We start from the raw sequence: 68,342 nt of genomic DNA, 5'->3' as shown, positions 1-68,342 counted from the left end.
CGGGATCCCGTAGAAAATGCGTCTTTTATGCCTCGGGTATTAGCCACAGCTCGTATTCATTCAGTAATTCTACCCCTTCTTCATTATTGGACCTCGCTTCTTAATATTTTGACTCTTCCATGCTGTGTCTCAGGAACCTTTTCAATACGGTCCGGATTGCTAGCTCCCGTTCATAGTTCTGCTACAGACGATACACGAGGAAGATTTTTATGGCGGTTCTTCCTTCTAATTACAGGCATATCTATGACTCTTTTTTACCAGATGAAGCAGGAGGCATCGGTCCGTAGAACCTATAAAAAAGAGATGGTTGTGGCGCGAAGTACTCTTGTGCACCTACGTCACTCGGCTCGCGCGCAACCCCGCCCCGTTATGTTATGGAAGAATTTTGCTTCTTGCTGGGCTGGTTATTCAGAGCCAGCAACTGGCTACCGAATTTCGTCCCGTCCGTAGCGCTTCGGAAGTCACTCTGGCGTGGCGCTGCTGGATACTTCTGATCAATAGGAATAGGAGGAAAAAAAAGCTTATGATGAGCATCTATTGGAGTCGATCATTTCCAAGATCTAATTCGAGTTTCTTATTATGTAGTGGAAACGCCTCACAATCTTCTGTTTTACGCTTACGCTTAAGGGAAGAAATGTTCTTGGTGGATGCAGGCCTTGGTACCCCCAAAATTTGTATGCAAGATGAGTTTACAGGACTGCCAATCAAGCGAGCCACCAGGTTTGAGAATAAGGTGGGATCCAAGAATGTAGTGGCTGGTGAATCACTGATCAAAAAGCGGATTTTTGAGAGATTCTTCATCGATCTAGTGGCCGGTGAATCACTGATCAAAGAGCGAGCAGCCGCCAGGTTTAATGATTTTGTGGGATCCCTGGATGTAGCGGCTGGCGAACCGCTTCTTCTTCCACAAAGATTCAGACAAAACCGAGCTTGGATAGAACTGAAGAAGATTTGGCGAACGAAGAAAAAGGTAAAAGGGTTTAAAATTAAGAAAATCAAAGGAGGTTATTCAGTAGCCATCGCAGGTTTCATTACTTTTCTTCCATTCAAATTCAAAAAAGCTCTTAAAAAAAAAGGATAGCGAAAGCTCAATTCACCATTGATAGCTTTATCCCTAAAAGGAGGGATATTGTGATAATAGCGGCAGCAAACAAGAACTTGAGGGAAAAAAAAGATAGAAAAAATTATTAATAATCCGAAGCCCACCTTAATCCATTTTGTTGAGGATCTTGCACTTATTCCGGCCCTATATTTACATAGCCAAGAAAGGCTCTGGTGATCATGCATGACTGCGGAGCGCCTATCGCCCTGGCACGGCACTCTAAAATGCATGTTGGGTTGGGCCAGCAAGAAGACTTCGACTAGGGAGACGAAGAATGGAATTGAAGAAGGCAGCATAGTATAAGATAACAGAATGGAACACCAACCAACGAGTAAGTGGTGGATTTGGATGGAGTCTCGCAGAAGAAGAGTACGCGCGCTAGCGCGCCCCAAGACGTCAGTCCTTTTTCTGCTTGCTGGCCAAGGTCAGTTTACTGAATCCCTTCCAAACACCAACCCAATCTCCATTCCTTGATGGGAAATGAGCAAGACCATATGTTTCTCAAAAATATAGCCCCTATATAAACCTAGCCCTTACTACCCGAACTTCTTACCTTCAAATAAGACTAACTGCCCGAACCCGCTTACTTATCTTCTACGATCTAATTAAGTTAAGCAGTGGTTATTTTTTTTAAGTGACTAGAACTTCTATTAACTACTATTCTAGCACCCAGCTGTGCCATGTGTTTATTCTATTTTGCAGGTATTCCTTTCTCATCTTTTCAGGTAAGATAATTTGCAGATCTTCTTAGTCAGCCTATCTGTATTCTTATCCTCTAGTGCGGATCCAATCTGATTTTATGAAGCCAAGGCCTGACATCCATTGTGGGGATCATCTTTTATCGGGAGACATGGCCTGGTGGTAGATTTCTTGGGCACCAGATGAAGTGGGAAAGCATCAAAATACTTCTTTTTCAGCTTATAGCGCTGCTGGCGAACAGCTCTCTTCAGCATAGCCACACATGCTTTTTGCACATGGATTGAATATTTATCTGTCTCAAACTTGGACTGCAGTTAACAACGTTATTAGTACTCGATATTGAATAAACAATATATTGGTTGAAAATAAATGGTGTAAAGAGGCAAGTTTGAACACTTACACAGACTCTTTCTATGTAACCCCAGATGATTGGTCTCAAACTTTTTTTCTTGTATTCCTTCCAGTGTGGAAATATAGGCATATGGCCTCTGACTGTAATATTGCATTCAGTTGCGAACTTGGCAGCAATCGTCACTGAGCTTGGCCTTGACTTCCCTGGTTCAATAACCAAAGGAAGTCTACCTTTCCTCGAGCGAGTCATCTGATCAAGTTTTTTCCCAATATTAGGTCCCCTAATCCGATCATCCTCATCAAATATATCATCTGCAAAGGATATTTTGCAGTACATTAATGTCTTATGTTGGGTATGGGAAGGTTTGCATGGTGCAAGGATCACAAAAACACACCTGCAAGGTCGATGCCATTTTCAGTGGGGCCATCCTGGCGATCATTTAGCTGCTCTGCATCAGCTACAATGCAAGATATAGTTAGTAATGCAAATGGAATGGAGTGAAATTTGATTCATGAAAGTCAGGGTTAACCTTCCTCCGTATATTGGTTAGAGATTTCAGTTTTAGTAACCTTCTTTGCATTTGACCTTGTGCGTCTACCAGCTTGATTGTGAGGCTTCGTCTTCTGACCTCCTCTCTTGGTAACCTTCTTGTTCTACAAATAACCAGTCAAATATTCACAAAAATAGATAAAAATATTAGATGCAAGTAACAAGCACAACACATATTTATACATGCCAATATGGAATAAATAGCACCTTATCTGCTGAATTACTAGAAATTGCAGTGTCCATCTCCTGCAAGCCGTCATCCTTCTCAAGTGCTAGGTTATCATTACTTGGATGGTCATCATTGTTAGGCTCATCCTCACCATTAGACTTAGACCCAGAGTCTCCTATGCCCTGTTCCTCTGGTGAAATCCTAGTGTTCCCAAAAGGATTATTGTGTACAGGCAGACCTAGCTTTCGTATCAATTCATTGTTGCTAAGACAAACGTTCATCCTTTTTTTTCATAGTCACCCATCTTATCAACTGCATTGACAAAGAAACAAAAAGACAATTCAGGAAGCACATAACATATTTAACATCTAGGTCACAGCAGCACAGAGTGGAGATGTACCATATTACATTTCCTTTTTTAGAAAAACAAATTAATGTGGAAGGCTCTATGTAATCTACATTAAGCAAACTCCAACAGCGTACTCCTAATTCACAACAAAGCTACAAAAACAAGAAACAAGGGGTGAAGACAATCCGGGTTCACAGCAAGCTCCTAAGTGCCTTGTTCACAGCAAGCTCCTAAGCGCATGCAGCTAATCTGGGTTCAAAGGCACTAATCTCGGCGAGCAAATAGTATATAAGCAATAGCATGAGGCGGAAAATAGGAAACAAGAGAGACAGCGCACCGTCAATGCTGGGCTCCGAGCGTGGCCTCTTCGCTGCTTTCCTGCCCTTGTTCCGTGGCAGCATGGTCGATGGCAGGATTGGGGGATTTGGGGCGCGCCGGTGAATACGCGATGGGGGGATTGGGGCATAGTGGATGCGAGCGGAGCTGCAGCGGCGAGCTGGCTGGGCGGTGTCGCCACGCAATGAATATACGACGCTTGCTGTTGGGCGGTGGCGATGCCTAATGAATGCGCCGACTGGGAGGTGCAAGTGCAATGTTACGAAAACGTCCTCATTGGTTTGGTTTTCGGGAGGTACTACTGTTTCACTCGGTCTGGGGAAAATGGTAATTCGAAATCATGGAGTGAAGTAGGCTGCGCGCTGCGAAATTTCAAGTCCCCGCTCAAGCCGTTTAAATTTCAAGTCCTAGCTCCCAGTGTTTATCCAATGGAAGGAACAAAACTGCCCTTTTCTTTAATGCAGCCAAAACAGTTCTTGATGGCTCCAACCTGTGCTACTGAACCAAAGATCTGTTCTAGTACTCCTATTTTAATTATCTAAGAGTTGGTGGATAGTATTTTTAATTAACTATCAAGTGCTCCTATTTTCATTTCGTGTTTAAGTATTTAACAATTTCGTGTTTAAGTATTTAACAATGCATCGGGATGGCATCAATGGCGTGGCGCTCCGGCAGCAGGAGACGAGCAGGGGCTGCGTACTTGCGGCGGGCGGGAGGTGCAGCTCCTGCGGCTCCCCGAAGAGCGGGCGGCGCTACTGCGATGCGCCGATGCCCAGCGAGCGGGTGCGGCTTCTGCGGCAGCTGCTCCGGCGGTGAGCTCGCTGCGGCCGGCGGCGGGGCCAAGAGCGGCGATGGACAGAGAAAGATAGGATAGGGCGAGGGCGAGGGCACAATGGGAACTTTAGGTGCCCAGCTTGGCAAATATTGGTCAAAATCTACAAAACTGGGCAGCACACTCCCGACCCCAACCTTATCCCCTCCACACGACCACACCGCAACCTTATCCCCTCCCCACCGCGTGCCTGCGCCCTGCCCGGCGGCCGCCCCACCCGTGCGTCCCTGCCCTGCGCGCCCCTGCTGCGCGGGGCACCCGCTCCTGCCACGCGCCGTCAGCCCCTGCCGCGTGTGGTCTGAAGGAGGAGGAGCAGCCCATCCATGCCATTGGATCCGCCCCACCGGTGGTCCCCGCCAGCCCCGACGCTCTGCCTCGCCGGCTATCCCAGTTCGTCCTGTGACCGCTCCCGGCGAACAACTGATGTCGCATTTCCACCATGACCACCTCACCATCTTTGACGCCCATGAGGTCAACTTCTACAATCCAGGTTTTTTAGGCCTCTTAGTACTTGTCAAGCTCCCTGTATCAGCATACACTGTGTTCCCTCCAGATGTACCCTTTGAGATCAATCGTGCAACGATACAGGTAGCAATACAGCAGAAGTCTCAGATCTTGGTTCCGATAGAAAGTATCTCACGACATATGTTTGATTACCTGGTGCTAGCCCCATCGCACGCCGCAGCCACTCGCATCATGGCTTTAAAGTCCATCATAATTGCGGATCAATACCTTGCGATCTTCCCATGGACACCCCAATATGGTTCCACTACAGTACCCTTCGATCCCAGCATACCCATGGTGCCCACACCAGCCATACCCCCAACATCACTTGGCAATAACGAACCACTCAGTCTTACCATATATGGATTGCCACCACATCTTTGTGTGCAGCCTGTGATAATAATATCTAGAATCTTCGCGAACATATGTCAGGTTAGCGATGTCCGGTTGAATAGACATGATCTTTCAATCTCCGCGAACACATATGCGCCGAGATTAGCTATACCTAGGCTTGCAAGTATAGGCATCCGCAGACAAAGGGTAGCCGGTGATTTGGTCCTGCACATGTGGCCACTTTGGATTAAAGTAAGGGCTCTTCCACCGGGTAATCAACAGACAAACCAGCACTAGGCGGACGATAACTGCATTTACAACAGAACCTTGCTCCGTTAATGTTACCATGTTCCCTCTAACAATTCGGACTGTTACTGCAGAGTGGTCCAACAATCTAATCCGATACACACTGTACGAGCAATCCGATGGTGGCCAGGATGCAGGTACTTCTACACAAGGAGGTGCAGATAGAGGTCAGCGGCAAATAGGTATGCTACAACTAGTCTATGCATCGCTCCTAACTACATACATACTTGAGCACCAAGACAACCCAAAAACTGCACTACCTCATACGGATCCTCTTGCAGGTCTCTTCATTGAATCACTTGGAGATTCACCACGAGAAGGTTCGCATGATGACACCCTGGGAACAAGTATCACACCAGTAGAGATTACACCACCGGGCGACCTCGACGACCTCGACGATGCTAGGACTACCTACCATGGTTAACAGGAACTTTGTCATGAAGTTTGGTTGTGAATTCGCTGCAAGGCTTTTTTAGTGCATGTTAGAGGGTCTAAGAGTTTCAAGTGTGTAAGGCTTTATGTAATATCAACAATGTACTTAACTAGCTTGCTACTTCTACTGTATTCTATCAACAATGTACTGCTCGTGTGTTTGTTCCCATCCACGATATTCTATCATCATTTGCCAGCTGCTTGTGTGTTTGATTGCTTGTGATGTACTGCTCGTGAGTTTCGAGTTTGTGAATTTTATGTAATGTTGATGAAAATTTTCATGCAAAAGTTAGCAGGTCCCCTGTCCTGTGCTGCCTTTTTCTTCCTTTATTGTACGATGCTTGGGATTTCCTTGATATCTGTTTGTTCCCCCTTGTGAATATAAATTAGTCAGTGGTGTGGCAGCCAAGTGAATATAAATTATAATCCAGGTAGTGTTAAATTATGTAATCTTCATGTTAGAAATATTATATTTGCATTGGTGCCTTCCATTTCTGGTTTATTGAAACTGGAGGTGCTCATGGTTTATTGAAGTAGCACAATGGGTAGGAATCACAAGTTAAGATTAAAAAAAGAAGACCAAATCTGTAATAGCATTGACACAGCCAAGTTGAAATACCATATAGGCCAATTACAGATCAAGTTCAGGTTCAAAGGCCATATATGCCACTTTCCTCACCAAGCTGCTATTTCAATCAGCACAGAGCATGTTCAGGTACCAGTACATAACATTACATGGTTCACTAGTACTTCAAATGAACTGGGAAAATATTACGGTGCATAATATTACATGACATATGGTCAGTTCACTAGTATAGAAACTACTCATCGTCGCTATCTACCTCAGCAGGTGCAACTTCTTCTTCACTGCAGTACTCCATCAATGTCTCATCCACTTCTTCATCACACTCTTCAGCTTCACTATTTACATTTAATTGATTCTGCTTATTAAGAAGAGCAACCTCAGCACCATGAACAACAATGGCATCCTCATCATCTCGGCTTAAAGGCAAGTCAGATAAAATGTCAGATACCTCTGGTCTCCTGCCAGTGTCAACAACACATGTCTGCTCTTGATAGGGTGCAGCAGTGGACACGACACCATCTATTTCAGACACATTGTACAAATGACGATGCTTAAATGTTTGCACAATCCGCCAATTTTGTCCGTACTTATTATCCAGCAAATAGAAAACCTGCGTCGCTTGAGTTGCCAGAATAAAACAATCATTCTTGTACCACAAGTTGCTAATATTGATACTCTTGTAGAAACCATCATCCTTTAAGGCGGTATGTTTACCATCCAATTTGTACCAGTCACATCTAAAAACAACAACTGATCGCTTTGTACCATCATCCTTGATAGTGTAATGTAACTCAATAATCTCTTTAAGTGTACCGTAATAATTAATATTTTCATTCTTATATCCACCTATACAGGTCAACCCGGAGTTTTGTGTCTTCTTGTTTTTGTCACGCTCGTTGGTGTTAAAACGAACACCATTTACAACACAAGTGGAGAATTGTCTCACTCTAATGTCAGGGCCACAAGCTAAGGCAAATAAATCATCATCTACCAGCTCTGTTGCATTCTTCCTCCACATCTGCAAAGGGAATGTCTCAGTGCCGAATTATAATTAACTAAAACATGACAGAAATAATAGGATACCATTCAGAGACTAACATGATTCCTGAACCAATTGGCAAAATCATTCTTAGTCCTTCTATCAAGATCTGCAGCAACCACCCCTAATGCTGTTAATTCATCTTGAAACATTCTATAACTCAAAAAAATTGAGCAAGTGACTAATCTGAAAGAAACAAGTGCATGTAATATACACATATAGGTATTTCAGTACATACTTTATGTATTTGTCGACCTGATCACAGTTATTGAGAACATACCAAACCAGCTGATCAATTTCATTAGAGTAGTAATAATCATAAGCACCAATGAGATTAACACCGTGCCCAAAAACATCAACAGTATAAGCCGACTGATCTGAAAATCCAACATTTCTTGGGAGTCGATTAAACCTTGTTTCCACATCTTCCATATATCTAGAGCAAAATGTGAGGGCTTCATCTGCCACATATGCCTCTGCAATTGAGCCTTCTGGACGTGCCTTGTTCCTAACATATTTCTTTAGAGTATACAAGCGGCGTTCAATTGGGTACATCCAACCAAATTGCACAGGTCCACGAAGGATGGCCTCGTCAGGCAAATGGACAGCAAGGTGAACCATAACATCAAAAAATGCAGGGGGAAAGATTTTCTCAAGCTTGCACAATATGATTGGTATTTCTGTCTTCATTCGAGCCAACAAATCTTTGTTCAGTCTTTGGCTGCACAATTCTCTGAAAAATTTACCAAACTCAGCAATTGTTTGATAGATATCATCGTCCAACAAACCTCTCAGCCCAGCAGCCATAATCCTTTGCAGCAGAATGTGACAATCATGAGTTTTCAGGCCTTGCCACTTGATTGCATCAGCAATTAAGCATCTTTGTATATTATAAGCATACCCGTCTGGAAACTTGGCATCCTTCAAGAAATTAAGAAATTCAGTTTTCTTTGACTTAGACAATGTATATCGAGCTTTAGGCATGTCATATGAATCTCCACTATGCTGTAATTGCAACTCTGGCCTAAAGTTTAGATCTGCCAGATCTAACCTTGCATTAACTGTGTCTTTTGACTTCCCCTTTATGTCAAGAATAGTACCAAGCAGGCTATCACACACATTTTTTTCAATGTGCATGACATCAAGATTGTGTCTAAGCTCCACAGATGGCCAATATGGTAAGTCCCACAAAGAAATCCTTCTACCCCAAATTGGCACACGATTCGCAGAACGCTTCCTTTTCTGTCCAACTCTAACATCTTTAACCTTTTCTAATTCTTGTAGAAGCTCTTCTGTAGTGAAAGTACCCGGCTTTGCACTGGTATCATGGAGAGAGTTAAAATCACTGGCCTTGCGCAAACGATGACCTCTAGGAAGGAAACGACAGTGCCCAATGTAGCATATCTTGCCCCTTATGGCATAGGATAGAGGATTTTTGTCACAGTGGATACAAGCAAAGTAACCACTTGTGGTACGCCCTGATAGAGTACTCAATGCTGGATAGTCATGAATGCACCACAACACTGCGGCACGAAGCTTAAAGTCTTTTCTGGTTATAGCATCATGGGTATCCACACCAGACCATAGATCAAGTAAATCTTCTACAAGAGGCTGCAAGAAAACATCAAAGGCCTTCCCTGGTGAATGAGGTCCGGGAATCAGCAAAGCCATCATGAAATTAGATTCTTGCATGCACAACCAAGGTGGTAAGTTATATGGAATCACAAAAACAGGCCACATGCTGTAAGATGAACTCATGTTGCTGAAAGGATTGAAACCATCTGTGGCAAGTCCAAGTCTTAGGTTCCGTGCATCTTCAGCAAAATCATGCCAGCACTTGTCAAAATCTTCCCATGCCTTTCCATCAGCGGGATGGGTCATTTCCTTCTCATTGTGTTTCCTCTTCAACTTATGCCACTGTACTTCCTCAGATGATTTCTTGGAAACAAACAACCTTTGTAGCCTAGGAATCAATGGAAAATACCGTAATACCTTTGCAGGAATCTTCTTCTTCTCAGGATCTTTCCATCTTGATGCTTTACAAACTGGACAATTGTCCAAACCTGCATATGTCTTTCTAAATAGCACACAATTGTTTGGGCACACATGAATTGATGTATAACCAAGCCCTAACTCACGAAGCATTTTCTTTGATTCATCATATGATTTTGGAACCGTGTTGAATTCTGGGAAAGCTTCTGACAATATCTTCAAAAACATGGAAAATGCTGAGTTAGTGATCCTACAGTATGACTTCACATGGAGCAGCTTGATCACAAATGTGAGCCTTGAAAAATTGGTGCAACCAGGATACAGCTCACGCTGAGCCTCTTCAATCAGCTGTTTGAAACGTGATGCAGCATCATTCGATGGGTTTCCATCTCCATGTCCATCATCATTTACATGTTCAGAGCCGACAAGGTCCCTTAGCATCCCATCCAATCCATCATCATGTACTGGTTCCTCCAATGAATTAACATTTCTGTCCTCTTGTACTGGTTCCTCCAAAACAAGAACATCGCTGCCCTCTCCATGATTTATCCACCTTGTATATGTACTAGACATGCCATTAAGCAGTAGGTGCCTCTGTACATCATTTTGGTGCAAATATTTATGGTTTAAACACGCAGTACATGGGCACAGAATTTGTTCAGCATCATTAAACCTCTCTGTGATGAAGCTCATGAAAGATTGCACACCACCAATATACTTAGGCGTAAATAGCACTCCATGCACCCAACTTCTATCCATCTACAACAAAAATTGCAGAGCATATATCTCAGCTGCTTTAGAACCACTATATGGACTATCAAACTACAGAACTGAATTAAATCGCGAATCAAAAATCATACCAATCCAAGTCAGGTGGGGTGAGGGAATAGCTGCTTGCCAGACGAGATCACAGGTGGGCGCCAATGGATACCGTGCAGGGGAAGCCTTCACGGAGTCGCGCAATCAGCCTCCCTCAGTGATCACTCGTCGAGGCCTACACCACTGCCGCCGCAGCACAGTTAGCTCATACATGGCTACATTGTGAACATCTTATTCAGAGGGCTCAACCAATTTCTGTTGGTTCAATGTTAAAGATTATTTTTAAATAAACTAAAAGATTCAATCCCATTGAGCATTTTAAGGCAAAACAACATGTTAACTTCTGTTATTAAAATGAATAAATTAAACATATTAAGAAACAAATTATAGCTGCGGCGAATTAAAACAAGAAAATGGATCAAAAGGCACCGCATTGACATATTAAATCACACAAATTAAGGTGAAATGTAGATAACAAACAGAATCACAAACCCTAAACAATTTCGAGTTAGTATCATTACCAACACGCTTGGTCGCTTGCTTGCTGCTCGCCGGCCGGTAAGGCATGTGCGGTGCGCGTGCAGTGGTGGGAGGCCGGAGGCGGGCGCCGGACGCGAGGACGAGGGACCACAGAGGCTGGCAAAGCCTGATGGGGTGTAGACGACGGGCAACGGCGAGGGCGCGCGGCGACGCGGTGGCGATGGGCGGCGGGGAGGGAGCAGCCGTGGGCGGCTGGAGGGCGAGCAGGTGGGCGGCGGCGGGAGGGCGAGTGGTGCGCGGCGGCGGGGTGGGGAGCAGCTGGTGGGCGCGGCAAGCCCTGCGCTCGGAATCATGGGGGGGTTGAAACAACCTCTTTAATCTCAATTCAATGGAGTTCGTATAAAAGAAAAAATGATAAGTTATATTCAAGAGTGTCGAAGTAGTCTAGTGGTGAGCACAACTTTCTCTCCCAAGATGTCCCAGGTTCAACTCCTTGGTGATGCATTTTGTACATTTTAATAGTACACTGACATGTGGGTCCACGTTTCCTATGTACACTCAACAACCAGACCGATTGGTGGGTCCCACCAATCTATTTTTTAATATTATATCTGTCCACGTAGGATTGATGTGGACATCCATGTCAGCGCCATGTTGGACACTTTATCTGTGACTAAAGTAAGTTCACCGTCACAGATTTACAAATGAGTTGCTACACCATTCTATGACGTTCAAAAATGACGAAAACTAACATTGCCGTCACAGATGTATCACCACTACAATGAAACGTCACAGGTAGTATATTTCTATGACGATTTCTGAGAAGGTCAAAAAAAACATCATGTAAAGCACCATTCCTTGTAGTGACAGCTCATCCATACAAAAAGTTTTGTAAATAGACTTCATTTAGTACTTCATGCATATGTCGAAATATTCGATGTAACTTTTTTTTTACGTTTACGGAGTTTGTGGAGTGGTAACTGAACAGGGCCTTCATATCCATGGAGTTGGAACTTGAAAGGCCCTGAATTGTGCAGGGGAAGATTCTGCCCCGCGGACCATGGGGTCGCGGCCTTGCCTTCCCGCTCGGTTTGATATCCAAGCTGGAAGCTGCTGAAGGCTGAAGCGTGTCAACACCAGGGATTTTTTTACCGACCGCCGGGACCGAACCGCCGGCCACCGGTTCCGGTTTACCGGACCGGTTGGACCGGTTACCGGTAAAAACCGGCCAAACTCAAATTTGAATTCAAAACCCACAGTTATACCGGTTTCGAACATCTAACCGGCCGGTTAGACCGGTTTACCGGTCCGGTTTGACCGGTTACCGGTCGGTTTGACCGGTAACCGGTCGGTTTAGGTTAAATTCAAATTTTTTTTCTTTTTTAGTTTAAATTCAAATGCCCGCAAAGTATACTAAATGAATGTTTGTATAATATGTTTTAGCCTAAATGAACCCTCCAACTCTCTTTTGTACTACTTTTACATTGTATTTGTATATTTTTGTATGCATGTTTTTTTTGTTTAACTTCAAATGCTCGCAAAGTATACTAAATGAACGAATATTTGAAAAAATTTGACACCATTAGATTCGTCGCAACTTGAAGTATTTTTAAGAATTTTTTGGGATTTTTCCATATTTTGATATTCAAATTTAAAATTTGAATTTGGGCCGGTTTGAAACCGGCCGGAACCGGAACCAGTCCGGGCCGGTTAGACCGGTAACCGCGGTTACCGGACCGGTTCCGGCCGGTTTTTTTAACCCTGGTCAACACTAGCACTGGAGTAGTTGTTGGAAGGCGCCAAGGTCGTCGTCGTGGTAGCTCCAAAGGATGCACGTGGAGGGCGCACATGGGTGGAATGCGGAGACCGGCTGTGTTTGGTTATCGTAGGTGCTACTGGGGATTTCGTATTTTCGTTATCGTAGGTGCGAATGAACGGAGAAATTTGAATTTTTTACCACCGTAAATAAATGGCTTAATCAATATTGGTTTCTTAAATTCAACTCACGTCATCGGAACAACAATTTCCTTTACATTTAATCTTTTTTATTTATTTCAATTGTCTTTTCCAATTGACATATCTTTAGGGGTGGCAAAAGATCAAGTTTCTCCCGGGAATGCAAAGTGAATGACCTGTGAACTTCTGTGGTATCTAACTGTTATCAACCATTTGTTTTCTTCCACCCTGAAGCGGAGAAACGAGAGTTATGCCAGTTCAGTTTAATTTTGTGTTTTGTAGTTTTTAGTAGGGAAGTGTGCCGTCAAATAGCCAAATTGTTTGGGTCGGTAGTAGTATGGGCTTTTAGGACTTGTTTAGATCTCAAAACGCAAAATGTAAAATTTTTGTAAATCGCTTGTATGGTGTACTAAATGTAGTCAAAAAATAAATCGCATTACACAAATGGACTGTAAACCGCGAGACGAATCTAATGAGCCTAATTATGACGTGAGTAGACACTAAATTGCTATAGTAATGCTACAGTAAACATGCTCTAATGATTGATTAATTAAGCTCATTTGATTCGTCTCGTAGTTTACAGACGAGATCTGTAATTAGTTTTGTGATTAGTCTATATTTAATACTTTAAATATTAAAGATTTTCTTTTAAAAATATAAAAATGCAAAATACAAAGTGATCTAAACACACCCTTAGTTCGCTTCTGCTGATTCAGAGATGAGCCCAATTGGAACGTACCTAGGCCCTCTCTCTCTTTTTTCGGCTTGACGGGGCTGTTGGGCCGAATCCTGTTACAATTTTTAGACTCCAGCAGTTCAGCTAGTCCTAAAAAAAAAAGGCTCTGCTAGTTTTTGAACCCGCAGCGAGTTGTTTCGAGTTTCGACAATCCAGCAAGTTCTGAAATACAGGGGGAGCAAGTTCTGAATCACGACTAATTTTCAGCAGCTAACTATTTAGATCTAATGAATCCAAACATCTTACTATTACTAATTGGAGACTTCTTTGAAGTTTTCACATGAAGCCACCTAGGATCATAGGGGACACTCTAAAAAATAGAGAAATTCTATAAATCCTCACAAAAATCAGAAATATCCAGCCATCAATCCAACAACTCTAATTATAGTAACCATCGAATCTATTATATTTTTTAATAAATTACCAACATCTGCCATTAAAAAAATAGACTAAAGTAACCCCCTAAACATGTATCTAAATTACCCACCTCTGTCATTACAAAAACAATTTAAAGTAACCCCCTAATCTTTGCGTAAATTACCCACATATGCCATTAGTAAAATAATACAAATACCTCTCTAAATTTGCATATAAATTATACAATTATTTTATTATTATCACAGGTTAAATTACTTCTTAATCTAAATCTAAATTATATAATTATGATAAAATATTAAAGTGCACAAATATAAAATTCTATATTACTATTTATATCATTATTAATATATTATTAATATTATTATTTATATAAAAATACTACCCACTATATATGTCACCATATTTTTGTATGATGGAAGAGATAAGAATATCAATTTATAAATAGTTCAACTAAATATATATCAAATATATATGGAGGTGTGATGCAAAATGAAATCTATTGTAACTAGACAATGAAAAATATATATTTTAGAGTATGTGTTAGAATATTTTAATAGATGAAAAAGAGAGTAACCTATATAATTATAATTATTAATATTTTTTATATTAATTCTAATTAGCCCTTGTGGAAGTACAGATTGATAGACTAGTGAATGTAAAATTAAAGCTGTACACTGCATGATGCTGGAAGAATGTATGTTCCTCAAAAATCATTCTAGTTTCATTCTAAGTTTAACCTTTTAAGTTTGAAGTTTAATCAAGTTTGTACAAAATGAAATATCAACATCTGTGACACCGATAAGTAACTTTCATGGTGAACACAACGATGCATATTTAGTACCATATTTTTTACTTTTTTATAAAACTTAGTTAGACGGTCTGACTCAAGATAAAAACAAAATTAAAATAACTCCTTTTCTGGTACAAGGAGTGCGGGGACACAAGGGACCGACCAAGCTTCCCCATCGATGAGAAGTGTTGTATTATCTGTACCGACAGTCTCTTTACATGACAAGCCGCACCGGCACCGTGACGTGCCAGTTCTCCTATTGTTCAGTTGACTCGATTATCTTACTAGTGCCTCCCAAAAGCTTCCCGGTTTGACGCAATCATTTCTGAGCATGGTCCATGTCGGCATCTTCAAAACTCAAAAGTGACTTCACAGCTGTTATCACCATAAATTAACAGATTAATTAATGAGCTGCGAATGAATTGGGCTTAATGAAGAAATTAAAGGAGCCTTACGAATCGGCTCCTGCGTGAGCGTTTGGGCCATGTGGGCCATGTATCTTTAGATTTAGTTCAGTTTGAGTTAGAGATAGAGTCCGATATGGACACGTTAGTTTAGATTGTTGTCCAAGTCTCCAGACTATAAATATGTACTCTATGACATTTGTCAAAGGAGAACGTCATCGCATTTTGCAAACAACAACTCTCGGCGCACCGCCACCCCCTAATTCTAGGGTTTCGTCCAAGTAAGCGCCATGCTATCCTGATCGCTTCTTGCGATCAGGACAGCGTTGTTCTTATTTTTACCTTGGTATTACTCGTACTGAAGCGTTTTTTTATGGCGAGTAGTGCTAGTTATCCTGATTTTTAGTAGATTCATCGTGCTTTTGTTGCTTATCATCTACGAACATCATGTCATCTCTGCGCGATCATGTTTTAATCTTATACTAATTCTCGTTGCATGGAATTAGTCGCGTAGAGATGACACTCTGCTCCTTATTTATCTAGTAGATCTAATCTGTTATGGTTAGTTCTTATACTTAAGAACTGGCATAATATCTGCTGGTTTAGGCCTTGCAAACGGGTTGGACGATCCGGCGACGTATTAGATGCTTTGCCTTGATCTTAATAGGGATTGATCTGGGAATCGGCTTTTGCTTGTTTTTAGGCCTCTTTTCTGGTCAAGGTTCGGTTATCTTTTACGCTCGTTAGCCCTAACTACGTGTAGGATGTTCCAATCTAGCAGTGAAGCTTTTACCGTCGTGGATTAGATTAGCTAGATTTAATTGAAGCAGTTTTTGCAATTATTTGCTTTATCCATTACCATCTGGATATGCAGATCCAATCTGACACCGGGACTCGATCGGCTCTTTAAAGCCGATGCAAGAGTCGTCCCGGAGAGCCGACCACGGCTCGGACTAATGTTTACACGTGTCTGTGCTTGTAGGCAAACTGTCAAAGGCACGTTCGCACCCTCCTGATAGGGTATAGATCAGGCGGCACGCCCTGCATCTCCGGAAGCGACGACGTGTGCCAGGATCTGGGTTGTTGACCGAGGGACCGGTGGCAGCCAGTGCTCCGGCAGCCTCCCGGCTCCTCGTGTTGCCTGTCACTACTCGCCGGTGGGTTTTGACTGACAACACATTCAATTTAGGTGCCTACCTGTGAACTGCACTAGAAAATGAAATGTCTGTATGCATGAGCATCTTTCCATATCCATGCATTTAACCATCCCACAATAGCAATTTAGTATCATTGTTAGATCAGGTGCTTTTTGGTAAAGAGAAAAATAAACTAGCTGTTTATAAGCATTTCTGATCTCCTATTCTATCCTCCATATCTAGATGCGATATCCTTGATTTTATAATTATTTTCTTTTGCAATGGGTCCATGAGCGACAAACTAAGGTACCACGATACAACCAAGGACCTTGTGTATCTATCTATTTTGTTTTGGTGCATGTGGGCTTGTACTTGGACGGTCATCTGGTACCATGACAACCAGTACACCTCTGCTTGTGCAGAACAATGGAGGTTGCACGATTTTGTCATTGGCGGAGCGTTGGTATCTTTGATTTATGTGAATGCGGCCCTACTGCATTGATCTTCACACCTCTATTCCACCTCCGCATTTCATCCTCATGAGAGCTCCAAGTTTTTGTATGTGATCCATTTTGTTATCCTATATCAATTCTAATGTACCACTTCATCGGAATCTCGGGACGAGATTCTTTTTAAGGGGGTAGGCTGTAACATCCCAGAGTTTTAAAATGATAAGTAAGAAATATTAAATACGATATTATGCATAATCAACCAAGGAGATGGACTCGAATACATTTATGTATGCATGCATCTGTATGTGTATAGATGCATACGTCAGAAACCGTAAATAATTTTTAAACTCATGTAAGTCTACATATGAAAATGAATAGCCGTCTCTCTAAAATCATGTTAAATCAAAGTCTTGTTGAAGTCAAAGAGAGAAAATAAAAGTTTGAACATAAAACGACAGGTCCTTTGAACCGTAGTGTTCAAAGATTTAAATTATCTGTCAAATTTCAAACTATTCTGCTTTGAAAATAATTTCTAAAATATAGCTCAAATGAATTTTTGTCCAAAATCAAAGTTGTAGGATTTCAAAAGATGAACAACTTTCGTGTTCAAAGTTTTTCGAGTTGCTACACACAAGTGGGAGAAAAATTTGAATTTCAAAGTATATTGGATATTTTCAAATGCACTCAAGTTTCAATTTTTATCTTTGAAACGAAGTCTCAAATGAAAAAGTGCCTAAAACGAAAGTTGTAGATCTCGAAATTTTAATCAAGTTTGGTATTCAAAAGTTTTTCGTTTGAACTCGGGAGAAAGGAGAAAAATTGAATTTACAAACAAGAGTTTTGAACTTCGCTTTATTTACGATTTTGCCCTCGCTCCATTTCCCTTCTCTGTTCCTGCAGTGACGCCGTTCCCCGTCGAACGCCGTCGCCTCGCCGTCGTCCACGCGTCGCCGCGCCGTTCAACCACCGTCGCCGCTTAAGCCGGCCGTCGAGGCCAATTTGGTTTTCGCCTCTCCACTCTCACCTCACCCGAGCCGAGCTCTGCTCGCACGCCACGCTCGCCGTGAGCCATGGCCGCCGCCGCCCACGGCCACCGCGGTGCCCCGCGCCATCACCCTCTCTTTCCCCAAACCGAGTACCCCAGCACGACCACCGCGTCCCAGTGACCCTCCCAAACCCGTCCGCCCCTCTCAATCGCCGCCGGCAAGCCGTCGCCGCGGCACAGAGCCCCGCCGGCCGCCCGCTTCCCGTGGAGCTCCCACCTCCGGCCTTCTTCTGCCTCAACGGAGCCCGGGAACGGGATCCTTGAATCCCAGTGAAGCTCATCGGCCCAAGCCCTCCACCCCTTGCCGCCGGAGTGCCGCTGCCGACGAGCCCCATCGCCGCCGGCCACTGGTGCTCGTGGAGGCGCCACCTCGGACCACCTCTTCGCGAGCCAAGGCCACCAGCAGGTGCGCGACGACCTCCTCGTGCCCCTCCCCCACCTATCCCACGCCGCCGGAGCCTCTCCTCGCCGGGAAAAGCTGCGTCCTACCTCCTCTGTTCCTTCCCCGTCCAAGGACCCGCGCTGAGAAGAAACAGAAGTCCAGGGGGCCAAGCGCAAAAACGCCATGAACTCAAAACAGCAAACTTTGAAAATACCTAGAAAATCGTAGAAAAATCAGAAAAATACAAATCCAAATTTTTTGGAATCCTTGAAACAAGACCTACAACTTTTGTTACATCCAGTTTTGCATTTGACCAATAGTTTTATCTCTATATTAAATATTATTTTTATACACCTTTGTATGTATCTCCTGTTGTAGTCCTGAACTAAGGCTAGTTTTTGGACAGTGTGCTATACCCTATATGAGTAGCTTACTGTAAAAATTTGATGACATTTTGACAAATCTAGCTATATGTTTCATTAGATCTTTGTTTATGCCTTTGTTAAATAAAATTTAATCCACAGGGTTCTGTTTTAATTTTCCTGAGCTGAAATTTTTACAGAAGCCTTACGTTAGTTCCTAGATGCTAGAGAAAATTTTTGGAAATTTTTAGTAAGGTATCACTAGTCCTTTTTATTTATTCATGAATAAACTTTGTAAATCAAAAACCCTAGTTTCCTTCATTAGAAAAATCTCATACTTTTACTAGAGCTCTCCCTTGAGTACATAATCATGGCAGTAAAGTTTGAGCCCCTGAAACTTAGTATAATTGCTTGTATGACTTAAACTTGATTAATGTAGCGATCACGTGTTTTATTTTTCATGCCTTGTGTACTGACCTTTTAAATCTGAAAAATTTATAGTAATCTCATCTTAGGTTAGTCAACGTTCAGTTAAGCTTTCACTGCCATTAATTGCACTATTTGACCTATACGATTTAGCCTTTAGCTAGGAGGAACTTTATTGTTGGACTATACACTGGTGATTTAGTCTTTGTTAAAGTGCTGATGTTACATGAGTTAGTAAGATTTTGAAACCACCCCGTTCTTTTATGAACTAAGTTGTATTAAATAACCACTTTATAAATGACTGCCCATGAAATGTTAATTAAGAAGTTTCACATCCAAACTCACCTCATGTTGGACTGCAACTTTATCGTGAAGGAAAACTATTAACACCTAAATCACTAAGCCACTCGGAACTTTGCATTCATACGTATACATTGTTGCATTTCATTTAGGTACGATAGATGAACCACGTGAAGGATGTGACGTTGGAGTCGAGCCAGAAGACGGTGAATGGTGGACACATCCAGAAGATGGACGGATGGATCCCGATGTACACGACCGAAGGAAGATGTTCGCCGAGCAGTTGTTCTTTAACTAACACTGACCTAGTGTTAATTCCAGGCAAGCCCCGGAGCATGTCCTACTATTTTAAATTTATGCAACTTATTATTGTTCCTATCTATTTTGTGCATTTAAGTTTACAGGAGTTGACTGGAACCTTAGTTGCATAATCCTAGGTACCTATGCTTGAACACTAGTATGTGTAGGTCGCTAGTTGGCTAAGCTAATTGTTCGGTAGAAGTCGAGTGATTTCCTGTCACTCGCGAGAATTATAGGAGTTGGTTGTTTAACACCTGCTACAACTATAAGATCTACGGGCGGGGCTGTGGTACTTGTGATGCCCCGTCTGTTTAGTGAAATTTGATAAGGCCGCAGTGTGTGGTAGTGGTGGTTAAGCGTTTGAACGTACTAGACACATGCCGAGAATATGGTAATCGGTAAGCTTAAGTACCTGATTGGACCGGCGAGTGGACTTCTCCCTCACCTTCTTTGAACGTCGTTTCTCATGCGCGCACATGCGGGTGCAGAGTCGTCGTACTCTGTAGTCGAGGACGGTGACCCTGATCCACAACCCGGAAAGAAAGGGGAAATGTTGCACGTGTGACTCTGTGAGTAACCACGTGACGTGTGTTTAGGTCTGCCTTGCAAGGTTAACAAATTCGATTCGAATCGTCCGCCTCTCACGAATAATGGGACTGCTTAATCCTTTTGCCACATAGAGTAAGAAGTGAAAGATGATGATGATGAATATGGTTGATTGGATGATGAAAGATAATTGTTTCCCACCATGTATGCTATTGGATAGATGCTCATCTAGAATGGTTAATTGAACTAGAACATGAAAGCTAAAATATGAAATTAAGGATCTACTCTTTACTGCTTTTCGGCAAAACAAACCCCTCAAGCCAAAAGTCTTGCATGTCTAGAGAAAGGGCTAAGTATACCCTTAGTCGGGTAAGCCTTGCTGAGTATTAGTATACTCAGCCTTGCTTGTGGCTTTGTTTTTCAGGTGGTGCATCGGAGGTTACGATTGACGTCATGTACGGGCTTCATCATGACGTCTGGTTTCGTCGCTAGACTATCGTTCATTTTTTACGTCAAACTTAAACTTTGTTGTCTTTTTATAAATTCAAACTTGGTTTGTAATATTAATTCAATTTCATACTCTGTGCTGTAAAATTTGTGGAATGTTGCATTCTCTGGACTGCTTTGTCGATCCTGTTCAAGTGGTTTAATCGGGATTTTACCCGACAGCACTGCCGGATTACTCCGTTTTAAGTGCGTGTTAACCCTGATTGTCGTTTTGATGATGGTTAGCGCACTTAAGCCGGATTAATTTAGGCGGGGTTGCCACAATCAGAAGGGGCCAGCTCCATCGAGCATGTGAGCCGATACCTAACTCAGCTCGGGATGATTTCGGTATCGGATCCTCTGAGGGTCCGGTTCTTCTGTCAGTCTCTCACGGGCTCAGCCTTTGGATGGTACACATCATTGGCCCCAGATTCGATCCACACTTGGAGGCAGCTGGAAGATCAGTTCCACACCTAGGATCACTCAGAGGCTGCTGAAGCCGGGATTGCCGACCTCGCCCAAGTCAAGCAGAAGCGAGGGGAAAGTGTGTCGGAGTACGTGCAGCACTTCAGAGAGGTTAAGAATCGATGCTACTCATCGCGCATCACAGAAAAGGAGGCAGTCGATTTGGCAGTCCTGGGGCTCGCTAAGCCGATCAAGGATTTGGCTTTTCAGTTGGAATTCACCTCTCTGACGCACATGGTACAATAGCTCATGACGTATGAACACTATCACCCTGAGCTGTACCAGGAAAAATTCAAGCGCCATGTGAATATGGCCCAAGCAGATGATTCTGATGATTCTAGCGGGGAACAAGAAGTGGCTGTGGCAGAGTGGACACGGGGGGCAAACCCCGTCCCGTGCAAGTGGGTCAAACAGAAGGGGCTTGTGAAGGGGTTTGATTTTGACGTGGCCAAGGCAGAGCAGATATTGGACTTACTGCTTAAGGAAAAGCAGTTGAAGCTCCCAGAGAATCACAAGCTGCCAACGACGCAAGAGCTGCATGGGAGGCTGTACTGTAAGTGGCACCACTCGTTCACCCATGCCACGAATGACTGCAAGGAGCTGCGTCGGCAGATCCAATCGGCTATCGAGCAAGGCCGATTAATTCTGGCCCAACACACGATGAAGGTGGACAGTCAACCATTCCCACAAGCTAACATGGTGGAGCTGTCGAATTTTAGACCTAAGGGCCAGAACTTGGCGTTCCAGATTAACATGGCGGGACCCATGCGCCGCCGTGACGAGCAGAGGAAAGAGGCCGCTTCTGACAAACGGCCCCAGGATGAAGACGAGCTGGAGCAGCAACATGTTACTGAAGAACAAGTGCGTCACATCCACAATTAACTCCCAGCTTGCAATCGGCTTCTGGAAAAATACCAGTATCAGTACAAGTTGCGCCGCCGATATGAATCAGAAGAGGAGGAGTATGAGCACCGCACAGGGAGGACGCTGGGGAGGCGCCAGGCTATACGCGACCACTGGCATTGCCCGTTCTTCAGGTACTGTTAGAATTCCGGCATGAGCCGATTGCCTACTATCGATGATTGCTTGGAGTGCAGGCCTCGGGGATGCCAACCAGGCGAGACGTCGGTGTTCCAGCGCTTGGGGCCCAAAGCACATCACGACGACCATATTGAGTGGCCATCCAGGGATGATCTTGAGCTAGAAGGGGAAGATAAGTATCATCGTCCACGATGGTGTCCTGACTGGCTCAGCCGCTCACAGAAGCGCAGAGTGCAGCGCTTACGCAATCTCGAGGAGGCAGAAGCAAGGTACCTCGACGTACTGAGGAAAATGCGTCCGGATCTTGCGGAGCAAGTCAGGCACCCGCGAAGGGTGGAAAGGCACCCTCCAAGGAGGGAGTGGCGCCCCAAGCAACTAAGAGCCGAAGAAAAGCCATCGGCTGATGTGAATATGGTGTTCGTGCTCCCGTCGGAGTTTCGGGCGCCCCAACCGAAGGAATTTGCCGTCGCGCGGCTGGATCTTGGCCCACAGCCGATCATCTTCGAGAAGCCCAAGGAGAAAAGCTACAAGCACCTGAAGGGATTATATCTCAAGGGCCTCATCGACGGCAAGCCTGTGAACAGGATGTTGGTCGACACTGGCGCCGCGGTCAATCTAATGCCGTACTCAGTACTGTGCCGATTGGGTCGTTCTGCTGCTGATCTTATCAAGACCAATGTGATGCTCAATGATTTCAACGGCCAGCCGTCGGAGGCACAGGGCGTCCTCAATGTGGAGTTGACAGTTGGCCGCAAGACCATCCCAACTTCGTTCTTCATCGTCAACAGTAAGAGTACGTACACAGTGCTGCTTCGGAGGGATTGGATTCACGCCAATTGTTGTGTTCCTTCCACGATGCACCAGTGTTTGGTCCAATGGGATGGCGATGAAGTGGAGGTGGTCCGTGCAGATGACTCCAGCGAGGTTTCGCTCGCAGACATGAACGCCTGGGACGCGGAAGGGCAAGAGCCGATCTCAGGGATCGCGCTGGAAGACTGTGATCGGATCGAAGCGACAAAAAACGGATTGAGGCTGGTCTTATCCACTGGCCTCACAGAATAAATACATCCTGGCACGCTACGGAGCCTAGCAGGTTTAGAGAGGCCGGTCCCAGCGACCGGCCCCAAAAAATAGACAATTCTTGTTTAGAGTCGAAACGGTTACATTGCGGACAGACTTTAGCCTGTGAAAGTGCATCTCGGCCCCTAGTGTATTTTGGTGGATTGATTGACACCACGATTAAAGGGCTAACTATCTTGTTGAGTATATGAGCAGGAATTGATTATCACAATTGTAATCTATGTGATGAAATGAATCAAGATTCAAGACACATGCTCATATGACAAGATGAATGACATGTTCTAGTATGAGAATATTAACAAGCAACAGCTACCATGGAAATTGGGATATGTATCAACGATAAAGAATTTATTCGTATATCCAAATGAAGCTTGTTGACGTAAGTGGAATTCAAAATGACAAGCCAAAGTATTGTGAATGAGACAAAGGTGTATGCTTAGGCATAGTCTCACAATTGGAGAAACTTGTCATAAGGAATGTATGAGATAGTTGATGATCAAACTAGCATGAAAGAAATGATGTTCATTGTAATGGCAAAATCAATGTGAGTTCAAAAGGGCTCTTGAGGATAAATGGATGGGATCGAAAGGCGTGTTTCTAGAGGCTATGTAAGCAAAGGAGTGGCATGAGCAAAGAAACCGATAATGATCAAGTCCAAGAATTCTAAGAGACATGGAGAATTTCATATTGACAAGTGTCATTCATTAGAGAAGAAAAATTGCTTGTGGATCAAAATAGATTTCATTGTAAGTTAAATGTGATACAAGCCTACATGAAACTATATGTGATGCAAGGATGAAGAGTTGGAATTCGGGAATGGGTTTCTAGGTACTAAGCTTGGAGAAGGGCAATTGTGGTTGTGCCGAGGAACCAATGCTAGGGTGACGAAACGTTCTTTGGGTTCAACTTGAAGAATCTTGGTCATGTGTGGTGTTCATGTTGGTAAGTATCAATCTTTCTAGAATCTTATTGTGAAGACGGTGACTTGAACTAGAGGTGGATTTCATTCAAAGATAAAGGTTCAAGGTCACTAGCTCGAGGAAGATGTGCTCAAAGTAAAAAAGCCAAGTTAGATGCACACCTCAGATTGTGATTGATCAACACACGGCATAGGATGAAAAAGAGAAGCTCAAGAAGTTGAAATATAATTTGTCTTTGATCTTGAGTTTAGGTATGCCATACTATCAAGAGGGATGCATCACAATGGTCCTTGGTTTAGTCTCAGTGCTCAAGTAACCCATGTGAGTTGAGAGAGACACAAAAGTCTCACGTACACTTTTTAACTTTGCTGCCAGGGTAAATCCGGAAGTTCCGGATTTGTAATCCGGAAGTTCCGGATTTGGCACATGTGGTACTAACAGCTAGTTGGTTTGAAAACCCGGAGGTTCCGGGTTGTAGAATCCGGAAGTTCCGGGTTCTAACTGTCACATAACGGCTAGTTTTGTTGGGACTGGCTATTTATATCCCTTAGCCCCCTCCTTGGTGGGCTGCTGTTCCAGGCACTATTCTGTTCATTGCTGGTCGTCCCAAGAAGTTTGGTAGCCATAGTTGAGCTCTCCCCAACCTCTCTTTGTGAGATTGTGTGATTAGTGTATATCCTTGAGTTGGGTTTAGAGAGTGAATGCTTGAGAGCACTAGAGAGCACATCAAACCTTGAGCATTTGAGATTAGCCATGATTTGTGTGATTCGCATTTGTTACTCTTGGAGGTGAAGCCTCCTAGACGGCTAGGCGTCGCCGGCTAGCTCCCAAGGATTGTGGTGAGCAACGGCAAGTTTGTTGCAGCACCGATCTTGTGCCACAAGGGCGCATGGTCATATAGTGGAAGGAGGAGATAGCTTGACCTTGGGGTCGACATAAGCTTCCTCAACGGAGACTAGGATTCACACGTGGGTGCACGGGGTGAATATGAACTTCGGTAAAACAAATCCTTGTGTTCATCGCATTTACATTTATTTTGTGGATTTGAGGAGCTCTCCATTAGACACTTGTGTCTTGGAGATATTGTGTTTCGTATGTGCAGGATCTGCGTGAACCTGCTCAAGGAACTTCTCTAAGCAGACTCTACAATTGGGGTTTGAATTTACATTCATTTATTAGCACTACTCTTTGTGTTCACTATGTTCTGAGTGAACTCGGAAGTTTCGGATTTACAAACCTGGAAGTTCCGAGTTCACCCACTGTCTAGCCCAAATCCGGAAGTTCCGGATTTGAAACCCGGAAGTTCCGGGTTTGGCAGACAGTGAATTTAATCCGCTGTATTTGAGTGAAAATTTATAGGTGCTCCTATTCACCCCCCTCTAGGCGACATCACGGTCCTTTCAGCCTGCTCTGGCAGTTGGTTAGTTAATGAGCATTCAGTTTCGAGGGGTAATATAGAGACGGCCGGCCCGTGCGGGCGGCCAAAAATTTTCTTTTGTCATCTCCCCGTGTTTGCTGTCGACGTGGCAGATGATGACGAGTCGCCTACGTCCACAGTCGATTTTACAGGCGACGGCAAGTTGGGGTACGGGTTTACATCAGCTGATGATTTGGAGGAAGTTGATATCGATCCCGGGGATAAGCCGCGGCCAACATTTATCAGCAAGAAGCTAGACCCGAGCCTGCGTGAGCCGATGATAGCCCTGTTGAGGGAATACCGGGATTGTTTCGCGTGGGATTATATTGAAATGCCTGGTCTGGATAGAAGCATCGTCGAACATCGGCTCCCGCTTAAGAAAGGATTTCGGCCGTTTCAACAACGAGCATGGCAGATGAAGGCTGAAGTCCTGGAGGAGGTCAAGAAAGAGGTGCAAAAGATGTCGGACGCAGGGTTCATCAAGCCATGTAGGTATGTAGAATGGATCTCTAGTGTGGTCCCTGTACAGAAGAAGGATGGCCGATGGAGAGTCTGCGTGGATTTCAGAGACCTCAACAGAGCGACGCCAATGGACGAATATCCGATGCTTGTGGCAGAAACATTGATCAATGCCACTGCCAGTCACAAAATACTGAGCTTTATGGATGGTAACGCCGGCTACAACCAGATCCTCATGGCCCTAGAGGATATAAGCAAGACCGCGTTCAGAGTACCAAGCGCGGTCGGCTTGTTCGAGTACTTGGTTATGACCTTTGGATTGAAAAATGCCGGTGCAACGTATCAACGCGCCATGAATTACATTTTTCATGATCTCATCGGCAAGCTGGTAGAAATCTACATTGATGATGTCGTGGTCAAGTCCACATCAGCTGGGGGGCATCTGGAAGATTTGCGTAAGGTTTTGGAGCGGACTCGGAAGTTTGGGCTCAAAATGAACCCGAAGAAATGTGCCTTTGGCATATCTGTCGGTCAGTTCTTAGGATTCCTGGTACATGAGCGAGGAATCGAGATCGGCTTGAAGAGTCAAGAAGCGTTAAAGACAATGAAGCCGCCTACTATGAAGGAGTTACAGAAGCTCATCGGCAAAATCAACTTTGTCAGACGATTTATCTCCAATCTGTCTGGGCGTATCAAGCCGTTCATGGGTCTGGTGAAGATCAAGTCCGAGGATGAGTTTCACTGGGGGGGGGCAGAACAGCAGCAGGCTCTTGATGAAATCAAGGAATATTTGTTGAAGCCTTCAGTATTGGTTCCGCCTCAACAGGACAGGCCATTCTATGTGTACCTGTCCGTGGGTGACACTTCCATCGCCTCGGTTCTGATTCAGAAACATGACGATCAGGAGAGGGTTGTCTTCTACCTCAGCAGGCGCATGTTGGACGCCGAGACCAGGTATCATGAGATTGAAAAGCTTCGGCTTTGTTTATTCTTTACATGTACAAAGCTTCGACATATTTTGCTCTCGGCGGAAACGATCGTCATATGTAAACCGGATGTCATCAAGCATATGCTGTCGGCTCCTATTCTAAAAGGCCGACTAGGAAAATGGATGTTTGCGTTGTCAGAATTCGATATTTGATATCAACCTGCAAAGGCAGTCAAGGGACAGAGCTGAGACTTTGGTCACTCAAGAAGATCAAGGAAAACAACGCTAAAGTTGCTTGTGCATACAACAAAAAAGTCAAGCCGAAAGAATTCCAGGTTGGAGACCTAGTTTGGGAGGCAGTGCTACCATTGGGAACTAAAGACAGGAAGTATGATAAGTGGTCTCCTACTTGGCATGGACCGTACAAGGTTGATCAGGTCCTGCCTGGAAATGCATACATACTTGAAGAATTAGATGGTGTCAAGTTTCCTGTAGCCGTCAATGGCCAACACCTCAAGAAATATTTTCCGAGCATGTGGGAAGGCGACTAACAAGAGCCGATGAGATCCATCTGGCTGCATTATAAAAGGCCAACACGTTGAGTTGGCTAGTAAAAAAATGAGATAGGCCAACACGTTGAGTTGGCCAGTAAAAAAAAGCAAAAATGAGATAGGCCAACACGTTGAGTTGGCCAGTAAAAAAAAGCAAAAATGAGATAGGCCAACACATTGAGTTGGCTAGTAAAAAAAGCAAAAGTGAGAGAGGCTAACACGTTGAGTTGGCCAGCAAGTAAAAATTATATGAGAAGCAAGGCAGCCGATGTGTAACCATCGACCTAAGATGTTTTTAATAGATACGAGTTTCAGTTTAACAGGCAACATTAAATGTTTTTTGAATTATTCTACTAGTTCAGGAATCCTTCTATGGCATGGATGGCTTCTGCGCGTATGGAGTCGGCTCTTGCTATGTCTGCTTCGTCGTATTTGTCATCGCCCGTTACTATCTGTTGACTCAAGGTGTTGATTTCTGCAAACTCTGCCCGTATTTGCTCGGTTATTTCTTGGGCTTCTTGCTTGGAGTTTGCAATCGAGGCTTTCTCCTCTTGGATCAGTCTCTGTGTGGTGCGGACTTTTTCTTTGAGTTCTGCCAGTTCTTTCTCCAGGAGTCTGAGTCGCCTTGTACTCGCTGAGATATCGGCTTTGGCATCCAGAGTTGCCTTCTTCTGGTTTAGCATCTTGCACTTTTCAGCGATGTCGGCTTTCAGAGGAATTTGAGAATGACTTAGTTCTATCCTCTGTTGCGCTGCTTTCACCTCTGCCCGAAAGAAGGGAAGATGGCCGGCTGGCCAGAGCTTGACCCGAAGTGACTCTGGGAGTTGGGATTCTATCTGCTCGAGGACTTTCTGTATTTCGCTGGAGTCATCGACCAGGGTACTGATTGGAGCAGATAGCAGATTTTTGATGTGTTGAAGCTGATCCGCGAGGTCAATCGGCTGCTGTGGTGGTGGTACCTTCGCTCCAGGGGCGATCAGACCCATTGATGCCGGGTCAAAGGAGAGCAAATTTGAAATATTGAAGCCCTGTGGAGATACCAGAGTTAGTTTTGGGAGCGAGGTATATCGACAGAGTTATCGGCTGATTTAGAATCGGCTCATGCGGTGTTACCTGTTGTGAGGAAGAAGCGATGGTCGGTCCGAGTGTGATCGGCTCAGTTGGGGGCAACAACAGCGACATCGGCTGTTGCAATTTCTTCACTGCGAATTTCTGTTGGGATGATGGGTGGTTCTCGCTGTTCTTGGACTTCAATTGTTCCAGTATCGACTTTATGAGCGGCGGTTCTCTGTTGTGATGGGCTTCAAGTGCTAAGGATGTCTTCAGCTGTGTCCTGGAGGAAAGATTACAATCAACCAGAGTACATGTGCATAAGAAAGGAATTTTTCAGAAAAGTTTCGGAGAGTGAATTACCTGGTTGATATTGGATTCTGATCGATCTAAGGGAGGTTGTGCTGTCTTCTTGATGATTCATCGTGTGAAAATCTTCCTTTTCTTAGTTGGGACTCGGGGGGCAGCACTTCTAGAGATTTGTCTCTGCTTAGAGGCCGACTGGGGTGAGTCTGGCTGAACAGTCATTATCACTTTCTTCATTGGCGGTGATCCCTTGCAAAAAAGAACACCAGGGGCGGTTGGGAGAAAGTGGAATGGCTCCCCATTACTGGTCATGGGTTCTGGACCATCTTGTTGCTGTAAACAAGGTGAGCAAGATTAGCCAAGTAAAGCAATAGAAGGCTTAGAAAGAATAGGTGCGTGGATCCAGTACCTCTGCCTTGGGGATTGTATATTCAGGATCAATTTGTTGCAGTAGAGGGTCTAAAGCTCTTCTGAATACATGAGTTTTCCACATTCCCCCCATGTGTTAAAACCGGTTGATGAGGGAGTAAAGGATAGATCGACTGGTATTGGAATGTGGAGATTGTCAAACATGCTATAGCATCTTGAACTGGTAAGACCGTCAGGTAGATCGGCTCTACTCTCCACCAGGTGGTGAATATGGAAGTGGGGAGGGACTTGTCCTAGGCCGAATTGCCGAGCTGCTATGACTGGTTGATAGGTTTCATAACCTGGTTTGATGATTCTGTTGGAAGTGCTTATGCCGACAGGAAGGAAGCCAGGTCGGATCATTAGAGAATATAGATGCCGAGTGCTGTTGTCATCGGCAAAGCTATCCAGCCTGAAGGTAGTTGGGTTCTCAAAGGCTTCAGATTCAGTGAATGGAAAGTAGAGGGGATTCTCTAGGCCTTTGTAGAAAACTCTAAACCATTTTGCTGCATCTGTTGAGTTCAGTTTACTGCCAGGGAGGCTGAATAGGGCTTGGCCATAGCTGGTGCATCTAATTGGCTTGCCATTCTCGTCAGGGAAGGAATTCTTGGCTAGGCTTTGAAAGTTTGAAATATGGTGCTGGAAGTAGAGTTGTGCCCATAACTGAATGAACCACCAAGGGCCTCCAGTTCTGAGTTTCCTTTGGCTGAGCAAGCTAGTTGTCATCAAATGGAGACATATGTATGTTTCTCCGAGGAAAAGCTTGCCTAGACTGGTGCGGTTGCCATGGGCCAGATGGTAAGCCAAAGGAAGATAATTCTTGGTTGGGGCTAAGGAAGGAACACAAAAGATGAAATGTTCTAACCAAAGATTTAGAAAGGCTGTGTGTTCCTTTTTACCTACTGGACCTTTCGTTTTCATGTGCTGGTTCATGTATGTGCTCCAGTTTGTGTAGTCTGTTTTAGATGAAAGTTTGAAGGGGACTTCTACCATTCTGTGAGCTGCAGGATCAGGGGACCTAATGTCTAGGCCAGTAATCATGATAACATCTAGCAGAGTAGGGGTCATGGGTCCATGACCAAAGAGGAAACAGTTCAGAGCGTCGGACAAGAAATAGCCGATGGTCTTCAGAAGGTTTTCATCTTTATCTAGGGGGGATAATGATAGACTGAGTGCATCAGCTATGTTCAGTTCTTCCCACAAGGGCATATAGGTTTTTGCTACTCTACTATACCATGTAATCCAGCTTTCAGATGGATTAGGCCAGGCTCTTAAGCAGTCGCCCCAGGAATTTAAATTGATGTCTTGACTCATGAAAGGGATTCTATTCGCTTCACAGGAGATCAGATCCGTGGGATTTTCATAAGCTCGTGGGTCAAGACAAAAGGAGTTGAGATTGGAAGGATGCGGCAAAAGGATGTCTGAAGCCTAGAGTTTGAAAAATTCATAAATTTGTATATGGGGTCATATTTCAGAGCTTAATTTATTTGGAGGATTGATGAGCTGAAAAAAGTTGAAAGGATGGGCTGAATATTACCTTCAGGCTGAAGATTGCCGTATCGACGTTTGGAGATGTCGCTGTTTGAGCCTCAGAGTCCGCCATGGTTCAGATCTACTAACTTAGGGTTTGGTTGTTTTGCGGGCTCTGATTCAAGTTTTGGATGCTGTGAGTTTTCGTTCAAACTTATGAAGCGGGATTTTCGAATTGCGCTCGGATTTGGAATATCTGTTTCGAGTTGGGTTCAAAGTGGAGGTGATGTTCTGCTCTTGGTTATTGGTAAAGCTCGATGCGGTGCCATCAGCTTTTGGAAGATTGTCCGAGCAAGAAACTAAGAGATGAGGGACTTTATTCATTAAAGGCAAAGTCTTTACAAAGGAAAGAGCCGATTTGACAAAGGAACGAATCCTTCGGCTCAATCTATGCTATAGTACTACTCCTACAGTACTTCCTACCACCCGTAGGTGCCTAATGCCTACGGTGTTTGGGGCTTCGCGCCGGCACATCTCCGCCGCTGTTGTCGTCGCCGTCGTCGTCGCTGCCGCTGCTCTCGTCGGCGCTGCTGTCGTTGCTGGCTTCGTCGTCTCCACTCCAGCCGCCGCCGCCATCACTATTTTCCTTGCTTTCCTCCTCGGAGGAGCCAAGGAACCGGAAGGCCCTTTCGGCCATCGGGTCCTCCTCAACAGAGGAGTCGATTTCTTCTTCCGAGGAGGAGTCGGCTCCGTCCCAGGAGAAGCAATCGTCGCTGTTCTCCTCTGGCTCTTCCTGGAACAGGAGCCGGAGGTCTTCGTCGTCGGTCTTGGGTTCGTCGTCCTCGGAGACGACTTCGAAGTCGAACTCCTCTGCGTCCCAATGCAGAGGAGCGAGTGCCTCGTGCGCCGCCGTCGGATCATACTCCGGCGTCGGTTCCCGGCTCTCGGAGATGGGGTCAAGGGAAGAGGCAGAGGAACTCGAGGAAGAGGGGGAGAGAGGAGAGCCGATTGAGTTGGAGCCAGAGGAGGAGGAGATCGCCATGGCTACAGGAAGTTGGGGTTTTCTGCGTTGTTGGCTGAGGGAGGAAGATGAATTTGTGGCGAAAGGAGTCGGTTCAGAGTGGGATTAAATAAGGAAAAAATGGAATATGAATCGGCACTTTCACAGTCCACGAGGAACCAGTTGCAGAGACGTTGCGTCTTCCATGGTGGTTATAGTGCGTTTTAATGAGCATCAACGGGAAGATGAAGCGACGAAGTGGTTTTGGAATTATCATTGCCAAAACCAGGGGGCATGTGTTATCGCCATAAATTAACAGGTTAACTAATGGGCCGCGAGTGAGTTGGGCTTAATGAAGAAATTAAAGGAGGCTTACGAATCGGCTCCTACGTGAGCGTTTGGGCCATGTATCTTTAGATTTAGTTTAGTTTGAGTTAGAGATAGAGTCCGATATGGACACGTTAGTTTAGATTGTTGTCCAAGTCTCCGGACTATAAATATGTACTCTATGACATTTGTCAAAGGAGAACGTCATCGTGTTTTGCAAAAAAAAAACAACTCTCGGCGCACCGCCACCCCTAATTCTAGGGCTTCGTCCAAGTAAGCGCCATGCTGCCTTTATCGCTTCTTGCGATCAGTGCAGTGTTGTTCTTGATTTTACCTTGGTATTACTTGTACTGAAGCGTTTTTTATGGCGAGTAGTGCTAGTTATCCTGATTTTCGTAGCATAATTTTTAGTAGATTCATCGTGCTTTTGTTGCTTATCATCTACGAACATCATGTCATCTCTGCGTGTAACACCCTAATTTAAATTTCAGCATTTATTAATAAATTTAAATGGCTTTATTTAAATTTCTAAGGATTATTGTGTTTAGCCTTGCATTTAATTTAATTTTGTTTCACAAGTAATTAAAATTTGTCTAAGTTTAAAATTTTGTGTTGCATTCATGCTGGTGCATACTTTTATTTGAGTGTGGTTTGAATTCAAATTTATATTTGAATTCAATCTTTGTTTGAATTAGAAATAGAAGAGAAGAAGAAATAGAAAAGGAAAGAAACCCAAAACCCAACCTAACAACCCAAACCCAAAACCCAGCTCAACCCAAGATCTCGGCCCAAACCTCAACCCGGCCCATCGTTTCCCGTGGCCCAACCCTCTCACTCGCGCGCGGCCAGCCCGCTCGCCCGAGCCCAAGCCAGCGCGCGCCACTCCTTTCCCGGGCCTGCCCCGACGCGCCGGCCCAGTCCGTTTCAGCCAGTCCTGCTCCCCCGCGACGCACGCCAAGCCCAGCACCCTCTCCCGCAGCCCAGCAAACCCCGCCAGCACTCGCTCTCCCTCCCACCGATGCCCCGGGCCCACCTGTCGGCATTGTCTTCTCCCCTTTCCTTCCTCCCCGCGCCCGAATTGCTCTGCTCGCTGGACCACCACAGCCCGCCTTCCTCCCCGCTGCGCCGTGGCCCGGCCGGCCTCGCAGGCCTACCGGCCAGCCTCACCCGAGCATCATCCCCTCTTCCAGAAGCTTCCTCCCCCGAGCCAGGAAATCCCACGGAGCAACGGCCCGGTCCGAGCTTTCCTCGCCGCGATCCTCGCTGGCTCCCAATCCGCGGCCCGCCTATCCAGGATCACCACCGGCTATTAATTAACCCCCCGCGGATCCCTGCGTCCCCATCTCCACCCCGCAGCCACCACCATCACCCCAGCGCCCCCCCTCGCCTCGCTCCGCCGTGCCGAGCACTCACGCCTCCACAAACCGCCACCTCGAAGGCCAACTCCGGCCCCTGCGCCGCACTGGAGCACCGCGTGGAGGAGGAGGTCGCCTGAAGCCGCTCTCAACGCCCTCTACCCCACGCTCCGCACGGGGATTGCTCACCGGAGCACCGCCGAGCCGCCACCACCGAGCCGCCACGCCGCCGACGTCCCTCCGCTGCAACCCGGACGCCTCGAGCCCTCGGTAAGAAACAGCGCCGCCACCCTGTCCTTTTGCGCTAAGTTCTAGGTCGGGTAGCGCACCGTAGGCTCCCTTGCACTGGTCACCGGCGAACCCTCGCCGCCCCTCACCGTGGTGAGCTCCTGCAAAACCCAAATCCCCTTCCCAGTGTGCCCAGTTGGATTCGCCATGATGCGGACTACCTCCCTGACCCAAGACCGCTCCATTTTGAGCCCGGGAACGCCGAAATGCCGAAGTCCGGCGAGTTCCCAGTGCCCCGCCGCCGCGGAGATTGATCTCCGGCGAGCTGCGCCGCCGCCCCACACGCCCGAACCGCCCTGGCCGCCCGATCTCGGAAGGACGGCCACGATTAGATCCATAACCCCTCGTTTCCTAACCGCCAGATCCGAATCCTACGGCTGTAATCCAAAGATACCGGTTCGGCCTGGCTTATTTTCTAAAGAGCCCCTGGTTTTCCACTGATTTAACCCGCGGTCCATCGGTATAGAAAAATAATTACGCAAAGGCCCTGTTTTTAGCACTTAGCACCCTGAGTTTCTTTAAAATAGAACCCGCCGTCCTGGCTAGGCCTTTTTGCATGTCAGACCCTAAAACTTTCCAGTTTTTACGTATAGGCCCTCGGTTTTAGCAGAAAAGCCCCTGGAACCCTGTTTTTATTACAAATAAGCCCCTAGAACTTGTTTTTAGCCTAGATTACGCGTTTTAGCTCCGTTTTTAGCGTTCTATATGTCCACGCGATCGTTGTAACGTGTAGAACAATTTAGGCTTAGTTTTTCTTGCTGTTTTTATGTATTGATGTACTGTTTCTTAGTTTTTGCTAGTGTTTGCTTGTATGCTTATTGTTGTGCATTGTTTTGACCATGTGTTCGTGAGTAGACGTTGAGCTATCGGAGGAGCCCCAGTACCAGTACCCGGAGCAGCCGTCTTCCGAGCAGTTTGAGCAGCAGCCAGAGCAGTACGAGGAAGGCAGGTGTAACATGAACAACCTATCATCTTTAAATACATTTCCATACTGCATTTTAATATTGTATGCCTATAAGGACTTTCCTAGCCACTTTATATCCTTTATATACACCTTTGGGTTGCATTTTGGCTAGTTGTGCTAGGTTGCTGCGCTATAACACACTCTGGTCCTTTTTAATTAATTTGATTAATGGTTTACTTGAATTTAATTCTGAGAGTGGCACTCTGTGTGGCTTGAGTGGCTCACTTCTCGTTAAAATTGATTTTGTTAGAAACATGGTTTAGAGGGCCAGCATGGTGCTTACTGCCTGGTTGGCCACTCTCCATAAGGACCGGTTCATAGAGTGACAACCTGGGACAACAGCGCTACCACAAGGCTAGAATGGGATAGACTTGGCTTACTAATTAGGTCTTTTTGGTTTGGAGTAACTTACCTGCGGGGCAAGAGTAGTAAGCTTCAATGGTCCCTGCTCCTCCGGCTTGGTCTGTGCTTGGATTGCGCTCCTGTGCTTGTACCCCCGGAGGTGGGCCCCATCGTCGCTGACCTATCTCTCGCGGTTACGCCTTACCAACGAGATTCTTTGTAACGGCCTCGTAGTGAATCGCTAGTCATCTCACCTAAGGAAGTGTGATGAACCCCTGGCGTAGCTCACGACTTGTGGGTAAAGATGTGCAACCTCTGCAGAGTGTAAAACTGGTATACTAGCCGTGCTCACGGTTATGAGCGGCCCAGATCCTCCTTTTGATTAGTGGGGTTGTCTCCTTTCGACGAGGGAGGTGCCTCTCGGGGTTACTTTGGTTTGGTTTGGTTTGGTTCTCAGTAGTATCATGATTAAATTTGACTAATTACTATGTAACCGGGTTAATGGTAATTCATCAATTTGTAGTAAATAGATTTAATAAAATTTTGCCAAGATTAAAAGCTAATGCAGTTGAGTCAGCCAACCTTAGAGCCTCATAGTTTGTGTTATACTTGTTGAGTACAAGTTGTGTACTCACTTTTGTCTCTTCTCTACTTTTTCCTCTTGGCTACGCTACTGCTGCTCAGTTCCTGCCGACACGAGGGAGTTCGTCCAGCGCTACCAGGACTACGAGGACTTCTAGGTATTCGTCTCCCAGTCGACGTCCCTGTGGCGCCCTGCTTCAGCTTCAGAGAGCTTTATTCGTATTTGTACTTCGCTTCCGCTGTATCAGACATTTTGTCATTAATGTAATAAATAACATTCGTATTTCGATTTATTATATCTTATTCGTGATATGTGCTGTGATATACTGTTCATTCTGTTGTATATACGTGTGACTTGATCCTGGCACGTATATGATTGCTCGGTTTATGTTCTTTTATAAACCGGGTGTTACACTGCGCGATCATGTTTTAATCTTATACTAATTCTCGTTGCATGGAATTAGTCGCGTAGAGATGACACTCTGCTCCTTTTTTATCTAGTAGATCTAATCTGTTATGGTTAGTTCTTATACTTAAGAATTGGTGTAATATTTGCTAGTTTAGGCCTTGCAAACGGGTTGGACGATCCGGCGACGTATTAGATTCTTTGCCTTGATCTTAATAGGGATTGATCCGGGAATAGGCTTTTGTTTGTTCTTAGGCCTCTTTTCTGGTCAAGGTTCGGTTATCTTTTACGCTCGTTAGGCCTAACTACGTGTAGGATGTTCCGATCTAGTAGTGAAGCTTTTACCGTCGTGGATTAGATTAGCTAGATTTAATTGAAGCAATTTTTACAATTATTTGCTTTATCCATTACCATCTGGATATGCAGATCCAATCTGACACCGAGACTCGATCGGCTCTTTAAAGCCGATGCAAGAGCCGTCCCGGGGAGCCGACCACGGCGCGGACTAATGTTTACACGTGTCTATGCTTGTAGGCAAATCGTCAAAGGCATGTTCGCACCCTCCTGATCGGGTATAGATCAGGTGGCACGCCCTGCATCTCCGGAAGCGACGGCAAGGAGGAGGCAGGGTTCACCAAACCGGTGGGAACCGGTCCGGTTACCGGTCCGGACCGGTTCCGGTTTCGGCCGGTACCCAACCGGCCAAAATTCAAAATTTAAATTTAAATTCAAAAAATGAAAAATTTCTAAAAAAATCCTAAAAATACTTCAAGTTGCGATGAATTTAATGGTATCAAATTTTCTCAAAAATTCGTTCATTTAGTATAGTTTGCGGGGATTTAAAGTTAAATTAAAAAAGAAAAAGAAAAATAATGGGCCGGCCCATTAAGGCCCACCATTCAAACCGGTCAAACCGGCGGGTAAACCGGTCAAACCGGTTGCACGGGAGTTTTTGAATTTGGATTTGAATTCAAACCGGTCAAACCGTCCGGTAAACCGGTCAAACCGGCCGGTAAACCGGTCGGAACCGGTTGCACGAGAGCTTTTGAATTTATTTGAATTTGGATTTGAATTCAACCAGTTTCCACCGGTTACTGGTCCAACCGGTCCGGTAAACCGGAACCGGTGGCCGGCGGTTTGGGTTAACCGGTCAGGAAAAAAACCGTAGAGGAGGTGGCGGCGGTTTGGACTGGCGCGGCCGCGCGAGGAAAGCCAACGCGGGGTCACAAGCACAAGGCGACGCCACTCGCAGGCAGCAGCGACCGTCCGCTCTGCCGAGTCCACATCCACGACCTACAGGATACAGGCAGTCAGGCACGGCACCACCGCGCTGACAAATCGCACTAGTGCGCTCTGGCCTGCAGCAGTGCAGCTTGCCTCTCTGCCGGCTCTGGGTTCGTCCATGAGCGGCGAGCACCCGGCGTCCCGGCCCGGCGGGATCTGCTAGCTGTTTGCGTGCATGCCAAATGCCATGATCGAAGAAAAGGGTCCGGCGGCGTTCGATCGGTGTTCGGTGGCGCGTGGAGCCGTGGACTGCCGGTGTTCGGTCAGGTATGGTGGTCCTCGTCCACGGCCGGGGCCAGCAAGCTAAGCGAGGTCTTTGTTGCCTTGCGGGACCTTGTCCCGCGACCGGTGACGGATCGTTAGTCCACCGGAAGAACCACGTACATGACATGCATGAGTGATGGACTCATGGTGCTCAAAACAAAATAGCCATTCATGAATCATAATAACACGGGACATGCATGCAAATAACCATTCAAATGCAATAGTCATCTGGATCCTACTCGCCAATTGCCATTTGCCACGCCGCTCGCGTACACTTCTGCCTCCTCAAGCGGATTAGCCTCTCACGCTCTTGTGATGACCTAGCTACTTCTATTTCCGTGCCTGTGGATGTTCCTGATTGTTAACCGGCGGGAAACAAAAGGGCTGAGAGCAGTGCAACGTGTATCATCAATTCTTCTTTTGCTGCTGTTCTTGGAAGATGATGTCGTTTTTGGATGATTGGTTGTTTCATACCGCAGATGATGGGTGTTGGCAATTACCAATTCAAAGAAGACCTTAGAAACCTTAGTGAATTAACATACACATTCCTTCTTTTAAAAAAATATGAAAAAGGAATTTGGATATTTTGCCGGACTGCACAAACTGCAAAGGTGAAAAGGCTAATCATGGCAGAGATCTAAGACTATTAGCATGGTGACCTTGGGCAGCTCAAGAGAGGGGTACGGAAATTTACCTACTGTTCTTTTCAGAGAACCAATCTAGTTGTACCTCTAAACTTAATTTCCTCTAACCAAATACACCGAAATGACGTGAAATTGAATCAAAACAGCGACAGGTAGTGTTTTACTGTCAATAGTTATTATATTCAATGGAGTGGAAGGTTCTCTCGTACCAGAGCCCCTTAGAAAGATTGTGGGTCACCAAACAGGGTAAAAATTAAGAACCAAACAACGAAACATAATAATTACAACAAAGTAGGCATGATCTTGGTTGCTAGTAGTTACCTAAGCTGACGCACCTCTTATTACCCATCACTTCATAAAAAAGAAGAGGGGTGCCATATGCTTCACTTTCTCTCTGAAACAACTCCCTCTCTCTAGAGGGAACAATGGAGATCAGCGATGAGCAGAGGATGGAGATGTCCATCGTGGAGCGCCACCATCTTCCTCCTTCCTCACATGGCAATGGAGACGCCGAGGCCGACGTGGAGGAGGAGCATCTGTGGCCAACGAAAGATGGCCCTCTTCCAATATTCCTCAAGGTTTTAACCTTTTTTTTTACCATAACGCGCTCATGTTTATGGTGTAAAAGAAATTGTTAGATGTAGAAATAACTCATGGTGGGTGATGTTTCGTCGCTATTAAAAAAATACATGGAAACACTGAACCTTTTATTTTGGGGGCAAAAATACAGTTTGAGAATGTTGAGTACAGAGTGAAGATGACCTTGAAGAACCCCCTCACAGCTGCAAGAGTGGCCTTTGCATCCCATATGAGGGTGGATCAGGGCAGCAGCAGCAGCAGCAAACACATCCTCAAGGGCATTGCGGGGAGTGTGGACCCTGGTGAGATCCTGGCGCTGATGGGCCCATCTGGCAGTGGCAAGACCACCTTGCTCAAGATCCTGGGAGGCAGGCTCAGTGGTGGCATCAAGGGCCAGATTACCTACAATGACACCCCCTACAGCCCCTATCTCAAGAAAAGGTAAAACTGTAAAAAAAACTCAGGAAATTATCATCGATATATTGTTTTCTTACTTTCTTTTCCTTCGGCATTCCTGTACTGTAGGATTGGATTTGTGACTCAAGACGACGTCCTCTTCCCACAGCTAACGGTGGAGGAGACCCTCGTGTTCGCCGCGTTCTTGAGGCTCCCTGCTCGCATGTCCAAGCAGCAAAAGCGCGACAGGGTCGACGCCATCATCACAGAGTTGAATCTAGAGAGGTTGCTCAATCACCGCTACATTTGTTTACCAGATTGGCATGGAATTTATTATATATTTTTTTCATGTAGTATGCATGTTGATCGAATGAGTTGTGATCATCGATCGTGTGGTTTAGGTGCCGGCACACCAAGATCGGCGGAGCGTTCGTGAGGGGGGTGTCAGGAGGCGAGAGGAAGAGGACCAGCATCGGGTACGAGATCCTGGTCGACCCATCGCTCCTCCTCCTCGATGAGCCCACCTCCGGGCTCGATTCCACGTCTGCGAGCAAGCTCATCCTCATCCTCCAGCGCCTCGCCAAGGTACTATGCTTAGAAGCACGTACGCTTCATTTGCGCGCAAAGCCGCCAACGATCGACGCGCATTTGATCGTGTTAGTCTTGGATCCCTGCAGACGCGTAGGACGATCATCACGACGATCCACCAGCCGTCGAGCCGGATGTTCCACATGTTCGACAAGCTGCTGCTCATCTCCGACGGCCACGCCATCTACCACGGCAAGGCCCGGGACTGCATGCACCACTTCTCCTCGCTGGGGTTCGTCCCGGAGATCCCCATGAACCCCGCCGAGTTCCTGCTGGATCTCGCCACGGGCAACCTCGACGACATCAGCGTCCCCGAGGCGCTCCGCGGCTCGCCGGACCCCCAGGAGTTCAGGTCCCACGTGATCAGGCACCTGCAGCTCAAGTACAGGTCCGCCGCCGCCGCCGCCAGTGGCGCCGAGGCGGCGGCGAGGAGGGCGCCCACGGAGCAGCTGCGCCTGGCGGTGCGGGCGCGCAAGGACCGGCGGGGCATCGGGTGGTTCCAGCAGTTCGCGGTGCTGTCCCGGCGCACGTTCCGGGAGCGCGCCTCCGACTACCTGGACAAGATGCGGCTCGCGCAGGCCGTCGGCGTGGCGCTCCTCCTCGGCCTCCTCTGGTGGAAGTCCAAGACCGGGAACGAGGCCCAGCTGCGCGACCAGGTGGGGCTCATCTTCTACATCTGCATCTTCTGGACGTCGTCGTCGCTGTTCGGGTCCGTCTACGTGTTCCCGTTCGAGAAGCTGTACCTGGTGAAGGAGCGCAAGGCGGACATGTACCGGCTGAGCGCCTACTACGCCAGCAGCACGCTGTGCGACGCCGTGCCGCACGTGGTCTACCCGGTGCTCTTCATGGCCATCCTCTACTTCATGGCCGACCTCCGGCGGACGGTGCCCTGCTTCTTCCTGACGCTGCTCGCCACGCTGCTGATCGTGTTCACGAGCCAGGGCACCGGGGAGCTGCTGGGCGCGGCCATCCTGAGCGTGAAGCGCGCGGGGATGATGGCGTCGCTGGTGCTCATGCTCTTCCTCCTCACCGGCGGCTACTACGTGCAGCACATCCCCAGGTTCATCCGGTGGCTCAAGTACGTGTCGTTCATGCACTACGGCTTCAACCTGCTGCTCAAGGCGCAGTACCACGGGCACCTGACCTACGACTGCGGCAGCCGCGGCGGGTGCCGGCGGCTGCAGTCGTCGCCGTCCTTCGACACCGTGGACCTCGACGGCACCATGCGCGAGGTCTGGATCCTGCTCGCCATGGCGTTCGCCTACCGACTCCTCGCCTACTTCTGCCTCCTCAAGCGGATCAGCTTCATGCCCTTGTGATGGCCCGGCTACTCCTGATTTGTTTAACCGGTGACAAAGAAAATTTGCTGCAGAGCAATGTGTATCAGTCTTGTTCTTGAGAGATGATTAAATGTCAGGTTCAGATGACTCTGGTTGTTTCAGATATGATGGATGTTTAGCCACGCTGCCCTGCTTTCGATCCATAAAAGTGTCCACAGTCCACACAACTGTTTGCGATCTCGCTCCCAGGCTCCCAGCTCGCGGCGTGTGGCTTTTGCATCCCGATAGCGATCTGATCCCTGGTCCTCGATCCGGCTGGTGGTGCATGCGCTGCTGCTGCTGCTGCCAGTGCGCTTTGGCGGTGGCCGGGGTAGGCGGGTAGCCACGCACTGTAACCGTCCCTACGGGCATGAATGCGATCCGGCGATCGTTGCAGCAACGTACTGACGCAGGCGCAGGTTAGGTGCCAGGACTTCACACTTCAGGCAACGCAAAAATACAAAATTTTGCGAAAGAATTTTTCTAATTTGAAGTACTAAATGAAGTCTATTTACAAAACTTTTTGCATGGATGGGCTGTAAATCGCGAGACGAATCTAATGAGCCTACTTAATCCATGATTTGCAACAGCGATGCTACAGTAATCCTCCGCTAATTATTAATTAATCATGGATTAATTAGCATCATTAGATTCGTCTTGGGATTTACAATCCATCTGTGCAAAAAGTTTTGTAAATAGACTTCATTTATTACTTCAAATTGGTAAGATTCTGTTTCAAATTTTTTTTGCAAAAATAACTAAGCCCTGTTTAGTTCCCACCCCGTAAATGCAAAAACGCAAAATTTTGCGAAGGAATCTTGCTAATTTGAAGTACTAAATGAAATATATTTACAAAACTTTTTGCATAGATGGGCTGTAAATCGCGAGACGAATCTAATCGCGAGATGGGCAGTCGAACACTCGAGCAGAGGGAGACGAAGGGACCCAGCCTGGACCCATGAGAAAATACGAACGCTAATCCTGACTTCACAAATATGATCCGACAGATACGATGGAACTCGGGTGGACGATATTTCATTTACCGTTCCGGCCGTCAGTTCCCCACGTTCTGCCGTTCTCCTCTCCCTTTCCCCGTCGGTGAGCTCCGCACGTGCCCTAGCGTACGGCGAACCCCTCCTCTCCAGTTGCGGCAACGGCTAATGTGGATGGAGGAGCCGCCGCTGCCGGACCGTACATCGCCAAGAGGACCTCTTCTTCTCGGAGGCCTACGAGCAAGCGCTACGACCATCCTTCAGATCCTGCAAGTCGTACCTCGAGTCCGTGTTTACTGATAGGACGGTGCGCTCCGTACCTGGCAGTGGCGAGAGAGGGAGGAAGGCTCCCAAGTCTCCTGCTAGAAGAGGAGTTGAGCGTGGCGAGTAGCGATGTTGGGGCTAGAAGCGAGTATGTGCTCTGTGAGCGGTGTAATACCTAGAGAGCCGACCGACCCCCTTTAGTGAAGCCCGCCTCCTCCTTTTATAGACGCAAGGAGGGACGGGTACATGTACAGGGGATCGCAGAAGTCGTCATTTCTCCCCGAGCTGTGGGGATACAACAATCGAATACTGTGGGAAGTACACTGTGGGGTATGGCGTCGGGCGTGGTGGTCGTCCTGGGCATCGTCCTTGACCTCGCGGAGATCGCGCCGGTGTCCTGCCAACCCAGTAGGCGGCGTGGTCGTCGCTGTAGGGTATGCAGTTCTCCAGATGTGGCGTAGTGGCATTCCATGGGGCCCTGCAGGTCAGGGTCTTGCATGCTCCAGCAGTCCAGCGGTAACGGGGCACGTGGCGATCCTGGATCCCCCTGGACAAAGTGCCGGCGTGCGCACTAAGGAGGTCCGAGGGTCGCGTGGAGGTCCCGGACTCCTCGAGGGGGGAGGTCCGGACCGCCGGCTGCTAGTGATGGGCATCCCTCTTTGAGGGGCTCGTGGCGACACCGAACCCCTTCCCTATCAGGGGGCGGGTCCGGGACCATACGTGTGATGAGGTGGAGTCCGGACAGCCGGAGTTTGCAGAATAGTAATGTGAACTGTGCCGAGCACGCTTCATTCCGCGTCGCAGGTCCCACAATGTAGCCACAACGTCCAGGATGGCGGAGCAGTGACCGGAGTTGGCGGATGGGACTCCGGTCACAGCCACTGTGGGGAATGGCGCTGTGGAGGAGTGGTTGGCACTTAATGCCTCCGTACGACGGGCGGGTGAGTGGCAGGGCCGTTTATCCCTTACGCCGAGGGGTGACCTCGAGCGAGGCGGAGATGCGGTGCCCGCTCGAGGGAAGGTTCGCTACCCTCGAGCGAGGCGGGGGATGATTTGCCCGCTCGAGGGTAGGTTCGCTACCCTCGAGCGAGGCGGAGATGCGGGGCGCAATCGAGGGTCCCGATGGGAGCCCTCGAGCGAGGCGGAGATCGCCCCGCGGGTCCGAGGGGGGAGTGAATGGGCCGCATACTGATCTTCTTTGAGTCATTTCCTTTCTTCCAGATCGGAAGGAGGCCGTGGGCCTTCGGGGGCCCTGTTGCCTTAACATGTGTTTGCGTTTTTTGGGGTGATTTTAGTACCCCGATTAGAGTGTCCCTAATCGTGGTACCCGACACCCCCCGTCCCTGCTTCCACACCCGCCGATGCACCACTGTGAGGACAAGCTCGCCTCCGATGCCAGCGCTGATGCCGCTGCAGCAAGAGCACAGGAGAGCCGCTCGGGCGCGGGGCTCGACGCATGCGCGTCCGTCGGAGCACCTCCAGGGCGAGAACGCTGGTGGCCGCCTCTGCGCGTCGAGGGCCGGCAGAGCACCTGCGTCGCCACGGTGGCACGGCAGCACGCCATGCTTCGGGCCGGCCCGACGGCCCCATGGGCCGTGCCTTGGGCCGACGGCCAGGCACGAGCATGGCGGCACAGCGGCGGCACGATGAGCACCGGCACGGCACGACACACGACGTCGTGCCGGGCAGGGCCGGGCTGGCCCGTGGACCATCTATAGTCCTTAGGAGTGGAAGCCGGGACCATCGCTTTGGCAGCAGTGCTTACTCAGCCTAGTGCAGATGACATGTACGCTGGCTAGGATGCATGCAGCTAGCTGATCCTTTTGCCCTTTCCTTTCTTCTTTCTTTCTTTCCTTCCTTTATTTTTCCCGCAGAAAGAGCATGCAGACGGAGACGGTACAGTACGTTGATCTTCAAGCACTGACCTGGTGGTATGTCACGGGATCTCCCTGTGAACTTGCCACGACATCTATTACAAATTTACAGCAGAGGTGCATCCTTGGCTTCCTTCTCGGTGCAAATTGACTGCATGAAACTCTCCTGCATCCTCCTCGTCCGGTGCAAATGTGCTCTGAGTGGGGGACTGGAGAGGGGTTCGAGATCAAGACGTACACGCGGCAACGCCGTCCCCTTCAAAGTTAAGAAGAACCTTTCAATCACTTCGCCTGTCAGGTTCGGAGTGCCAAATGCAGCAGTAATTGCCGATAGAAAGATGTCAGGTTTGGCTGTCCGGGGCTCGCAACTGTCGCGTACAAGCCACACCACACCACCTACACGGATCCAAGGACCTTTCAATTCACACGGTGTCACGGTACGTACCAGTAGCAGCCACCGGAGAATGACAGTAGTGCCGGTTCATTAATTTCAGCCACAGGTACAGCACTCGCGAAAAGTATTCCGGTGATGCGTTAATCCTGACGATTTCTCCGTATCTAATGAAAAATCAACCTCAGCCCCTGCGTCGTCAAATGTACGCATCTTTGGTTCCGAGACATCACCCATTCGGTCTGACTCGTCGTCATCCTCCGGCGGAAGCAGCGAGTTTTTCCATTTGTTGGCCATCATCACAGTCGCACGTACCTCTGGCCTCAGGCCCCCAAGAGCGCTGCTGGCTTGGGCGCTTGGGCCTCTCTCTGGCGCGCCTGACGAACTGCGCCCTTCGACTTGGATCGCAATCAGGGCCGTGTTTGGTTAGGGGGGAAGTTTTCATGAAAACTTTTTTGCCACTTTGACTACTAATTAAATCTAATTATAAAATAATCTTTACAACTATAATACTGTAACATGTGCTGTAACTAATAAGGCTTTTGACCGCATGATAATAGGATGATTAGGTGCGGTTACTATAGTATCACTGTAACTAATCATAGTGAAATTTGACTTATTAAATTCGTCTCGAAAAGTTACACCATCACTACGCTAGTTGTTCGCAGAGGTCGTCCTTGGCTCCTTGCGCGCTGCAAAATCTGCCGGGAGCGGCAACAGAGAACCCAACCTGGTATCGCCGTACGTTGCCGAGCACGGAAGGGACAAATGGTGGGCATACACTTCGCCGCGCGGGCTACGGATCGTGTCTCCGATCCGGATCGAGCTCCCGGACTCATGACGCCCCCCTACGCGACCCGCGAAACGAAACCGCTCTTAACGTGCCCTACGCGCATCGCGTAAGACGTGGATGAGCAGTAGTATCCGTAATCGGAGCAGTAGAACACGTAAGATGCAAGTCACCGTACCACGTACAGAGTAGGGCGCTCATGTCCGACAGATGCTGCTTCGGTGCGACCGTGCGAGTGTGAGGGTGAGGGGTGACAGTCACGGTGCGAGGGAGCATGAAGCGTTGTAGTACGAGCGAACAAAAGCCTACTTGCCTTTGCCCATGCGCCATGCCTACATACATCCTCCCTCCAAGAAGCCAGGAGAGCCCGGGTGATCTCAGTTCTGAATTAGATTTGGGTCTCGTTTAGTTGACTGTAAAGTTGTAAAAATAAAATTTTCGCACATTTAAAATATTAAACATAGACTAATTATAAAACTAATTACAAAATTCGTCTGTAAACTATAAGATAAATCTAATGAGTCTAATTAATCCATTATTAGAGCATGTGTACTATAGCAATTTAGTGTCTAATCACAGTCTAGTTAGGCTCATTAGATTCGTCTCGCAATTTACAAACAAACTATGCAATTTATTTTTTATTTCATCTAGATTTAATATTTCATTTATGTAAAATTCTCTCTCAATGTGATAGATTTGCAATTTTGATTTTCGCAACTAAACAAGACCCAAAGAAAAAAAAGAGAAACCAAACCAAAATCACTTGAAACTTCCTCTGACTCCGTTTGAGACAGTACTCCCTTCGTTTTTAAATATATGACACCATTGACTTTTTTTTCATTTGACTATTTGTCTTTTCTACAAATATTTATACAAATAGATAAAACTTCAAGTTAGATTCAAGCCTCGTGATAATAAACGTAAATGTATTCATTTTACTTCATTTAACTAACTAACTAATTAAATAATATTGATCGAAATCGAAGAAAAAAATCAACAGTGTTATATAAAAAAAAGAACGAAGGGAGTACTTGAGTAATCAAGACTCCAAGGGAGAGGACGAAAGGAGAGGAAGACGGGGAGGGAGGGGAGCAGGGCATTAACCACGCACCAGTCGCCACCGACCCAACCTGACCGGCATTCAAGTCCCGCGCCGCGCCCCATCCCCCTCACCTCATCCCCGTGAGCCCGAAGCGAGCTGCCAAAAACGACGTCCCACGCGGGAGCACCACCACCGGCACCAGACCGCCGACCGCCCCACAGGCCGCAGCACTATCGCGACGTCGCCACCACCCACCCCGCCGGGCACGGGGACGGGACGGGCACCGGCACCAGCACCACCCCGAGTTCGTCAGAACCCGAGAAAACCCCTAGTCGGATCCCCGCTAGGAGAGGGGCGTCGCGGCAGAGAGCTGTACGTATCACGCGGGCAGCGCGCTCCATCGTCCGCGGAGGCCATGGTCTCGTCGCCGTCCCCTCCCGCTCCCTTCCCCACCGTCGTAAGTGCGCGCGCCTCCCTCCCTTCTCTCGCCTAGTCTCGTCTGTCGCGACGGTTTTGTCGTGCTTGAGTGGTTGAGCTGTTCGCCGCGCAATGCGCCGTCAGGCCTCCGACGAGCCGAAGCAGCAGCGGGGCGGCGCGAAGGCGGCGCCGGAGAAGGCGGACAGGAAGTACGCGCACGTCCCGACGCCGCTCCACCACGGCGGCGGCGGGGCCAGCAAGAAGACGCCCCGCGGGGCCAAGGCCGGCGACGGCGCCGACTCGGCGGCGTACGCCGCGGCGGTGTCCTGCTCCGACTGCCGCTTCAAGCAGCGCGCCCTCGCGCCGGCGTCGCCCGGGGCCGTCATCCGCTCGCTATTCGTCTCCCTCACGCGCCGCTCCACCCCGCGCTCGTCGCCGTCGGCGACGTCGGCCTCGGGAGGGGCCGGCGACGCGGGGGACGGCGAGCAGTGGCGCCTCGCCGCGGCCGACCTCTCCCGGAGGCTCGCCGCGGCCACGCGCACGCGGGACGAGGCGCTGGAAGAGACCACGCGCCTGAAGCACTCGGTCGCCGAGCTGGAGCTCAAGCTCGCGCGCCTCGAGGCGCGCGTGCTCCCGACGCCCACGGCCGCCGCCTTCCCCGTCGACGCCTTCCTCCGCGCCGTCTCCACCGCGCGCGCCTCCGTGCGGAACCTCGCGCGCGCGCTGTCCACGCACCTGCGCAGCCCCGCCAGCCCCGGCCCGAACCTCGAGAGCTTCCTCAACCGCGCCTTCCACGCCGACTTCGAGCTGGACACCGACGCCGATGTCCACACCCCGGACCCCGCGGGCCGGTGCGAGGCCAACCTCGCGGCGTACCACGCCGTGGCGGTGCTGACGTGGGAGGAGGTCCTGCTCCACGGCACCAAGCACTACAGCGAGGGGCTCAGCCGGTTCTGCGACGCCAAGATGAGCGAGGTGGTGTCCTCCCTCGGGTGGGCCCGCGCGCGGGCGTGGCCGGAGCCGCTGCTGCAGGCCTTCTTCCTGGCCGCCAAGGGCGTGTGGGGCGTCCGCCTCCTGGCGCGGTCCGTCCACCCGCCGCTCCCCGTGGTGCGCGCGGAACGCGGCGCGCGCTTCGACCCGCGGTTCATGGAGGACGCCGCGGCCGGGCGGGCGGGGAGGCTGGAGCCGGCCAGCGTGAAGATGATGGTGGCGCCGGGGTTCCACGTGTACCTGGCCGGCGCGGGCGTGGTGAAGTGCAGGGTCGTGTGCTTCTACAGCAGCGGCAACGGCCGCACCGGCGGCCACAGAGATGGCGGGAGCAGCACCAATGGCAGCGTGGGGTTGGGGAGTGGCTGTAGCGACATGAATGGGAGTGCTACAGACGTGGTGGATAGCTGTAAGAGCAGTAGGGTTGGGTAGTTGCTGCATAGGTCAAGAAGAACACGGGGATTTTCCTTGTCCGGTAAAAACACGATCTGCATTTAGCCGTTACTGCTGTTCTGTTTGTGAATATTGGTTGAATTGATCATGACCAATTCTTCTAGGCTATGTTAGTTCCCCCAATTTCTCCAAATTTTTCAAACTTTACATCACATCGAAACATTAAATATAACAAATGACCCATACATGGAGTACTAAATATAGTTAAATAAAAAATTAATTGCATAGTTTTGATGTACGTTACGAGACGAATCTTTTGAGCCTAGTTAGACTATGGTAGGATAATATTTACCACTTATAAACAAAAAGTGCTACAATATTTTTCGCAAATATTTTTCACATTCTTTTTGTAACTAAACACAACCCTAGTTTTGCTTCTTTAAAAATTTCAAATTCCGAAGTGCAAGATCTTTGTTGGAGTTTTTGAAGAGCAAGAGGGCCCCATGAGCCCCTTGGAAGCTGGAAACTTTCCCATCACAGTGGTCTATAGGAGTTGATTGATTTGACGTTCCAACGATGTTAACTGTCAGGCACGTGCTTTTGGTCTTTGGCCGTGTTTGGTTAACACCAAAAAAAATTCAAAAAAAAACAAATGCATACATGGAGTAATAAATAAAATTTATTTGCGAAATTTTTTTACGAATGGGTGTAACTTTTCGAGATGAATCTAATGATGATAATTAATCCATAATTTACTACAGTGATGATACAGTAACCATCTTCTAATCATGCAGTCAAAGGCCTCATTAGATTAGTCTCGCGAATTTACTAGAGGTCATACGGGTGGTTTTATAATTAGACTTTATTTAATACTTTAAATTAGTGGTCTAAAGTACAAAAAAATTCGCGAAATTTTTTTTAGCCCTAACCAAACACGGCCTTTCATTTTTCTATCATCACATCTTAGTTCATTTCTCTTCTTGTTGATTTGTTTGTATACGGGGGAAGTTGAGCTCAGAAAAATAAAGAACCGTACGAATCTACCATGAAGTGCTGATTTTAGGTTCTCTTTTCTAATAACTGCTCATTGTTTTAAGGGTTTCATGATTTGTTATTTGTAGAGAGGAGAGCTGAATCAACAAGTTTTTGCAAAAAGAGTGACGAAAATTCCGACCGAATTAGCAAAATCCTCCAGAGATGGGCTAGATCTCAAATCGGCCCGGTTACTAAAACAAACGAGACCACAAAAAAGCCCAGAGTTCCCTCAAAAAAAAAAAAGCCCTGAGCAATTGGTTGCTGCCTTCTGCTTCCCCCTCAAATCACCCGTTCGCCGTGCGGCCGTGCCCGCTAGTTCCGCCGCTCGCCTACCTCGACACGCTAGCCAATGGCGGCCGCCATGCCGAGCGCCAGCCTCCTACGTCTTGGCTTCCGCCGGGTCTCCTCTCTGGTGTTCCAGGCGCCTCCGTGCTCGGCCCCGAGCCTGGGCCCGAACCTGGCCGTTGGCCGTGCCGGATTGGTACGCCTCCGCTGCTCAGCGGCCGGGGCCGGCGATGACGGGGGCAAGAAGGTGTCGGCGCGGCTGGCGCTGACGCAGCAGGTGCTTTGCGACGCCGAGGAGCGTGCCGCGTCGGCAGGTTCTGACCCCGCCCCAAAGATCACCCTGGGTAACTAGCTAGAACTGCCTGGATCCCCGTTCGTCTTACAATCGGTTCCTGAATCCTAATTGATTTCTGAATATCAATGTCACACCTAGCATTGGTCCTAGAGTTGACTGTAGCTTATGCTCTACAACTTAGAATATGGGGCTAAGATCACGATGTACTGTGTGTGTAAACTGTTAGTGGGGTTTCCACTGAATCTGCTGTACAAACCCTATTTGCAGAGCAAAACATGACCGTACGTGCAGAGTCCATTTGACCGAAATGGCTAGCCCCTGGGAGTTTTATTTGATGATTCAAGTGTTTCTGAAACTAATTATTGCACTTCATGCTAATTTCATTTCACTTTATGCCTACTAACATGGCTCGTGATGTGGAGTCTATGCCACAAAAGCAAGCGGAATAATATTGGGATCGGCTACCATTAGTTTGCTGTTTACCTGTTCATTGTGTAAAAGCTGGTAGTGTCAAATGCAAGTTAATCAAGCATTGTAAAAGCAACTAGGCTTGCTGCCTTATGGATACTAAGTAAAGAGTGTTGAAAGCGTGGGGGTGGTTGTGAGATGATAGTGAAGTTTGGGCTGGTGAATTGATGTATCCCACATAGGGATGTAAGTGGGTACCTAAATAGTAGTTCTGGGTCGCCACCTTAGTAAACATTCGACCCAATGATCCAGAGAAATCAAAACTTGCATCCCTAATCAACAGTGGTATGTGTTCATAAGTTAGCACCCAAGGGCTGGACATTTTCGTCAATGTTTTGAGGTTAAAGCTAAAATTGAGAATGCATTATCTTCTCACATGATATCATGCAACACAAAACAGTAGAAAGCAAGCAGAGATCTGTTTCAGTGGACCTATGTGAATTTGGTGTTGTATAAAATGCATTATGTGTCATGCGATGGACTGGAAGACAAAAAGAACCTGAAAACGCTAGATTGCAAGCCATGTAGATAGATCTTGTGGCAATTTGTCTTTCTTAAAATTATCTGTATCAATTCAACATGCTTTATCTCAGTGTCATGCGATGATTTGTGCACTGTGATGAGCGTGTCTAATTATCGTCTGAATACCCAAAACCTGTTCTGACTACATTTTATATCTGCAGATCATGTTACTGTTAATTTTGCAAGAAGTGGTGGCCCTGGTGGTCAGAATGTTAATAAAGGTTTCATGTTCTCCCGTCCTTATTTTGCTCATTTGCATAAACCTTTGCTGTCAGTTCATTATGTTCTGTCATTGCATTTCATATTGTTTATTCTTCTTGCTTCTGCATTAAAGATTTAAGTGGTTCCTTCTTCGTTCTGCATTCAATAATTACCCTGTAGCACACACACACACACACACACACACATATATATATATATATATATATACCTTTTGTCATTATTAATCATCACATAATTGTAGTTGGTCCATCAGTACTTGAATCAGGGATTTCCAAATAATAATTACTTTAATCAATTACATCTTCTCATCAATGTTCCATGTTTTACCCTTTTATTTCTTGTTTCCTCTTGTGTTCTAAATTGGTGCTGCCATTTTACAGTGAATACAAAGGTTGACATGCGATTCAATGTTAAAGAAGCTCACTGGCTTGGAGAGAGAATCAAGGAACAAATATTACAAGCAGTAAAAGAAACCTCCTCATTCAGCACCTGTTTTTTCTAACATGTGTTTATAACGTGTTTCGGGATTGCTCCTGTACTGTTTTTGAAACTTGTGCTCTTATATGTATTTTTGTACTTTCTTTCATGTCTTTCCTAAATCCTGTCAACATGTTGTTAACATTGTAAGTTCTCTTTATGCACAGGAAAAGAATAGGATAAATAAAGACGGGGAGCTTGTGATATCTTCAACAAAAACAAGAACACAGAAGTAATTATCATTCTATCATACCTTTTAATCATTTTTTAGATAGCAACTGACATGATTTATCATCACAGGGGCAACATTGAAGATGCTTTGCAGAAGATACAGGCATGTTTCCTCCCTTTTATTTGTTTTTCTAGAACCAATTCGCTTGACTTACTCCACAAATTTATCTTAAGCAGGCAATTATTGATGCTGCATCATATGTTCCTCCGCCCCCTACAGAAGAGCAGAAGAAAAAGATAGAAAAAATGTAAGCTCTTCGTTTCACTAGTTTCTTTCTCCAAAGTCATCTGCCAATCAGTGGTTCTTATATGGGATTGAGATAGACCACACCAAGTGCTCAATGATTTCTCAGGAAGTAAATTAATGTGATATTGTAGCTGATTTTCTTAAAATTTCTGTGCTCTATGAGTTCCTGATAGTTTTTCATTGCCATAACATGTTGACTATATATGATTGTTTTTTTATTTTACCTATATTAATTATTATTACATGGTTTTACTAAGCTGTGCTTTGATATTGTGTTTTGTAAGGTTAAATAAATGCCAAATTGTAGGAACATTACTTATAGTTGAGGTTGCCCTTCAGTTTGCTAATTTATTGCTCAGAACGCTTGTGTTGTTTCTTCTCAGGAGATCATAGAAACCTTATGTTCTGTAATGTCTAAATCTTTATTGTTTCATTCTTAGGTCATAATTCGATATAGGATTTCTCTATTGCAAAGATCAAATGTTCCACTGTTGGTGCAAATTACAGTGGTAATTCAGTTTTTCTGTCGGTCATTACAGTGCTGCAGTTGCTGAAAGGAAGAGACTTCAGAATAAGAAAGTGCTTTCACAGAAGAAGGAATTTAGACGGAACAGAACTAGCTGGGATTGATGGAACGTACCTTGCATAAATCGGCTCTGTTTCCTGCCATTCCCCAGCGGAGCTGGTGAACATTTGAGCGTGCTAAGTGGTTAATACTGGTGTTTTCTTCCTAATCTCTTTCTTGATGGTTTAAAAGTTAGTATGAATACCTTATTGATTCAGATGGGCTGGGTGTCTGACAAATGTCTTTTGCTTAGCTTGTTCTTGGATGTAGCAAAGCATTTGGTGGTGTACAATGTACATAAATCGACAAATAAAAACAAGAGTCGGACTGTTGAAGGCATCTTGGTGAAGAAGAAAGCTAGGCATTGCCAGTTTTTGTTTCGTCCATTGGGGACCGGCCTCTGACGGGAAACACTGCTTCGGTCCTGAAACACTATACACGCCAGTCGTCCTGGTCCTGAAGACCTGAACTTATCAAATAGATAGTACTCACGTGTAACTGAGCACCCATATGTAAAACTGTAACAATTTCTTTTTGGACGACGTAAGGCTGTAACAATTTCTTTTTGAGGACTTGAAACTGTAAGAATTCTTCTTATTAGCCAAATTCTAAGCGACGCCCGTTGAAGACCTCTGTCCGTCCGTGTGTGACTTTTTGAATATTTTGTTTTGGCCGTCGGCAAGAGGGTGGGTTATGCAGGGAGAGCGTCATGCGCTATCGATGAGCATGGGACATGACTGAAGACTGAAGTGCAGTGCTGGCCTGTGAGTATTGAAAATTAGAACATGTACCAGGCAATGGGCTGCAACGGTGCAGCAGTCACACCAGGTCATCACTGCTCACAGGCTACGCCTAGACTGAATTACTGATCCACCGTTATTGCCAGTTCGTACTGTTATCAGAAATTTAGAATTTAGGCCCTTTTAGTTCCCTTTACATGTAAACGCAAAAATTTTTTGCGACGGAATCTTACTAATTTGAAGTACTAAATGAAATTTATTTACAAAACTTTTTGCACAGATGTGTTGTAAATCGCGAGACGAATCTAATGATTCTAATTAATCTATGATTAATCAATAATTAGCAGATGGTTACTGTAGGATCATTGTTGCAAATCATGGATTAAGTAGGCTCATTAGATTCGTCTCGCGATTTACAGCCCATCTATGCAAAAAGTTTTGTAAATAGACTTCATTTAGTACTTCAAATTAGCAAGATCCCTTCGCAAAATTTTGCGTTTTTGTATTTACGGGGTGGGAATTAAACAGTGCCTTATTAGAGAAAGGTTAGTAATATAGTACTAGCCAGCTGCAGCCAGCTGCTGGCTATAAGATCTTTGCAGCCTATCTTTTAGTCCACTTGTACATTAATTAAATCTTCGCTACTAATGCATGATGGTAAAATAATCATTTTGATCCCTCAACTTTATTGTAAAGATCAAATTTGTTCCTCAACTTTTAAATAGATCAATATAGTCTCTCAATTTTTATTTTAGGGTCATATCCATTCTTATGCTTTTATTGTACTCCATAATAATATAAGATAAATGTAAAATGTCTTTTTACCCTTTGCTTATTCTTCCCTTCATTAATTTTCACTCTTCGTGCACCCGCAACACATGCGATGCATGGATAAATAAAATTCTATGTTCCAAATTTAACACTTGTGATGTTTAGCTCCTAAATGCATTAATGCTCATGCCACTACAAATTTGGTAATAATAAACTGTTGAGAAATTTTGAAGGGGAAGGAGACATGGGTAAAGAGAACTTTTTGCATAAATCTCGTGTTATCGTGGCGTATAATATAGCACAAGGATAAGTCTGATCCAAAAATGAAAGTTGAGGGACTATATTAATCAATCTGAAAGTTAAGGAACGAACATGATCCTCAGATCAAAGCTAAGGGACCAGAACGCCTATTTTGCCGTGCATGATCCATTTGTCACTCTTAATCTCTCATAAATTTTTTTAGTTCATATATCAAAGTTGTTTTTTTCTCCTCTCCCCTCCACCCAGGTCCGGCTTGCTTCTAGCGTGTTATAACTTATAATACTTCTCTTCTTGGCCTCGTTAGGTTTTCTAAGTAGTTGTTATATCAAAGGTTCGGATGTCAATTTAATATAAAAATGATGCGTAAGTTGCAATTAGGGATCCAGACTGTCGTGGTGTGCAAACTCACAGCGGGGTGGCATAGTGCACCCGCCTAAACCCAGATGGTGAGTACTCGGGGGTAGCTAGTATTAGTCCAATCTAGATGCAAGAACACGATAAACACAACATGTTTAGAGTGGTTTGGGCCGCCGGAGCGTAATACACTACGTCCACTGTGTGTTGTATTGCTTGTGCTCTCAAGAGGTACTAAATGAAGCCTATTTATAAAACTTTTTGCACAGATGGGTTGTAAATCGCGAGATGGATCTAATGATGCTAATTAATCAATGATTAATCAATAGTTAGCGGATGGTTACTGTAGCATTACTGTTGCAAATCATGGATTAAGTAGGCTCATTAGATTCGTCTCGCGATTTACAATCCAACCATGCAAAAAGTTTTGTAAATAGACTTCATTTAGTACTTCAAATTAGTAAGATTCATTTTCACTTTAATGCGTTTACAATTTTTTGTGTTTACGGGGTTGGAACTAAACAGGGCCCTGAAAATCAAACATAGCTAGGCCACACCCTCTAGTGTCTCACCTTGCCTGTTCACCAATACACCAGCTGATCAGTTGCAGGCCTAGGGTAGGCCCCGGCCTCGGCCAGTGCCAGATGAGAGGCCGCCCTGAGTCGTGTCCCCTTGCCGGCAGAAAGGGTCTTGTCTGGTTTGCGCTACTACTATAACGGCTAGAAATAGACTAATTATAGTGTCAAATAAAATCAATTTATAAAATCAACTTTAGAACCCCGCGCTAGTGATTTTGAAGAATCTAATGAGGTCTTTGATTGCGCAATTAGAAGATGATTACTGCAGCTAATCATCGATTAATTACCGTTATTAGATTCGTCGCGAAAAATTACATCTATTTCTAAATTTTTTTTGCAAATAAACTTCATTTCATTTAGTACGTCTTGCATGCCAGATTCTCCTGTCTGGAACATGCGCGCTAATTTTGTTGAAAACCAAAGCCAACGTGTCATGCGGTCACAGTGACGCTACTGGGACACCGGGCACGCGGGTCAGGCGCCCCGACGCACGCCGTCATGCGCGCCAGAGCTCGCCAGGACACCGGCCCGCCCGGCGCCCGACGAGGCGACGACTTGGGTCAGTTCGCAAGCCCCGAGGCACCACCTGCCATCGCCATTCCCTCGTCGTCCGCGCCGGCCCGGCCGTGTCAGGGAGCGCCCGTCACGGCTAGCCGCCAGGCTTTGACTGCCGGGCCACCCACGACGACGTCCTCCCACGGGAGTCGGGACAGCAGCGCGCAGCGGTAAACAGGCGTTGGACGTCTTGTCGCGCCACCGGCAAGACGTGGCAACGAGCGGAAAACCCGCGGGCGCGGCAGGGCCAGGCCGACCGCGGCGTGCCGGTGCTGCCACGGACGCGAGGGCCAACGGACGCCTGTGGACTCGCTCCGCTGTGCCGGCCGCCGCTGGGCGTCGCGTGCACGGGCGCGTGCCGTGTCCATCAGGACACATGGACATCGTCCCATCGAGCGCGCGGGGTCCGGGGGCGTTGGGGCGCGCCGAGCCCCCCGCGGGCCGTGGCAATGGCATACTGTTCTGCCTGCTATGGTCAGTGAAACTGGTGGCCGGTGCGCGGTGCCCACACACAGCGTCCGTGTTGTATCGTTGCTCGTCGTCGCTGCCGCTCACGGCCGCTAAGGCAACAGTGAAAACTTTTAGCTGGGAGCCTGGGACCGTGGGTATCTCTCACTTTTTTCATGGGTTCTTGTACGTTGGTTAACTGTGCAAGCGTTGCCGCGTACAGGGGGCGGGCGCCGGTCTTGCTCGTGACGAGGCGTTGAACCCCAACGGTAGGCATGGCGGATTTGCGCTGACTGTACATGCGGGCCAGAACTGACATATAGAGCCTACTTGGTTTTGTCCCGTGACGATGAGAAATATTTGAGGTCACGGACACCCAGAAATAATTCTTACAAATTTTGAAAAAGTAATCAAACAATTGTTTGGAACAGATGAACAGTGTCGCGCCAAGATTTTGAAGGAAGTCAGGAGAGCTATTTGTACCCTTCGTCAACTTGGGGGCTTGGGCCATTGCCACGCCCACGCGCAATACATTTCCCAGCACGCAGCGCCGTACGCACGGCGCGGCACGGGCACGGTCCTCCACCGCCGCCGCGCCTCCTCGCCGGATCCGCGCGCGGCGGCGCACTGGCCGAGGCCGCGCGTGGTGGCGTCCCCTTCGAGCGCGGAGCTCCAGCGCCGGTGGCTCCTCCGGAGCGGAGCTCGAGCGCGGACGCCGGCCTCCCTCTCCTCGGCTAGCAGCGACGCGCCGCCGTGCTTCCCTCCCTCCTCTCCCTGCGCGTGCGCTGCCCTCCGGGCCTTCACAGCCGCCGTGCTGCGCCTCGCTCGCTCCACCGTCGTGCTCCCTCCATCGTCCGTCGGTCGCGCCGCTCCTGCTCGCCCCGGCCGGCGTCGTCCGCTACCCGCAGCGTGCCAGCGGCGGCAGCTCCTCTGGGCGGCGACGGCGCTCCCCTTCCTCCTCCGCTGGGCCGCCATTGGCTTCTCCCTTTCTAGCACGGTCGTGGGGAGGGGGCACGCGGGCCCCGCGCCAGGGGCCACGTTGCCGATAGCGGAGCTACTCCACACCCTCTGAAAATAGAGGAACGGACTCCGTAAGCTTCCCAGTATGCCGGTGCCACACAGCCTAAACCCTTCCGAAAGAATCCCCAAATCTCGCACGCCCCGAAGCCTTCGAGGCCCGAAACCCTAGCACCTCGGCCGCCCCGCCGCCGCGCCCCCATGGCTCCAGGACTCCAGCGCTTCTCCGACATTGCCGGCGACGGAGCGCCCCGCCTCGACGCCGCCTCCGGCGAGGAGCTGGTCCGGGTGGACCGCGCCGCCTCCGTCGCCCTCGGCCGCCGCTCGCCGGAGCCGCCGGGGACCCTGTTCGTCACCACCAGGTAGTGAAGCTCAGCTTGCACGAGTACTTCTCCAGCACTTCTTCTGACGCTTGATGTTTCGCTAACCCTTGCCTTGCTCACCTCAACTAGGAGGGTGATTTGGCTCAGCGAGGAGGAGAAGGGCAAGGGCTACGCCGTGGACTTCCTCGCCATCTCGCTCCACGCTGTGTCGCGCGACCTGGAGGCGTATCCCTCGCCCTGCCTCTACGCGCAGGTGATTGGACAAGCAAGCTCTCCTGCGGATACTTTAGTGCTCGTTGTAGAATTACTCCCTCTTGAGGTCCAATAAGATGAAAGATTGATCAGGTCTAGCTCTTATGTCCTAACAGTTGAGCTATATGTGCTTAAAGTGTGGGGTATACTCTACCTTGAAGTGTCTTGGACCATGGTCTAGGATCCGGGAGTGTCCAATAAGCTTCTTGTTAGTAGTGGCCTAGTGGGGTAGGCTGTACAATTCAGCGTGAGACGCTCTTACAGTCTGAATGGTAGATCCCTTTGCTCACGGGATTTCAAAAACTTCTTCTATTTCATGAATATTTTCAGAATACCTCACAGCTTTTATAGAACAAGGAGCTTTGATTCACAGACCATAGAATGGTTGTGTGAACTATTGAGTGTAGGATTTTTGTCACATGGTGCTTAGTTATTCTTTTTCTCTGACTATTGCAGTTGGCACCATTGTGCTTTTGGCATCTATAGCTTTGCATAGCTTGGTTCTCTTGTGGCGTTTGTGGTTAAATGTTCCCCTGTGGATGTGCAGGAGTCTCGAAACTGTTGTAGCTGTGTATTTCCAGTGATGAACAAAATTTCTCTCTATGTCTATGAGGGGTGGTGTTGTCTCATTTGTGGATAGGTGGCAGTACCTGTATTATTTTGTAGTTTGTACCAAGTTTCTCCATTTCTACTGAATAACTCATTAGTCACCTGATGTTGCTATAGAGTTCCTGAACAAAGCAAGCCCTCATCTGCATACAAATAAATTTTACTTTTGCCGTGTTGGTTAAACTTTTTGTTGATAAGTACCCTGCTGATCTTACATAATAGCTGCATATCCTGATTCTGACATGTCTGTACCATTTTGTTGTTTAATTGGTGTGCAGTGAACCATTATTTGTCTGTTTCGTTCTGTTGCTTTGTTTATAATATTTATTCCCTGGTTTTATGTCTGACATTTTGTCCATGTGATTTCAAGATTGAGGCAGAAGTTGCCACGGATGAGGAGGCTGCTGAATCAAATCCTGAAGCAAATGATGAATTAGAGCTATCAAGAGTCTCTGAATTGCGCATTATACTGGGGGACCCTGGTCAATGTATCCTTTTAAATTAACATGTCTCTTCAAATATATCCTTGTTTGCTTCATTCTGGTGTTCAAGTGTTTCCTGATTTAGATGTTACAAGTTGCGATCTATTGAACTGATTCATGGCGCTACTAATTTCATTATGCAATAATTCTCACAGTTAACACTACGATATCTCAATGTAAAACTGAAGTTCGCAGACTACTTCGTTTCTTGTCTCTTGAGTTTTTGAAGTACCTATGCAATTCTGTCTATGGCATTGCATGAGTTGAGTTCTATCCTTGACAGAACTTCAGTGGATGCACTTTTTGATGTCTTCTGTCATTGCGCTGAACTGAATCCTGATCCTAATGCTGGTAAGCTATGAAGTTACACTTGATGCTTGAAACAGTTCTGTCACAGATCAATGTAATCTTTTGATTTTCCAGAGCGCAATGGGGAGAATGGTTGGTTCCATGGTGAAGATATGGTTGATGGTGGCTGGGTTCATGGTGGTGAAGACATGGTTGATGGTAGGCATTGTGTGTATTTTTTTTAACATTGTTAATGTTACGGTAATGTGTTAGCAGCACTTTGATGTCTTTATTTACATGCAGAAAATGGCACCCAGTTTTCCAATGCGAATCCAATAGGTCAAAATGGTGGATATGACCTCAGTCAATCAGTATTTGAGGTACGCAAGGAATTTGTTCATGTTATTACACTCATATAAGTTTGCTTTTCATGACTGGTGTAATCATAAATTGACGTTGCAATCTCCGGAGACAATAATTTAACTCATATATGAGTCTATAGCGGGCCATAGCAAGTATATGTCTGAGTTACTCGGTTGTCAGATTTAGAAACAGTGCTTGGATTTGATGCAATAAATAAGGTATAAAATCGCGGGCTAAGACGTTTAGTGGAAGTCCTTCCAAAAAGCTAAGAGAGCTATAGCGAAAGCTATAGCGAAGCTATCCATTTAGCGGTTTGCAAAAAAAATATGCATAATGTGGTCAATAACATCAGTAATGCAACCAATTTCAACAAATTTTTCATAACCATACGTCCATAATACATATAAAATTAGAAGCATCATTGGTCTAACATTCTAAAATATACTCAACACGTCTCTTGACTGCCTAACTGTGCCCGTGATGCTTTGTCTATGATCCACCCTAGTTATATTGATTCTTTATTTCTTTTGGCTACATCTTTAGCGGAAGTAGCGGACATTTATTATCACTAAATCCTATAAAAAACCCCTATAGCGGACATAGCGAACAAATATTGTATAGCGTAGCGGGAGATCTCTTAAAAAGCTAATAGCGGACAATAGCGGGCTATTAGCGGGCTATTTTGTACCCAATATTAATGTTACATTAACCGTGTTCACGTGCTAAGTTTGTACATTAGACTGAAGTGAGTAAAGATATTATTTGCAAAACTGGCTTACGCTATCCACCCCACCTGCATTTAGTCCTAATCACGTTTCTGAATGCTCATGTAACATTGTTGTCATTTTGGCTCAGCTTCAAATCAACGACCAGCGCTTTGAGGATGCAGATGAGGAACAGGAGATCCATGAAAATGGACATTAGAAACAGGAATATGTTGCTCAAACGCACCATGTGATTTATTTTGTTGTAGATCACTACCGATGCAGATTTGTTGCCTACTGTTTCGTCTACATTATCTGCCTTCGATGTTATAAGATTAACATCTCTGGGCGACTTTCTGGAGTTGCATCGATGGTTACTTTTGGTGAGAAAAGGTCTTGCTGCTGGTCAAGAATGTAACTTGTAGAGCATGATGGGGAATCGTGTGAATTAGTTCGGTACTTTTGATCTAACAAATAGAAGTGAACTTGGGAAAAGAAATATATTATCTTTTCCCTTGTATATCATGGCATAACTATATGACATCTGTTTAGAATCGCTGGTCTCAGTCAATTTGGGTGTCACGTGGTGCATTTCTCTCTCTTATTCAAACTCAAGATGCTGCCAGGGGGTATTGCTGAACGATATGAGCTTCACGAAATTCTGAAACTGCGAGACTTGTTTCAAAAATACTAAGAATCTGCTTACTTAAGAAGGTGGGAGGTTTTCCCTAAAAGCACAGAGTTTCCACCAGAATTTCGACAAAAAGAACAACACATTTAAATGATCATTTTTCTAGAGCATTTAAATTACAACTTGATCCAACAATTTGCTCTAACTAATTTATTTCTGGTTACCAATTAGGGTTGAACGACGAAAGTAACGTGCAATTCTTCCAAAAACTTACTGTTTTTTATCGTTGCGACCGTGTGCTTGTATAAGTTCCAGCACTGTTCTTTCGATGGCACTCTCACCTGGAAATGAGTGTCACAATTCCTGCCGGTATTCGAAGTGATAAACCTGAAAATACTGGAGGATTTTTTTTTCCTTTTGCTTTTGTTTGAGAGGATACTAGAGGACAAATGGAATGTAAAAACCAAATGGGCCGGTCAAAGCCTGGTTCAAGTTGGGCCGACCCGTTCACTTTTCATATAAGTAGCCTCGAACACACCTGCGGGCGAAAACCCTAGCCTGCAGCGCCGCCTACCCCGAGCAGCCGAGCGAGGAAGCGAAGACTCCTCCCCACCCCAGCGCAAGAGCACCATGGCGGCGGCGGCAGTTTACGGTGGCCTCAAGGGGAAGCTTGGCGTCGAGGACGCCCACGAGCTGCAGCTCAACCGCATCCGCATCACCCTGTCCTCCAAGAACGTCAAGAACTTGGAGAAAGGTATGCCCGAAGCTCAAGAATCCAGACCCCTATTTCCTGATCTGGTCTTTTAGCTATCCTTGATTGTATACAGTAAAACGTGATGGTCTATACAACCTTCCTTTGCTGGCTGATTTGTATATAGTTTATGTTTATGCTTTAGATCTATCTTCAGTACTAACGTCTAATGGAGTCTCGTGAACATGCAGAAATCCTTTGCTGACTGATTAGTGTTGCTGTTATACAATTTCCCGTTAGGTAGATTGCTGGGTGCGTATGCCTATTTCCTATTGTTTCTCATGTAACAGAACAAAGCTCCAATCATCAATTTGATGTACCGTGCCCTTGTGGACAAGTGCGGCAGTCAAAGTGCTATTTCTTCTATTCGCTTGTACGGAAGGAAGATTTTAGCAACCTATGCCAATTATGCCTGATTCTCGTTATGGGACGTATCATTCATATCACTTCCATCCAGACCTAAGTTGGTGCTGGTCATTTCTGTCACTTGATCAAGTGTGCTATATGTGATTGTGCTGCCTTAGTATATTGATCATTGAGACTTTACTGTATTCTGGTCACATGTTATGCTGCATGCTGCACCATAAATACTGAGCTTGTGTTGTAGACTGACATTCACTGAGTTCAGCAAACTGATGATTGTTGAGTTTTGCTGGTATATTTCAGTTTGTGCGGATTTGGTGAAGGGAGCCAAGGACAAGCAGCTGCGGGTTAAGGGACCTGTCAGGATCCCTACTAAGGTTCTCCACATCACCACCCGCAAGTCCCCTTGTGGTGAAGGTATTGAGTCTTTTTCAAATCATCTGTTGTTAAACTGATATATGTCATTGGCTTTGGTTGATTTTTCTAATTGAATTTTATGGAGTTCTCAAGCTATTTTCATAGTGCTAAACAGCTAAGCATGTTGTGTGTCCTAATGTATGAAATGACTATTCAATAACAGTTGCTTCCATCGTTATGGTATTTGTTATCTGTACAACTGTATTGTCTTCAGTTTTAGCTAGTTTGCTGTCTAGAGATCATATTTATTTTTCAAACCATCCTTTCTTTTTACTATTGAAATCTGTACGTGGATCTTGAATTGGATGTTTCAATTATTATTGGTATGCCTTGGTAGGTCTATGTTATTTCCTTTTTTTTTACCTTAGCTATGTGCCAAATTATGACTCAGTTCATACTATTTTAATCTGTGCTAACCTTTTTGAGTAACTTTGGACTTTACTTTCTGCAACCTAGACCCTTTTTTTTACCCTGTTGGAGTACTGTTTTGAAACTATTGATAACTTTCTGAGGTCTAAAATGGGGGATATGCTCATTGATTCCATTTTGTTGTTTATAAATTCCCGAAATTGACTGATGATATTCGAATTTGTTGATCAGGAACAAACACATGGGATCGCTTTGAATTCCGCATCCACAAGAGGGTGATTGACCTGATCAGCTCCCCTGATGTGGTGAAGCAGATCACCTCCATCACCATCGAGCCTGGTGTCGAGGTCGAGGTGACCATCGCAGACGTGTAATGGCATGCAGTTTAGCTCTGTCATCTTATATCTTGCGTTGCTTTAGTTTTGTGCCCCCTTTGTGTGCTTGTATGAGACATCTGAGTGATTATTAGCATCCAATACTGTTTTTGCGCCGCCTACTATAATCCCACCATAGCTGTTTGTCTGGTCTAAAGGCCTGTGCAACTCGAAATTTTGATTCAGTTCAGTTATCTGTCTGTTTCTCCAAAGTATTATTCCCCAATGTCGTGCGTCTCTGTGTGTTTTGTCGGTTGCTCATACTTTTAACTTATGAACACGACTGTTCCGATCGGTGTTGTACTGGTACTTTTAAAGTCTGAACACGATTGCTGCGATCAGTGCTAACTGGAATGATACGGTCTGTATTCGGCAATGACCTGGCGTAGTGTGCCTCCATCAGTCACGAAAGGGCAAAATTGGAAGAGCTGACGGGCGAGAGGAAGGAAGCGTACCGACAGTCCGAGATCCGGTTCCGATCCTTATCCCCGTCATGAATGAATTGCGACCCCACGGGCCCCTCGATTCCCTGGCTCGTGTAAAATGAGACTGAAATCCAACCGAACGAAAACGAAAACGATAATTTATTTTTTTTAAAAAGGAGAAAACGATAACTATAAACCAGAAAAGATTTTTGAGCCCCCAACCGAAGCACCCCCAACGAACCGAAAACGAAGCCAGGCACCTGGTACCGTCTGGTCCACACTTGTGATTTTCAAAAGGCGCAAAGGAAGAAAAAGAAATTTTCGCTGCAACAGCATCTAAGTTTGAAGATATGCCAGATGTTTAAGGATCTTTTTTAATTGCAAGCGGTTGCCTTGGGGTTTTGGACACGTACATGCGATTTGCGATCTCTTTTTTCGAAAGGACAATGTCGTATCCTCGTCAAGAGCACTACTGTTTGTTGTATGGCAACTCGGTAGTCACTACTCTTTTACGCTTTTTTTTAAAAAAAGGAACAAAATAGAAATAAGGGAAAATACAAAAATAAAGAGGGAGTCATTGGCGCTGACCCCACACGCGCTCGTGGGAACTCGTGGGGCACCTCATCAAAAACAAGAAAGGAAAGAAAAATAGATGCGAAAAAATCCCTAAAATTTCTCCCCAAATGTAGCGCCCCCGCAAACCAAATCCGCCGAGGCAGCACCCTCGAAACCAAATCGAAACCATCCGCTCCTCGAAAAAACGGCAGCAGCCCGAGCGCCGCCGCGGACCCAATCGCCCCCAATCCACCCAGTCCCCGCCCCGAGCCGAGATCCGGGGGCCAGCCGCATTGCCGCGGATCGAGGGGATGGCGCCGCAGCTGACCGGTGCGCCCGGCTCGGCGGCGGCGGGCGGCGGCGCGGCGGCCGTCAAGCCGCAGTTCCACCACTACCACCACCACCGCCTGCCCCCGCGCCACCACCACCCCGCGCCGGCCTCGCTCCTCTCCAAGCTCGCCTTCTGGTCCGTCTGCTCCCTCTCGCTCCTCCTCGCCTTCCTCCTCCTCTCCCCCTCGTCCGCGCCCGCCCCGCGCGCCGCGCCCGAGTCCCCGCGCCGCTCGCTCCACGCGTCCCCCTCGTCCACCGCCTCCTGGGGCGGCGCCGCCTGGGAGAAGAAGGTGCGGGCGTCGGCGCGCGTCAGGCGGCCCCGGGGCCACTCCGTCCTCGTCACGGGCGCCGCCGGGTTCGTCGGCTGCCACGCGGCCGCCGCGCTGCGCCGCCGCGGGGACGGCGTGCTCGGCCTCGACAACTTCAACGACTACTACTACACCGCCCTCAAGCGCGGGCGCGCCGCGCTCCTCGCCCGCTCGGGGGTCTACGTCGTCGACGGGGACATCGCGGACTCAGAGCTGCTGGCCAAGCTGTTCGACGTCGTCCCGTTCACGCACGTCCTCCACCTCGCCGCGCAGGCGGGCGTGCGGCACGCGCTCGTCGACCCCATGTCCTACGTGCGCGCCAACGTCGCTGGGCTCGTGGCGCTGCTCGAGGCGGCGCGCTCGGCGAATCCTCAGCCGGCTATCGTCTGGGCGTCGTCGTCTTCAGTGTACGGGCTCAACTCCCACGTGCCTTTCTCCGAGCATGACAGGACGGATCGACCAGCCTCTCTCTATGCAGCCACCAAAAAGGCCGGCGAGGAGATCGCTCATGTCTACAACCACATCTACGGGCTCTCACTCACCGCTCTCCGGTTCTTCACTGTCTATGGGCCTTGGGGGCGTCCAGACATGGCCTACTTCTTCTTCACCCGGGACATCCTTGCTGGTCGGCCGATCACGGTGTATGAGAGCGCAGGTGGAGGCTCACACCAGACTACCATTTCCCGTGATTTCACCTACATTGATGACATTGTGAAGGGGTGTGTTGCGGCATTGGATACTGCTGGTCGGAGTACAGGCAGTGGAGGCAAGAAGCGAGGTCCAGCGCCATTCAGGACATACAATTTGGGGAACACCTCTCCTGTTCCTGTTACACAGCTAGTGGATTTGCTGGAGAAGCTGCTCAAAGTGAAGGCTGTGAGGAAGGTTGTCAAGATGCCAAGGAATGGAGATGTGCCATATACACATGCTAATGTAAGCCTTGCACAGCGGGAGCTCGGCTACCGGCCATCCACAGATCTCCAAACAGGGCTCAAGAAGTTTGTGCGGTGGTATCTTGAGTACTACCATCCTGACTTGGCTGAGAAGCAGAAGCAGCATGCCGGTAGCAATGGCAAGGGTTCACGTGGTCAGAACGGCAGCTTGAGTAGTGCAAGATGACTGTTTATTCAGTGTCTTCGTGGCCTCTCCTTACAGTGTGTATCAGAATTCTACCTCCATTGCTTACTTCATCAGATTGAGAGGCTCATTTTGCTCAGCACATTCTGGAAGTGGAACAGAAGTTAAGAAACACTCATTAGGTAGTCATAATTCAAACACCTGGTGCTTCTCTTTGCTACCTCGTTGCTGGGCATTTAATTCCTAGTTCCATTAGTTGGTTCTTAGGATTGCACTGTTTGGAAGATGTTTCAAGGGTTTGGGGGGAAGGCATTCTGTTGCAAAGACTACAATAGATTCTTTTAGTGACATTTTGTACCACGGGAGAGAACTAAGTATATCATGACTTGTTCTTGTTCAATTTAATTAGTGATGGTCTACAATTTGCCTATGCTTCTTCTTTTGCAGCTGTGCATGCTCTCTATCTGTGTGGTGTTGCATAGCTGCATTGCAAGCTTATTTTTGCCTTGAGAATCTTAAAATTTACTGTATGCATTTTGGGTCTGAAATTTTATGCTGTGAAGTATGTTTTCAGGCCACGGTTATAAACCATTTGGTTATTGAAGTAAAACCACTTGCCTGTGTGGGCTTGTTAGTGTATTAATTTTTTGTCAGATGTGATTGCCACTGCTGGAGTTTGAAAGCTTTATAATGGTGTTAGAACTTCTCTTTTCTGTAGTTAGCACTTTATTGGTCTGAATCAAACATTGCTTAAGCTTTTTAAATGTGTATGGGTTGAACATGGCAGTATGGGTCTACAGTTGGTGGGGAAATATAAAATGGCAATTGGAGGGGTTTGAAGATATATGCTTGTTCCTTGTGGGAACTGAGTGCTAAGGTGATAGTTATCTATCTTTGATATAGTAAATAAATAGCAATCTGGGTTTTGCATTCTATGTTTGATATAGTAAATAAATAGCAATGTGGGTTCTTCCATCCTTTTGAGATAGTATATGCTCTACCCTTACAAAAGGAATTAATTCAAATTGTGTTGGACACGGACTCCAGTTGGATGAGATTGAACTGTTGTACCATGCATTCATGCTTGCAGCCATTTGTGAGGGGTGATGTAAAACAAGAGAATCCATTTAACATATCAAGCCTTGCAGCAGCCAGCAGCACAGGTTGGAGTCATCCTTTGTTGCATTGGAAAATATTAATTCCAGCCTATTGTTGAGTTGAGTGCACTTTTAGTTGCTCACGTGGTGGTCAAGCGACCCCAATAGACCCAGTTTCATTGGATGTGGCATTTTCTAGATAAAGCACTTAGTCATGATGAAGCTTGCTGATGGTTTTGCAATTTCATGATTGTGGATTCTTATAATTGCATGTTTTTCCCACGATTTAAATACTTGTAGGCTTCACTGCTGCAGTCTGTATGATTAAATTCGTGATGCTATGGTGCGTGAGAAAACAGGAACATTTGGTCAGTATCTTAGGTTAACCGGGTTATTCGAGTATTAATAGATGGCTAGCAGCTTCTCTAGCCTGTAGACTGTAGAATTCTGCATCATTTGGCCTTTTTGGGAGACAAATCCAGTGACCATTTTAAAAAAGAACAGTGCTGCACATATGCGTGTGCAGGAATGATGCATCTAGCTTCTAGCATCGCCAGCTGCACGTGAGCGGAAGCGGAGCTGCAGATCTCATCGTGTCGTGCCGAATGCGGAGTTCCATCTTGACTAGTTGACCGCCAGAATAGACTGCTTACTGAACCCTTCATTTCTGTGCATCCTTCCTTTTCCGTCCATCCATGTGCGTCCTCACTCCCGGACTGTGATTGACACGCATGTGCTCTCTTATTGCCCCCCAGTCGGCGGCCACGTCGCTCAGATGAGCAATGCTCCGTTCCGGGACGAATTTTCCTGCTTAATTACCCTTCAATTATGTACTAGGAGTAGGAAACAGCACACTTCTTTGGGATCCAGTGCTCGTTGCCCATCTCCCTATTTCTGTACATGGGCAAACCAGCAGTCAAGGACACAGGTCACCGAAGAAACACACAGGGTGTCAGGTCAGGGAGGTTAGAGATGGTCAAGGCCGGAGGGAGGCGATGTCGGGTGTCGGCAGCAACCGGATGATAGGGTAGGGAGATGGGAGAACCTGTGCTGGGAACAGTGCACTCGGGCAAGCTAAGCTCGATGATATTTTTTTTTCTTCAACACGTAGGAAAAACTGTGTATTGTTGTATTAATAGATAGAAAGAATAGTCCAAAACACAGACGAATCCAAAACACAAGCTAGACAATATTTAGATTAGGGGCTTCGAGATTGCTGAATGCTGTGTTGCAACGGGGGAACGGAATTTAAGGCAGTTTACGAAACTAACTTCACAGCCTTTGTGCTACTTCGTGAGACGAATCCAATGAGAACTTTGACCGTATAATTAGAGAATGGTTACTGTAGTATTTAATGTAACCAATCATAGTGAAACTTAGCTCATAAGATTCG

General features: G+C 46.8%; 7 protein-coding genes and 1 long non-coding RNA gene across 13 annotated transcripts; 6 read left to right on the top strand and 2 right to left on the bottom strand.

The window, feature by feature from the left end:
• Nucleotides 1-10,260: 10,260 nt before the first annotated feature.
• On the bottom strand, nucleotides 10,261-11,140 carry LOC120687937. Its single transcript, XR_005680912.1, has 3 exons — nucleotides 10,925-11,140; nucleotides 10,441-10,582; nucleotides 10,261-10,339 (listed from the first exon to the last, which is right to left on the bottom strand). It is a non-coding gene; the product is annotated as an uncharacterized LOC120687937 (long non-coding RNA).
• Nucleotides 11,141-31,169: 20,029 nt separating this feature from the next.
• Nucleotides 31,170-33,792, bottom strand: LOC120689326 (secreted acidic protein 1A-like). Its single transcript, XM_039971619.1, has 2 exons — nucleotides 33,685-33,792; nucleotides 31,170-31,616 (listed from the first exon to the last, which is right to left on the bottom strand). Exons 1-2 carry the CDS (start codon nucleotides 33,790-33,792, stop codon nucleotides 31,170-31,172), a joined length of 555 nt encoding a protein of 184 aa, XP_039827553.1.
• A 4,725-nt stretch (nucleotides 33,793-38,517) lies between these two features.
• On the top strand, nucleotides 38,518-41,133 carry LOC120687757 (ABC transporter G family member 26-like). Its single transcript, XM_039969782.1, has 5 exons — nucleotides 38,518-38,707; nucleotides 38,860-39,149; nucleotides 39,234-39,389; nucleotides 39,506-39,689; nucleotides 39,782-41,133. Exons 1-5 carry the CDS (start codon nucleotides 38,555-38,557, stop codon nucleotides 41,009-41,011), a joined length of 2,013 nt encoding a protein of 670 aa, XP_039825716.1. The 5' UTR covers nucleotides 38,518-38,554; the 3' UTR covers nucleotides 41,012-41,133.
• Nucleotides 41,134-46,411: 5,278 nt separating this feature from the next.
• On the top strand, nucleotides 46,412-48,329 carry LOC120692532 (IRK-interacting protein-like). The gene is made up of 2 exons (XM_039975858.1): nucleotides 46,412-46,821; nucleotides 46,926-48,329. Exons 1-2 carry the CDS (start codon nucleotides 46,780-46,782, stop codon nucleotides 48,198-48,200), a joined length of 1,317 nt encoding a protein of 438 aa, XP_039831792.1. The 5' UTR covers nucleotides 46,412-46,779; the 3' UTR covers nucleotides 48,201-48,329.
• Nucleotides 48,330-49,465: 1,136 nt separating this feature from the next.
• On the top strand, nucleotides 49,466-53,141 carry LOC120691768 (peptidyl-tRNA hydrolase ICT1, mitochondrial-like). Of its 4 annotated transcripts, XR_005682376.1 has the most exons (8): nucleotides 49,470-49,825; nucleotides 50,928-50,987; nucleotides 51,369-51,451; nucleotides 51,633-51,697; nucleotides 51,766-51,799; nucleotides 51,874-51,944; nucleotides 52,483-52,652; nucleotides 52,762-53,141. XR_005682376.1 is itself a non-coding variant. In XM_039974958.1 (7 exons), the coding sequence occupies exons 1-7, from the start codon at nucleotides 49,546-49,548 to the stop codon at nucleotides 52,571-52,573; spliced, it is 654 nt and encodes a 217-aa protein (XP_039830892.1). In that variant the 5' UTR covers nucleotides 49,466-49,545; the 3' UTR covers nucleotides 52,574-53,141. The 4 variants fall into 4 exon arrangements, 3 of the variants coding, with proteins under 3 accessions (XP_039830892.1, XP_039830893.1, XP_039830891.1); XM_039974958.1 differs by having other exon boundaries at nucleotides 49,466-49,795; nucleotides 52,483-53,141; XM_039974959.1 differs by lacking the exon at nucleotides 52,762-53,141 and having other exon boundaries at nucleotides 49,466-49,825; nucleotides 52,384-52,499.
• Nucleotides 53,142-56,723: 3,582 nt separating this feature from the next.
• On the top strand, nucleotides 56,724-60,808 carry LOC120691941 (chloride conductance regulatory protein ICln-like). Of its 3 annotated transcripts, XM_039975147.1 has the most exons (8): nucleotides 56,783-56,801; nucleotides 57,337-57,593; nucleotides 57,684-57,807; nucleotides 58,786-58,903; nucleotides 59,189-59,248; nucleotides 59,321-59,404; nucleotides 59,489-59,565; nucleotides 60,404-60,806. In XM_039975147.1, exons 2-8 carry the CDS (start codon nucleotides 57,433-57,435, stop codon nucleotides 60,470-60,472), a joined length of 693 nt encoding a protein of 230 aa, XP_039831081.1. In that variant the 5' UTR covers nucleotides 56,783-56,801; nucleotides 57,337-57,432; the 3' UTR covers nucleotides 60,473-60,806. The 3 variants fall into 3 exon arrangements, with proteins under 3 accessions (XP_039831079.1, XP_039831081.1, XP_039831080.1); XM_039975145.1 differs by having other exon boundaries at nucleotides 56,724-57,593; XM_039975146.1 differs by lacking the exon at nucleotides 56,783-56,801 and having other exon boundaries at nucleotides 57,281-57,593; nucleotides 59,321-59,368; nucleotides 60,404-60,808.
• Nucleotides 60,809-61,415: 607 nt separating this feature from the next.
• On the top strand, nucleotides 61,416-63,383 carry LOC120691005 (40S ribosomal protein S20-1-like). The gene is made up of 3 exons (XM_039973952.1): nucleotides 61,416-61,637; nucleotides 62,301-62,414; nucleotides 63,015-63,383. Exons 1-3 carry the CDS (start codon nucleotides 61,514-61,516, stop codon nucleotides 63,155-63,157), a joined length of 381 nt encoding a protein of 126 aa, XP_039829886.1. The 5' UTR covers nucleotides 61,416-61,513; the 3' UTR covers nucleotides 63,158-63,383.
• An 862-nt stretch (nucleotides 63,384-64,245) lies between these two features.
• LOC120691086 (UDP-glucuronate 4-epimerase 2-like) lies at nucleotides 64,246-66,282 on the top strand. The gene has a single exon (XM_039974046.1). It carries the CDS (start codon nucleotides 64,449-64,451, stop codon nucleotides 65,892-65,894), a length of 1,446 nt encoding a protein of 481 aa, XP_039829980.1. The 5' UTR covers nucleotides 64,246-64,448; the 3' UTR covers nucleotides 65,895-66,282.
• The last annotated feature ends 2,060 nt before the right edge of the window (nucleotides 66,283-68,342 follow it).

The sequence above is a fragment of the Panicum virgatum genome, chromosome 9N, assembly GCF_016808335.1.
Source record: "Panicum virgatum strain AP13 chromosome 9N, P.virgatum_v5, whole genome shotgun sequence".
In the NCBI taxonomy this organism is placed as follows: domain Eukaryota; kingdom Viridiplantae; phylum Streptophyta; class Magnoliopsida; order Poales; family Poaceae; genus Panicum; species Panicum virgatum.
Note: the sequence above shows the minus strand (reverse complement) of the source record. Positions and strands in the feature narration are given on the sequence as shown.

Bases quoted from the DNA above. Each gene is read 5' to 3' on its own strand.
- LOC120689326 (XM_039971619.1), bottom strand. From the start codon at position 33,792: ATGGCGAATCCAACTGGGCACACTGGGAAGGGGATTTGGGTTTTGCAG. The intron at 31,617-33,684 runs GTGCGCTACCCG...CCCATCTCCGAG, and splicing joins CCAGTGCAAGGGAGCCTACG to AGCCGGGAACCGACGCCGGA.
- LOC120687757 (XM_039969782.1), top strand. From the start codon at position 38,555: ATGGAGATCAGCGATGAGCAGAGGATGGAGATGTCCATCGTGGAGCGC. The intron at 38,708-38,859 runs GTTTTAACCTTT...GCAAAAATACAG, and splicing joins CTCTTCCAATATTCCTCAAG to TTTGAGAATGTTGAGTACAG. The intron at 39,690-39,781 runs GTACTATGCTTA...GGATCCCTGCAG, and splicing joins TCCTCCAGCGCCTCGCCAAG to ACGCGTAGGACGATCATCAC.
- LOC120692532 (XM_039975858.1), top strand. From the start codon at position 46,780: ATGGTCTCGTCGCCGTCCCCTCCCGCTCCCTTCCCCACCGTC. The intron at 46,822-46,925 runs GTAAGTGCGCGC...ATGCGCCGTCAG, and splicing joins CCGCTCCCTTCCCCACCGTC to GCCTCCGACGAGCCGAAGCA.
- LOC120691768 (XM_039974957.1), top strand. From the start codon at position 49,546: ATGGCGGCCGCCATGCCGAGCGCCAGCCTCCTACGTCTTGGCTTCCGC. The intron at 51,452-51,632 runs GTAAAAGAAACC...CTTTATGCACAG, and splicing joins AGGAACAAATATTACAAGCA to GAAAAGAATAGGATAAATAA. The intron at 51,800-51,873 runs GCATGTTTCCTC...TATCTTAAGCAG, and splicing joins ATGCTTTGCAGAAGATACAG to GCAATTATTGATGCTGCATC.
- LOC120691941 (XM_039975145.1), top strand. From the start codon at position 57,433: ATGGCTCCAGGACTCCAGCGCTTCTCCGACATTGCCGGCGACGGAGCG. The intron at 57,808-58,785 runs GTGATTGGACAA...TGTGATTTCAAG, and splicing joins CGCCCTGCCTCTACGCGCAG to ATTGAGGCAGAAGTTGCCAC. The intron at 58,904-59,188 runs GTATCCTTTTAA...ACAGAACTTCAG, and splicing joins ACTGGGGGACCCTGGTCAAT to TGGATGCACTTTTTGATGTC.
- LOC120691005 (XM_039973952.1), top strand. From the start codon at position 61,514: ATGGCGGCGGCGGCAGTTTACGGTGGCCTCAAGGGGAAGCTTGGCGTC. The intron at 61,638-62,300 runs GTATGCCCGAAG...GGTATATTTCAG, and splicing joins CGTCAAGAACTTGGAGAAAG to TTTGTGCGGATTTGGTGAAG. The intron at 62,415-63,014 runs GTATTGAGTCTT...TTTGTTGATCAG, and splicing joins CAAGTCCCCTTGTGGTGAAG to GAACAAACACATGGGATCGC.
- LOC120691086 (XM_039974046.1), top strand. From the start codon at position 64,449: ATGGCGCCGCAGCTGACCGGTGCGCCCGGCTCGGCGGCGGCGGGCGGC.